This window comes from Trichosurus vulpecula, chromosome 8 (genome assembly GCF_011100635.1).
Source record: "Trichosurus vulpecula isolate mTriVul1 chromosome 8, mTriVul1.pri, whole genome shotgun sequence".
NCBI lineage: Eukaryota > Metazoa > Chordata > Mammalia > Diprotodontia > Phalangeridae > Trichosurus > Trichosurus vulpecula.
Genome location: NC_050580.1, coordinates 37,409,050 through 37,481,138, shown reverse-complemented (window position 1 = coordinate 37,481,138; position 72,089 = coordinate 37,409,050). Strand labels below are relative to the sequence as shown.

Genomic DNA, 72,089 nt, shown 5'->3' with positions numbered 1-72,089 from the left:
CTCTGTGCGGGACAGACCTCACCCAGAGACCCTCCAGGCTGTCCTTGGCTGGAGCCCTGCTTCCCTCCACTATTTTGTGGGTTGTGCAGTTCTAGAATTGGTTCAGAGCCATTTTTTATAGGTTTTTGGAGGGACTTGGTGGGGAGCTCAGGCTAGTCCCTGCTTTCCAGCTTCCATCTTGGCTCCGCCCCCCTGAACACTGGGGCCACAGATGTAGTCCCAGTACAGATCTTCCCTCAATGGGCTATACTCTAAAGAGGGAGGAGCCATACATCAATTACTAAAAGACAAGGAGGAGATCCAGCAAAGGACTATGAGAAATGAGTGGAGGGAGACATCACAATCACCTTGGCAGGTCAGGCAGTACCTGAACTGGGCCTTGAAGAAAAGGAGGGACTCCAAAAGCCTGAGGTTAGGTCTTAGGGAATGGAATGAGCAAGGTTTGAATATCAGAGAGAGCAAAACAAGAACAGGGGATTCACAAGTCTGATTTCTCTGCAATGTTTAATATAGGAAGCAAAGTAATCATAAGATGATGCTGGAAAGGTTAATTGGAGGGAAATGATGGATAGCTTTGAATGCCAAGGTCAGGAAATTATAGTTAGCTCCTATTGCACCTTCCCTGTCCCCACCTCTCCCCTTCCCATCCCCCCCTGCCCCCTACACACACACACACACACACACACACACACACACACACACACACAAAAACACACTCTGGGGATTCCAGTTAGCTACTCCAGCTGCTGGATACTTTGTGAGTCAGAATGCTCTCCAAACCAGAGTTCATACACCAATGTGTTTGACTTCACCAGTTATGAACTTAGCTCAAAAATAAGGCATTTGGGTGCAGCTAGGTGGCACAGTGGATAAAGCACTGGCCCTGGAGTCAGGAGGACCTGAATTCAAATCTGACCTCAGATATTTAACACCCGACTAGCTGTGTGACCCTGGACAAGTCACTTCACCCCAACTGCCTCTCAATAAAAAAGGAAAAGAACTAAAAAAAAAAGGTATTTTAATTAAGTAGCATACACCTCTCATGACATAGAACATACTTCATGAGAAAAGCAGACCTGCATAGCAATAATTGGTTGGATGTGCAAATATATGGTAATACATATGACAAGCACAACTATATGAAGAAATACATTCAATCTTGCAACAGCTAGGTGACATTATAATGCATGGAATACTTAGGCATGGGCTCAGGAAGTACTGAGTTCAAATCTGGCCTCAGATGCTTTACAGTTGTGTGACTCTGGGAAAGTCGCTTACTTTCTATTTGCCTCAATTTTCTCAACTTTATTTTATTTTTTAATTTTTATTTTTTTTAATATATTTAGTTTTCAGCATTGATTTTCACAAGAGTTTGAACTACAAATTTTCTCCCCATTTCTACCCTCCCCCCCCACTCCAAGATGGCATATATTCTGGTTGCCCTGTTCCCCAGTCAGCCCTCTCTTCTGCCACCCCACTCCCTTCCAGTCCCCTTTTCCCTTTAGTTTTCTCAACTTTAAAATGAGGATAATAATAGAATCTACTTTGTCCATAGGGTTGTTGTGAGGACCAAATAAGATAATATAAAAATATTTATTCCTTTCCCTAAAATACTTTGCAAAACCTAAAGTATTGTATAAATTCCAGCTATCCCTATCATTATCTTCATCAACCTATTATTAGCCTAGCACCCTATCCAAGATTCACTAGAAATGATGTAGTTAGTAACCCTCTCCCCTACAATGAATATGATACAGCTCTTGCACCAGTTCTTTTACCTACATCCACAGTCCAACAGAGAATGCTATGATTAATAAGCCTCTTCCCTGCCAATGAAAGCTGTTAACTCTTTCAGCCTTATTCTGCCTCAGATGTAGTCCTCAGCTGCGGTACTATCTTCTGAGCCATTCTTCTGTCCTCTCTCCTGCATTGAGGGCTACTGTGATCCTTGGTTAACATTCTTAGCCAATAGAGTTGATATTTTCATCAGTTCTTAAACAAGTCTTTTTACCCAATGACTAAGAAAATGCCTTTTTCCCAGTCAGCCCTGTCAACCGATGACAAAGAAGCTCTTCCTGTCAAGCAGGTTATACAAAAAGAGAGAGACCTGCACTGAGTTTAGTCCTGCCCTTTGAACATTTGTTTTTACTCTTCTGTTAACTGCTGTCCTTCTTCTAAACTCTTATGTTTTTCTGTCACCTAACTGATAATCAGAAACCCATTGTAATTCTGAGAGCTTATCATACACTCTGCAGGTAAATATCCCCAGGATTCAACTTCTGAAATGATTTTCTTTAAGCTCAAATCTAACCATATCACCTCCCTATTCAGTAAACTCCAGTGGAAACTGGGTAAGTAAGCTCTTATCCTATCATCTTTAGGATAAGATACCAACTCTTCTGCTTGGCTTTTAAACTCCTTTACAACTCAGCCCCAACCTATCTTTCCAGCTAATTATACATTGCTCCCCTTCCCACAGTCTGTGACAGAGATAATTAGTCCTTCTCTCTGTCCCTCACACATGACATTCCATCTCCATCTTCATGCCTTTTGCTTGGCCTATTCCCTATGTCATAAATTCCTTCCCTCTTTACTTTTGCCTTAATAAAATCCCTCACTTCCTTCATGATGCAGCTTGGGCACCACCTTCTACATACAGGTTTTTTCCAGATTCCCCAACTTCTAGTGCCCTCCATCCCAAACTACCTAACATGTATTTTGTATTTATTCTACATATGCATGTATGTGTGTATGTGTGTATGTGTATGCGTATTTTCTCCCTCAAAAGAATGTAAGCTCCTTGAGAAAAGGGATTTTTTATCTTTGTGACCCCAACGACTGTGCATGGTACACAGTAGGTATTTAATAAGTGTCTGTTAATTGATTGAGTCCTCAGACAGACAAGGGGTTGAGTGACTGTGGTAAAGATACTATTTTAACCTCACCTAATCAGCAAGAGAAAAATATATGTACTGGCTGGAAAAAGGCTAAAGTCTATTAATCTTTGTGAGACTTCCTCCAGCAACCCATCACTGCCTGGTCTCTCCTAGGTAGGTAATACAGAGCTGATATTGTTATTTTAGTAGAGGATTTTAGTAGAGGAGTAATAACTAACATCACATTAGGAAGATTCCTCCAGACACATGCCATGAGAGATTGGGTAGAGTAGAAATCGGAGTCAGAGAGATCAGTTATAAGGCTATTGTAAGAGCCCAAGTGAGAGATTATGAGATCCTGTTCTAGGGTGAAGAGAAGAGAGAATCCATTGAGAGATGGTGTAAGGTAGAATCAAAGTCCACAAGTCTTGGTGACATGTTGTATTTGGGCAGTGAGAGGCAGGGAAGAGTCACAGATGATTCTAGGGCTTCAGTTCTGGGTGACTGGAAGGATGCCAATAACAGAAATACAAGGCACAACTACATAAATTAAAAGATTTACATGATTTAGTACAGAGCTTCTTAAACTTTTTCCACTCGCAACTGCTTTTCACCCAAGAAATTTTTACACAACCCTGGGTATATAGGTATATAAAACAGGTATACAAATCAAACATCTACTGATAATAAATCATAAAGAAATTTATTTTAAAACAATTATTTGGTATACATACAATTTTACCATTTATTAAAGATGAAAGCAAATTTGCATCTAATGCAATGAATATGCTTGTGTATTTTTACATAAAGAATTAATCTTGGCAAAATATTTGATACTGCAGGATGTAGAGCACCTTAAGCTTTTTCAGAGTCCATCGATATTTTGATTTTATAATGGTCAATGCTGAGAATGCCGCTTCACATAAATATGTAGTACAAAATGACAGAAGTATGTTTAGGGCCATTTCAGAAATTTTTGGAAATTTTGCCCTAATTCCAAGCCAAAATTCATTTAATGATTTTTTAGGAAACTGAAGTTTTAAACCTGTGTCGCTTGATAACTCAGCAGTCTTCTTGAACTTCTAATGGCAAGTGACTGACATTTTTTATTTCAATTGAATATGGTTTATGAACCCAACTTAGTTTTTTAGAATCAAAATTTGAAGGGAAGTATTTATGAAACTGTCTCCAGGCACTTCAGATGATCAATTATAACTTATAATTAAATCTTTGAGAAAGTTGTTTTCAATTATAAATCATTTGTAGCTATAAACATTTCTAAAGAACAATTTTCCACCTAATTCTTCCATATGTTAACCTTTTACTTTCAATTTTATCTTTTAACATGAATATGGTATAATTTTTTCCTCAAGTAGATATGTTTCAATCATTGATTTTTAAAATATCCAACAAATAATAGTTTTGAAAGCTATAAGTCATTATGAAAACATTTAACCAAATTGTATTTCTGCTCAGTCAAAAATATAACAACTTCATATTAGAATGCCATATAACAATGCCATATTAAAATATCAGTTGTTTCATCTAATTGAATTGCAAACTTTGGGCTGCTCTTAAGCCTAGTAATAAGCTGCTGGAATTGATCATTACTAATTTCTGAAATTCTTTTGGAAACAGAATCATTTGATAAAGGAATTTTACAAATTTCATCCCCATACTTTTTCCCACGAAATATTTTTGACATTTTAATAGAGCAGGTAACGAGAGATCTTCTCCTACCAAGTAGGGCTTTGTAGTTTTTGTAATTAAATAAGAAGCTGCATAAGATGCAAGTAAATACTTTTTGTTGACAATAACGAATTTCTCAAAACATTGGTTTTTCATTTTCAGGCATGAGCCATATGAGGATTTGTTTTATTTTCCTATACATATGCATTACAAGGGTCTCTTCCAATTAACAACTGAACTTGGCTACACTTTCTTCTTTTCCCTACCTCACGCTGGGAATGAGGGAAGGGTGTTTTCCAGTAAGAGCAGAGGAATTTAATACCCAAATAGGAAAAGTCTGAGATTTGATTCCCAACCTAATAGTTGTTGGGATTTTTTTAAAAGAGCACCTGGGTACTCTTGCTGAGTTCAAGTCACCTGTCTCAGATGACACACAATTTTTAAGTTTTTTGGATGCCTTTTTTCTTTCTTTTTTTTTTTTTTTTTTTTTTTTGCACTACAATGATTTCCTTGTGGCTCTCTCCTAACCAACAAAAACAGTTAAAACAAACCAAGGCAGCAGGCTCATCTCTTGACCAGTGTGAGATTTGGCATCCATAGCATCCCAACTCCATGAGAGGTGTAGGAATAAGCCACAAGCAGTTGATAAGCTTCCCTATCTTGTTCTTGTGAAAAAAGGGAAGTAGACAATGGTACAATTAGGTAGATTCACGAGAGGTTGAATGGCTAAACCCAGCTTGGAAGGTCTCTAGTGAATTTACCCAAGGATTTGTCCTAGACCTTGTAATGTTTAACATTTTTGCAGTGACCTGGATAAAGTCACGAATTCCACATTTATCAAAGTTGTAGATGACTCCAAGCAACTTAGGGTGAGAATTTGTTTGCCCTTATCCCTCAAAATGTGGAAGCTGACTAGCCCAAGGCTATCTCTACTACAGATTATGGCGTTGGTGAGAAGCACAGGGGCTCTCTGCACGAGCTAGTTGAAGTGTCACCCTCCATGATCCCAAATGCTCTCTGTTCTTGTCACTTTGTAGACTCTGAGAATTAAAGGAAGCAATAGCTTGATTTTGCCAAGAGCTCATAGGCAGAACAACTGGGAAGATAGTGGGCCACCTCCAAGTCAAGGCAGGCTAAAGGCTGCCAGAGGAGGCCATGTCTCTGCCTCCATCAGGGTGCAGCATAGGAACTTAGGAGGGTTGGTCATCCAGCTCCTTCCCTCCGATTCACATTCCTTGAGAGAGACAGGGATTTCTTCATCAAGTGCACAAGTGACTCACTCAATAGCCTTGGGTCAGACATTTCCTTTCTCTATTTCTCACCATCCTCACTTGTAAAGTGAAGGAACACTTCCTCCCATAGAGATGTTGCAGGCCATTTCAAGGGCAGTATGATTTAATTCTTTTTTTAAATGCCCCACTGACTTGTTGAAAAATCTATTTGTATTCCTCCTTTGGGCTAAGGCATTGTGTGTAATTTGTTCATTCATTCAACAAGCATTGATTGAGCACCTACTATATGCCTCCCTCAACCCAGTCCTCACAATTCATCAAAGCCCGTATTTTCAAACCATAGGGGACCCAACATATCCACAATAGAAAATCTCCTTTTTAACATATGATGCAAATGTATAGATGATCCCTGTACTGGTCTGAATTAGGTTGCAGGAAATCCAGCTATTCTACCACCCCTGATCTAGTGAATTAGCTAAAAAGAGGCAATTGTCAAATATTATATTACCAAAGATGGCTGGGACTGGAGAAAATTCACTATAGAAGCGAGGATGATGGGGGTTTGTATGCGTATAGTACAGTTCCTAACTGAGGACATAAGGCAAAGGCGGGCAGAGGTCCAGACTGCAGAACTGCTCCCTGTATCAGGGACTCTAGGCCAAGAATCATGAGCAGAGAGGACTAAGACTGAGTTCAGCCTAAGCCAGATGGTATATATCCTGCATAGGATTTTCTCCACCCTGGGGTCAAGAACTGGACAAATTCTCAGGCTACAGTGATAATATACAGGCCCAGTAAAAATGCACTGGATCCTGGACTGGACTTAACTACCACCACATCTTCTTTCTAATGGACCAACTAGTCTTGTCCTCACCCCACCACTGACCAGACCCAGGCTACACCCTCAGAATTTCATGAGACATTAGATCTGTGGCTTAGAAATAAAGGAAAATTAGATGAGGGCAATGGCAAGGTCACTGCCTAGAAACGTGATCATGGGTATGGTGATGGGGGCGGAGAAAGTGGGAGTAGGAGGTCTTCTCCCAGACAGAACAGCTCAGAGGATCTTCTTCTCAGAAGCACACCTACCCCCCATCAATTGCCCTGTTCTGACTTCTCCTATAATTAAATGTCACAGGAACATAGACAGAACATATGGACCCCTCACAAAACTAGCCCTGAAAAGATCAGAGTTGTGTTTTATTTGGAGAACATGTTGGGGAAAAAAAGCATCTACTGCCAAGGGCCTGGAACCCATGTTCCTCTGACTTCAAGATCCCAGTCTCTGCCAGGATCCCACAACCTTTGGCCGTCAGGGTCTCACAATCTCTAAATACAAGAATCCCACGACCTTTGACTCCAAGGGTACAACCACCCCTGATAAGAGTACAGCAATCTCTGACTGCAAGAGTCCTGTGACTGACCACCAAGGTCTCATGACCTGATTTTAGCCAAAGATTTCAAGAAGTTCAAGGCCAACCACACATGTAGATTGTTCAAATCTCCTCTTATGATGCTATCATATTTTTCTTCCTCTTGGTCATTTTCTGATTCTCTCCACATAATCTCCCCACTAGCTGAAACAATCTAATCAGTTCCAAACACCTTGGTTTTGATTGCATCATTCTCATATTATCTTCAAAAGAACTTCTGCCTGAATCATAGACCTTTCTCTGGAAGCATGATTTCAAAGCTCAGAAAAAGTGGTGTCAGATGGCAAAAGGAAGACACAGTCTGTCCCCTTTCTAGCCAGGCCTATGATTAAAAAATCGTGGCATGCCCTTCCAAAAGCAGATCAGACCTTTAAGAATCCCACGTGCCGTCTGCAAGAGATAACACAGAAACCCCATTAAGATGCAGTCAGCATGATACGGATAAGAGTTTCCCACCAGCCCTGAGACTGTTCAGCTACTGGCACAGAAGACAGGCTTTCTCCCCATCGACACGGCAGGCAGGAGCATGGAATTCAACTCAATAGGAACTTATTGAGCACTTACTGTACACAAGTCCCCATGAATGGGAGAGGCCAAGGAGCACCATGGTGTGCAGAAAGTTATCATAGCACAATCAGAAGACCCCTATTCTGAGTCAGAAAACTGAATTTGAGTCCAGGCTCTGACACCAACTCTGTGACCCTGAGCAAGTTTCTTAACCCCTCTGAGAACTGAGAGAAATGATTATTAATAACCAATGACTTGGAGAGATCCAGGGTTTCCCCTTTTATTAAAATCCTCTTTTCAAAGGTGAGTCTCCGGAAGAACATGACTGATAATGAGATTGAATAAACTCTACTCGATCTTGGTCAGACCCTACCCAACCTGAGGAGAAGATTGGGTGGAGGTAAATTCTTTGAATAAGACTGCCCAAGGCTGGACGATTTAGAAGTAAATGACATAATTGTTGGTTGACCGGTGGTTGTCCTTCCTTCTGGAGGAAGACCAAAATGACATCACTATGCTAGTCAAGTTTCAATGTGTCCAACTGTGGCTGCTCAGACCAAGATGAGCTCAGAATGTTCTACCACAGGTTGGGCACAAATAGTCCATGTGAATATTTGGGGTGGATTCTCTAAATTTGTGCATCTTGTTTTTCTTTTGAGCTTTTTCAACTCTGCTTTGCTCATAGAGCACAGCATCTTCTCTGATGTGGGCACACCATGAGCAGTCATTAGAATATGTCCAGCCCCTCACTGTAATATTCATTCTCATTAACTGTTAATCAATCAGCATTGATTGCCACCCTCAGGAAAACCTTTCTTCCAAGGGCAGATAAACCATGAGCCCACCACCATGACTGTCTTTGGCATCTGAGAGTGCCACTGACATATTTTATTAAAATGCTACCATTACTAATAAAATGACTACCCAGAAATTACATCTCTCAAACTTTTTAGACATCACAGAACCTTAGGGAAGAGGAAGAGAGAAGAGAAACAGAGAGAAAGAAAGGTCGGGACAAAGCTCCAAGGCACACCCATGAACACGAGGTAGGGCATGAATAATGGTCCTACAGAACACAAGAGATGGGTCTAAGTAGGCTAGCAGTTGGCAGGACACATTTTAAAATGTCCTGGGTTGTATTTGCTTGGTTTTTCCGCTTCCCTGTAGAGTCTTAAGGGATCTCTCCAGACCAAACACCAAAGGCTGCCAGAAGAAGAAAATATTTTCACTCTGGAAGGAAGGAAGAGAAGTGGATTCTTATGGCTAGAGCATGCATTTTTCATATCCAACTTAGATACGGTTAATAGTGGAGCAAATTAATTTCTTTTACATAAACAGATGCTTTTGTGTTGGCTTTTTAAAAAATGGGTAACTTAAGGATCTCCACAGAAGGTGTGCTCTCTGCTCGGGTATTCACACCCCAGATGGGATGTGAACAGAGGAAGGGTCATTCTGATGGCATGCTTAATACACAGAAGACAATTTCTATTGCCTATGACAAAGAAATTGTTTCCTGTCTTCTTTGTCAATGACATCCACCTGGGGAGAGAACAGCAGCAGCCAATGAATGTGAGCCTGTGGCCTGACAGGCTTGTCGCAGTGGAGAACACCTTTAGTGACAGTGGGCCTTGAGGAACAATCAAGTAGTGGGGTTTGGTAACTCCCAGAGGTGAGGCACTGTGGAAGCTATTCAGTGACATGACATTAACAATACAGAGGTCTGCTGCCTTTCTGCAACACGTTTCCAGAATAAAAACAGAGAGCCTTTCAAGACTTGTCTAACCAGCTGACTACTATTCACTTTTGGTGATTAACATGGGCAAAATGATGCTGCCAAAAGGAATCAATAAGGAATTGCTAATCATTCCTAAGGATTATGAAGCTTGAAGAACATAGGGGCATGGGTAGTGTTTTCATTACTGCCACTGATGGAAGGCAATTTCTACAGAATCAAGATGCAAATTTGGGAAGTGAACTGCCTGTGAAAAAGGTAGGAATTGTGAAGTTTTGAATTTTTGGACCAGAGCCTGAACCTAAGACTGATTTTTTTTAATCTATTTGCCTAGACTCCTATGAATCTAACTAAAAGGGTTCTGAGGGATATTTACAAGCTAGTAGGTGACAAGCATAATGGAATGACTAAGAAACACACCACATAAGGATCAGCTGAAGGAACTGGGGTCTTCCAGGCTTTGAAGGGCTGTCACGCGGAAGAGATAAGACATTTATTAGCAGGTTCTCCCCCCGGAAATCTTCAATGGATCATCACTTGTCAGAAATATCACAGAAGGGAGTCCTGTTCTGGCACAGGTTGGATGAAAAAGCCTCTGAGGTCCATTCCAACTCCTTCCTGAAAATCCCAGAATACAGAGATTCGGATTCTGGGATTGTGGTCATTGCTTGTTCCCAATGGCTTCTTACACTTGGCAGGACAAAACCCAAGCTCCAACCCCACTTTACCCCTGCCCTCCACCCCAGACCACAGAACGAACTAGAAAGGACTTTGAAGATAATCCAGTCAAACTGACTCATCTTACAGGTGAGGAAACTGAGACTGTGATCCACACTAATAGGAAAATGAGGGGAAGAAGCAAATTCCAGGAGGGTATGATGGGTTTGGTTAAGCATAAGTGAAAGGCAAACATCACATTTTATTTCCCAGTCCTCTGCTACATAACCGAGGGAGATTGCTGTTTTCTCTTGACCACCAAAGAGGAGTCCCTGATGGGCAGATACAGTATCTTTCCTTTAAGAGCTCTCTTCATTGTATACAGGTACAATGGGCACAGTCATCTCTGCATCCACTGGTGATTTCATCTGTGGAAGGTTCCCACACCTACAGAAGCAAATCACAGCCTTTCTATAACTCAGGAGGTAAGTCTTAGAAGGTGGCCAAAGGCACAGGATCATCAAACCCATGACCAAAGGTAGCATAGCTTGGGGTCAGAGGCACTGTATAAAGCCAGGTTTGGTCTGACTCCAAGTGTAGTAATTTATCTATGAGGGCCAAAAATGACTATCAAATAAATGAATCCGAAAGGAGAAAGAGGTGGGCATAGAGCTGGTTGGAAAACTGTGCTTCAGGGTAAGAGTGACAGAATAATGGAATGAAGGAATGAGCTTGAAGTGTGTACTACATGAAAAATAATGTGCTAAGCACTCGGGATAGGAACAGAAAACCACTGCTCTCAAGGAGTTCACATTCTAATACAAAGGCGATGTCAGCTGCAGGTCAGCTCAAAGGTCACCCTAGGATGCTGTGGAGATGCATGGTAATGAACCATCTTTAAAGCCATCCCCAACTGATAACACCTAATTAGTTTCTGCTGCTGACCATTTGACAGGATCAAGAACTTAGGTGGAGAAGTTTGGTCCTTGGGGGCCAAGCAGAACCAGACCAGTTGTTTTTCCATGGAGGTTAACTTCTCCCCATGCCTAGAATGCTCCCCCTCCAAGCCTCAGCTCTCCATTTATTTAAGGCGCTTTTCCTAGTCTGCCCTCCCTGTGGCTAGAGCCTTCCCTCCGAGAATACCTCCCCCACTTACACTGTAGATCTTGTACATATACCTATATGAACACTGCCTCCCCTATTAGACTGTGAGCTCCTTCAAGGCAGGGATGTATTTTTGCCTTTCTCTGTGTGCCCAGTTCTTAACTCAGTGCCTGGCACGTAGGAAATGTTTAGTCAATGCTTGTTAACTGTTCTCCACCTTAAATATGCTCAGTTCCTTCCCTGGATCTTCGTGAGGTCCCTTCCAGTTCTGCTTCAATTATCTTAGGTCCACACCACTGCTCCCCCCGTTATATATGCACAAAGAACATGGATCAAGAGATCAAAAGAATCTAAGATCATCTGAGCCAACTTTATCTCACAAATGAGGAAACTGAGGCCCAGAAAGCACTTGCCCAAAGTCACACATGCCGTTTGACCTCCTCTGGAGGACACTCTCTCAACTTCTCAATATCCTTCCTCAAACATAGCACCAAGAATGAAATCCAATATTCCAGATATGACTTTATCAGCTAAGGGCACAGCGGGCTCACGAACTCCCTAGTCCTGGATACCGCCTTCTTAATCAGAGATCCTCACCAGCTTTTTGGCTATTGGCTTTATTTCACTGGGGGATGCACAATGAGCTTATAGCTAAAAATCTCCAGATCTTTCCCAAAAAATTGCTCATGCTTCCCCAATCCTGTACTTTGGGGAAGATTTTTTTGAACCCAAGAATATTTTACATTTATAAATAGCTAGAATGCATATAACACTTAAGGGCTGCAGAGTTCTTTACAAAGATTATACCATTTTGATCCTCACAATGACCCTGGGAGGTAGGTGCTATTATGACCATTTTACAGATGAAGAAACTGAGACAAACATGCTTAGTGACTTGTCCGGGGTTGCACAGATTCCAAGTTCATCCTCCATCCACTTCACCACTTGGCTGCCATCCACCACCATTAGACAGTAGTGTATTAGAGAGGTACACCAAGGAAGGAACAGCTGACAGACTCTTTCCAGAAGAGAAGAGAGATGGATATTCTGAAGGACAACCAACCTCAATGCCCTCCAAAAAAAGATGATATGGTGCCACAGGAGCAGTCCAATGAGACTGTCCAATAACCCCAGAGGAAGAGATGACTCTAGTTAAAATATAGAACAAAGTGCTCCATGGGATCCAAGGAGGGTTTATTTCCAACTTTATCAGGTAAGGCTCCAAAAAATATATAGCACCTATACAAGGCCTTGAAGGATAGGGAGGTTTTCTAATGGGCAAAAATAAGGGCCAGCCTCTCCACTCACTTTTGAGAATATAAAGGGTAATTTTTATGCATCATTCTCTTCAGGGGCAGGGAACCTGCAGCCTCAAGGCCACATGCGGCTTTCTAGGTCCTTGGGTGCAGCCTTGTGGCTGAGTCCAAGCTTCACAGAACAAATCCTTTTATTAAGGGAACCTGTTCTGTTAAGTTTGGGTTCAAGCAAAGGGCCACACTTGAGGACTTAGAGGGCCACAGGTTCCCCACCTCTGAATTCTAACTGATGTTACCTAACATTTTATGGTTTGCAAAATTTACAGATATTACTTCATTTCATCTTATGACCAACCCTGTGAATTATACACTGCAGGAATTTGCAAGTCCTAGAGGATACTTAACAAATGCTTTCTCGTTCATGTCCACAACAGAACCCAAGCCCTCCTGTCTTTTAAACCAATTGCTAACTTACCTGATGCCTATGTACCAAAGCCTGCATTTCATCAAGCACTCAGTAAATAGCTACCAACCGATTTTTCTTCAAATTCAAATCACATTTTTTAGCTTCAAGTTTAACTTTGTAAAAATTTTTCTTTATTATTCACTTAAGGAGAGGGCACCTTGATAGAGGAGCCACCCAACACCACTCCTCCGTAGGTCATTTTCAACCTAATTCCTGAAGATTAAAATAATGCGAGGTCAGCTGGACTTTAACAAATAGAACTGCTAGGGAAGCAATTCTGAGACTAGTGCAAAGCGAAATGATCTCTCAGGTCTCCAGTAGTTGTAAGTCCGATGATCCTATGAAAGGGACATCTGCAAAGTAGCTAACCTCATTAGGACTGGTCCAGACAGCTGCTGTCATCTCACCAATAAACTTGGTATCCTTCTAAGCCAGACTCTCAAATCAAAGCTGCTTTCTAGAGCACTGCAGTATCCATAGCAACCTGAAGAGACCCAATTTAACTGTCCTTGCCCCTGCAACAAATATTTTAGTTATCCACAGTGTTTGCTTCAAAATGAAGAATATGTGATTGTCAGAAAATATGCCACTGCACAAGCTAAAGTAAAATGTTTAGAATTAACAGAAATAAAAGAGCCTTTGGCAGCAGGGACACTGTCATTAAGTGGATCCTACAGAGTGACAGGACAACTTTTACAAAGTCAACCAGGAAGGCGAATGTGGATTTTTGCTGGCACTTGAAGCAAAGCTTTTACATGGACACTAAACCAGCAGCCACCTATACCAGAGAGTACACAAAGTAAACTTTGTAAATCTGAAACACTACACAAGCACAAACTATTTTTAAATAAAAAAGATTTATTTCCAAGACTTGTAAAACAGCTCCTGAAAGATCAACTTTCCCAGAAAACCATAGATACACAATAATGCTTTTTTTCTACTGTTAGAATATGTATTAGAATCAAAATACGAAAACAGTAACACAAATCACCATTCTTCAACAATGTGGGCAAGATAAAAAGGCTTGAGGAACAAGCACTAAGAAGAAAGATGAGCACAAATGAATGAGTCATGAGCTATATATGCATTAAACCTTTGGCACTAGGAATCAGGGTGTTTTGTCACTTAGCATTCACGGGAATCATCAAAGTGCTTAGTGTCAAAGGAATGAAACCACCAGAATTCAAGCAGCTTTGTCAAATATACACTGAAACATCCTATATACAGCATATCACTCTCTGGATCCGCTCTTGCACACGCTGGCAGCACCTCTGAAAGGGAAGGAAGGGCTGAAGCACCCCACTTTCTATTTCAAACAAAACAAACTATTTAAACATCAGTCCTGTTTTACATAAACACAACTTTAAAGTACAATATCTGTGCAAGAGAGAGACTAATAGAACACATAGATAGGTTAACAGAGACCGAAAGAGAACAAAAAGCAACTGACTCCTTAGACGGCTTTCCGATGATATTCAGGAGGGGCAACCTCATAGTCACTGGCACTAAATAGCGCTGAAGAATTCTTCGCCAAGTATCTAAACAAAGAAAAGAACTTGTGGTTAAAAAGAGACACTTGGGTTCTTGATCTGCTCTGAGAAACAAGTAGAGCCTGCTACTCCCAGCCCTATTCCCCCTACTGCCTGTAATATTCATATGTATTATACATTATTTATTCCCTTTAAAGATTCCCTTAAACAAAGCCTTGTTCAAAAAATCCTTAACATACAGATCTCAATTTAACCATCAAAGATTATAACCCTGAAAAGATACTCTTTGTTCATTTTCTCCTATGTGTCTCTTCCTGTTCCATTCAGTATTTTTCTAACTATTCTCACCCTCATTTACTTTTGTGGAAGCACAATTCAGATAGCTTAGCTATTTAAAGACTCCCAAAAAATGGGTCTACAAACTGAATAAAAAACAGCCATCAGAAGGTATACAAGTGGAACTGGTTTCTGGCGTAAGACACGAAGTATCAAAAGTATCAAAAAAGACTATAGAGAGACTTCTAGAACGATAATATCTAAGGTGAATTCTTTCAATGCTTTAAAAGCAGTTTATCAAGTTATGTGCAAACACTTTAAAAATTAAGATCTGAAATAAGGATAGGAACTGGAGCTCTAATACACTAACTCACTAATACAGGGGACTCCCTCTAGCAACGCAGGTCAATACCTCTGCAATACCTAGTCACAGAGATAAGAACAGACTTCAAAGTTCCTAAAATCAAAGCTTAGAGGTGGAAGTGACCTTGTAGGAAAATCTGGTTCAACCCCAACATTTTGCAAATGAGGACAATTAGGTCAAGAAAGAAGGACTCCACCCAAGAACAGGCCAGTCAGTGGTACAGCCACATGAGCAGCCAGGTGTGCCTCCGTGCCACAGCAATCTTGGCATTACAGACCCATCCTTACTTCCTTCAATTACACTACTATACTTACTTTAAGAAATCATGCAAATAGTTCAACAATAAAGCCAAACTCTTCTCATCAAGGGGTGTATAGGCCAGCATTGCTCCAATTCTCACTATTTAAAACAAAAGAACAGAATTTTAACATCGATGTCCTCTCTGCTAAGTCTCCATTAGAGCCACAGTCTAAAACTACACAGTAACATCCTATTATATTTGAAAACAAAGCTCAAGCTGTTCAGGCTTAACTACATCAAATCCATAAGGTCTGGATTTAGAAAATCCAACACCTCTGACTTTTACAGGCTATGACTGTTAACACTTTAGAGATCTAAAACAGAATGCTATCATGCATTTTAGACAATCGTTTCACATTTATCATTAAGTCTCAGTCAAATAAACAAGCATCACAGTGCCTATTATGGGCCAGGCAGTGGGAACACAAATACAAGTGGCCAGAAGTGTCTGAGAGGCCTGGGAACAATGATCACATACCAAATAACCGCAGCAGGTGCGGTGCTCCATAGACCTGCGACATTGGTGCATCAGGGTGATCGGCGAGGATCTCAGCATACTGTGGCCTCTCGAATTTGTAGAGCAGCTGGGTGCCCAACATGACATTGAAGTATTCTTTGATCCCTGCTACCACTTCATTCACGGCATACTCCCTGCAAACAAAAGCCACCCTGAGCATGAGACCAGCATCATGACAGGAACCAAATGTGAGAAATAGAGCTTCCGGTGCAGGTTAGGCCCAGTCAAACAGTGCCTCACTCAAATGATTACCCAAGTTTATCTTTCATTTCTCTATATCATGTCTTCCTAACTAGACCGCAAAAGCATTACTAGTGGATTACCAGTGCATGCCCTGGCCCGCCCCAAGGAGGGGCTGCCCTCCGTTGTTTCATCAGATTAACAGAACCGAAGGGGAACATCTCAAAATAACTTGGAACCTCCTTTCCAGGATCTAGGTTGGTGAGAATTGTCTTTACCTATTTGAGATTTACTTAGCATTTCCATTTTGCAACATTAAAACCAACAATGATGAATTCATTTTATAGTTCTTTCATCAAGATAAGGTGGCATCAGATATTACAGCACAAAAGGTGCACCTTAAGATTGTTAGGTTTCCACGAATGACTTCACTTTCTTCTGAACTTAAAGACATATTCAAAGCTAATGAAATAAAAACAAAGTTCAGTGAAGCCTAAGATCAACTAGCACAGATAGTTTTTCCAACAGTGCTATCCGATTGTCTGCCATATACTAAGGCTGGTGATCAAAGGAAATAACATGAAAAGCACTTCTCAAAACTAGATCCCTGGTAACTATTCAAGTTGTTCTTATCATTGGTACTGCTATTACTAAGGCTGAGGCCATAGGCTGAATTAGCCACAGCCTTTGTTCCATGGCCAGTTAAACCACTAACCTCATCCCACAACAAGCTGAAGCCAGGGGTGAAGTCTGTGCTCATGGAACAAGATTATAGCTAAGCCATGTGAAACCCACTACTGCCAATTAAGTAAACTGAGTGATACCAATAAAATTCAGTAGCAAGCAAATTAATCTGGGCAAATACTGAACAAAAGATAGGATAGCTACTTGGAGATGTTTTTCTAGAGAGTTCATGAAAGTCTGGCTAGCTAGCTTGTACCAGCTGTACAGCCTAAAGTTTCAATTCCCAATTCCATTTATTTCCAATTTCTATACGTCTCTGAATCTGACTCTAGTTTGGATAGCGACTACAGAACATACCAGAAAGTAATTTTATATGGTTGGGTGGGCTAGATAGTTATATGAAATGTTTTTACAGTATTGCCCTTTTGCGGTTAAGTTCATTACTGGAACAGGTATTAGGAAAGAATGGGAGCAGAGGAGCTCATTAAAAAAGAAGGGTCCAGCTCAGTTTCAAATGTAGAACATACTAAGTGGCTAGTCTCTGATGATGTATATTTTTAAGCTAAGTACAAACTCCAGGTGATCCATATAAATTAGAAATAGAAGCCATAAAGCTGTATTTATTGAATAAAAAGTATATCTAGCACTTCTAAAAGGAGCTTTTTGGTTAAAGTCATTTTAATCCCTTAAGAAAACAGAACATGCTTACTTGTTATCTGTGTTTCCACGTGATTTCTTGTAACTCGCATAATCTTCTAGAATTGAGTCCACATTCTTCTTGGCAGGAAGATAAAAAAGCTACAAAAACCAAAATGTAGTTCAATACCAGCAGTCTTACTCATTTAAAAAAAAAAATAACAGTGGCTTTAAGGCATTAAAACTCAAATGAAGGTCATTACAAGACAGGAATAGTAAAGCTTTTAAAAATGTTCATAATCTGTTGACCAAGTCTGTGTAGACTACAGTGGCAAAGATGATGATACCCTGGGGCCTATTCTGGCCCTCAGTTTTAACACAAAGAATAGGGTAACTACATCCTAGCCCTAATATATGGAAGATTTCTATTTTGGACCAACAAACAACTAAACTACATAAATCTACTAAGATTTTTTTCTCATAACCTCTATATCAAACTCTGCTGGACAATTATAAGACAATAACACTATTCTCTTATACTCCTGAAAGCAATGGACTGAGTGAGGTAAAAAAGGTTCCTTCAAAACAAAGACGTGCTTTATTTTTACAGGAAAAACAGTAACTCTTAAAAGATTTAAGTTTCCTAAAATACAATTATAAAAAAGGGGAATCAAAAGAATTACTGCCCTGAACATTGTTACATTGCTGGTGGAGTTATGAACTGATCCAGCCATTTTGGAGAGCAATTTGGAACTATGCCCAAAGGGCTATAGAAATGTTCATACCCTTTGACCCAGCAATACCACTTCTAGGGTTGTATCCCAAAGAGATCACACAAGTGGGAAAAGGACCCATATATACAAAAGTACATCTTTTTGTGGTAGTTAAGAATTGGAAATCAAAGGGATGCCCATCAATTGGGGAACAGCTGAACAAGCTATGGTATATGAAGGTGATGGAATACTATTGTGCCATAAAAAATGGGGATGATGCAGACTTCATAACAACCTGGAGAAACCTTCACGACATAATGCTGAGTGAGCGGAGCAGAGCCAGGAGAACATTATACACAACCACAGATATAAGGATTCTGTGATGACTAACACTGACAGACTTTGCTCTTCTCAGCAACACAACATGCAGAGACAGCTCCAAAGGACTCACGATGCAGAATGCTATCTACATCCAGAGAAAGAACTATGAAGTATGAATGCCGATCGAGGCACACTTCATGCTCGCCTTTTTCTCCCCCCCCCTTTTTTTTCCTCTCTTCTGTATTTGTTGTTGGGTTGTGGTTTTGGGGTCTTTTTTTGGTTCTGTTTCTTCTTTCTCATGATTTATTCCATTGGTCATAATTCTTCTCCACAACTTGACTTGTGTGTAAATTAATTCAATGCGAAGTTACATGGGATTCCATACCGTCTTGGGGAGGGAAGGGGGGAAGGAGGGAAGAAAATCTGGAACTCAAAATTATGTAGAACCATGTGTTGCAAACTAAAAATAAAAATTAAAATTAAAAATTAAAAAAATAAAGAATCACTGCCTTGCCACTAAACAAAACAAAACTGTGTACCAAGTTACAATAATCAAAAATAAATCATTTACTAGTTTTTTGGTATTCAAAACTTTGCTTAATCTGAATTCTCTACAAGCATCCCTTTCTCTACAAGCATTCCTGCCATTTTAAAGTGCTCTTCAACAATGTGTTTTTATCACAAATAGAATAGAATTCCATCACAGATGACTTTTAACATTCCTTTTATTAACACGCTGCAACAGCTGGACCCGAAGTGTGGCAACATGAATAGGGGGCCAGGCCTGAAGTCAGGGGTCCAGTCCTGCCTCTGACACAAACCTACCATGAAAACCTGGGGAAGTCAATTAGCCTCAGGGCCCCCGCAAGGACTCTTTAAGATACAGACAAGTTGCTGAACTGCACTGGTTCACTCAGTTGGGTTGGGAGGAGCTCCACACAACAGTGAAATCACAGGGAGGGGCCACCTTCCACATCTATCCTGTGGGCTACATGAGTCATTTCTCCCTCAATCATTAACTGAAGACAGCATGAGTTTGACAGGTTGTAAGCCTACTAAGTAGATGTTACTCCTCACCCAACATCAGTATTAAAGGACTGATTCAGCACATGAAACTATGACACGTCAACTCAACATCTCCAACATACTCTGAAAGATACTGTCTCATCCATGTGCCCTGGGCTGTTTACCTGTTGTCCTCCCCTCGTCTGGTGCCCTGCCCATATTCTTTTTTAATTTGGCTGGTACCCTTTACTCCAATTCTTCCAGGTGCTTTACTTGTTTCTGCTACAGCCCATTCACATCAACTATGTGCCTCCACTTCTCTTTGTGGAGACACTCACTTTTAGTTCATTGGAGATTGCTGCATTCTGTGACTATCAAACAATACCCAGAGAATTTCACTGTTAAAAAGATGAATCTTTGTTTCTAGGGGAAGTCTGAGGTCATTAAAAAAAGTTCTGGAATTTCCTGCAAACAATCTGGCCTGCTGGCTTCCTCCTGATTAATACACTGATCCATTTCTACCGCCTGTCCGTGATATTTATACTGATGGATAAGCTTGCCAAGTTCTCACATGAACTGCATGTCCTAACTTGCACCACAGACAAGCTCCATCTACTCAACTTTCCTTGTGTGACTGGTTAAGCCAGGGATTTTATTTTTAGGGGTTCCAGGTCTCTTCCAGGAGGCTCTGCAATGTTCAGGGGCTTGACAGAACCATCACACCATTCACAAAGAGAAGCCCTCTTCAATTTGGGATTCTACTGGATTTCCTCTCTGAGAGTGACAAGCACCTCTGGTGAGTGTAGAAGACTTCCTGTATTATTTCTCACCTGATCTTTATGATCAGAGGGTCATAAAACAAAGTTCACTGTGCTGCTTTAAGGAATTTAAGAATTTTTATGTATAGATGTTACAAGTAATCTTTTAAGGCAGAATTTTACTCTACCAAATCAGAAGTCTATTTTCTTATGACCAACAATAAGCAGAAAAGGACTGTGTATTCTGTACCTCTTTCATTCAGTTACATGATTGTAAAGATGCAGACTATTGTGGAATAGTATTTGTGAAGGCCTGCCTGTTCCCCATTACTGCCCTCACTGAGGAAACCCTCAGTAGATGTGAATAGATAATTCTCAGAAATTCTGGGGTGACTGCCAAGTAAGCACACAGGTCAGCAGATGGGGGGTTTCTTAGGATTTTACCAGGCCTCTGGTATCTTTCTCTTCATCCATACACCATGCGACTCTATGCTTTGAAGTTGTCACCACTGTGCTATTTCCAGGACAAGTCTCCTTTCTGTACATTTGGTCTCATCCAGACCTTCTGCCCATTTCTGTTCTCAGGACCATTTCTACCTCCCCTCAAAACCCATCCAAGACTGAGGTTCTACTGTCACAGGACCATAGATTTACAGCTGGAAGGGCCACTAAAGACCCCTCACTTTATAGGTGAAGACCCGGAGGCCCAAAGAGGCTAAGGACCTTGCTAGGTCTCCCTGACACCAAGTCCAATGCCTATCTATCCACCCCACCAAACTGTCCTGGATGGTTTAAAAAAAAAGTGATAAAAATGTTTGCAGATCTTTCCCGTTTTCATCTACATGTTTCCTCCCTTGCATTTTCACCCTTAAGTGTCTTTGTGATGATTTTGCTTAGTTGGGTCACTTAATAAGCATTCTTTAAACTGGTTTTGTACTCTAGTGCTCCTGCTTTAGGAAGTGATACTGCTCATCACCCATCTTCCTCTAAATTTTACAAATGAACTTACTTTCTAAATGAATGCTACTGCTTAATAAGAGCAGGCCTATCACTAAATGAACATAGTGTCTTCTGATTTACCAAATTTTATATGAAATTCAGTAACTGTATGTGTCTGTCACACACACACACACACACACACACACACACACACACACACACGCCTATCCTTCAATCCAAGGTAACTAAAGTCACATAGTTCTACAGCCTGAGGGAGGGAGGGGAGGAGGAAGAGTGACCAAAGTGGATAAGAAAGGGCTAATTTACATAAACCAAACTTCCATATGCAATTATTATAATCTGCATCTGTCCTTTAATATAAAGGAACAAATCAAAAAGTTATGTATCTTAGGGAAAGGGAGAAAGGAAAGGAAAGGAAAAGAGAAAGGCAAATCAATCCACTGGATTTCTCTACACAGTGTTAAATGATCACTAGTTTGACCTTAGTCTTCCATGGAACTGACTGATTTTTTCAAAACTAATCAACTAGTTTATGGTTTGTTTTTTTTTTTCCATAGAAGATTGGTAAAGGAAACAACCATTAATGCCTGGCTTCCTGTCGATGAAATATAAATGTAAATAAAGCACTCTGCAAACTTTGAAGGTCTATAAAGTGAGCTGTTATTATGTTATTACTACTCTACCACAGGATGGGGTCACACTACAGTAACTATGATGGAGAAAGTGACAAATCCAACGAAAGTAAGAAAGTCAAATTTGTTCACACGTACCCAATACTTTTAGGAGTTGCACCTACTTGGAGAGTTCACAGATAATTTGCTCTTGGAAGGCCAGCTGAGCCAGCTAGGAACCAGATTAAATTTGACACTTTGTCCCTTTTTAGATGGCTAAGACAGGGAGTTTGGCATACTTGTCCTCACAAAGATGAGGGTAAACAGCCAAGGAAGGACGAGTTGGTTAAACGGAATAGACTTATGGCCCTACAATTCCCTGATCCCTACTGCCACCTCTTTCAGGTAGGGTAGGATCTTGCCTTTTGGACAGAACCTCACTTGAATAGAAATGAGCTTTAGCTCTGGGTCTTCTCTTCCAGACCACCATACAGGCTTGGGCAAAACAAATGGTGAAGTGTCAGAACAAGCCTGGGGTAGTCCCAGCAGCTATCCTAATAAATACAGCTATCCACAAAAAAGGGGGCAATGGGGATAAGAAGAGGTGGTTTGTCTTTCAGTCACATTCAACTCTTCATGACCCCATCTGGGGTTTTCTCAGCAGAGATACTGGGGTGGTTTGCCATTTCCTTCTCCAGTTCATTTTAGAGATGAGGAAATTGAGACAAACAGGGTGAAGTGACTTGCCCAGGGTCACACAGCTAGTAAGTGTCTGAAGCCAAATTTGAACTCAGGTCTTCCTGACTCTAGGTCCTGTGCTCTACCCATTGTGACACCTGGCTGCCCCAAGGGAAGAGGAACAGCCACTACTTTAGTGGCAAGAGAGAGATAACGCTTTTTCTGTCAGGAAAAAACATGGAGCAGACAGACAAAACGACTAATAATCAGCCTATTGGGGGTATCCATAAGAATATCCAGGACCAGAGCAGTGAAAATCTTTTGCCACACTTAAATTTATAACACTTCCTAAAAATCCTAGTTAACTTGGAGGATTTTTTTTGACAAGTTCCTGCAGAGTCAAGATTCCCCAAAAATCAGGCCTCACAGGAACTACAAGTCATATGACTGAGCCACTGGGATATGGAGAAAGGGGCACAGCGACACATCACATTACTTCACATAAGGGGCTGCCAGATATGTATGCAGGCACATATTGCATCAGGGACCTTAATGGACCATCAGCGGTTGTCTTGTTTTGTTCGGGGGGAAAGGGGCAGGGCACAAGACCACCAAGGAAAAGAGCTCTCTTGCTCAGGTGAAGGTGGGTAGAAGAACCTGTCTGGGTCTCAATTGTTGGCTAACCAGGAGGAGGATGGATATTACAAAGGGGTCTAACTGCAAGAGAGCTTGTGGTAGCATGTATGTTAGCTGTTGAAAGCAGAGCTTTCAAAATGGTAGCCACTGGAGTTGCATGAAACAGCAATATTCAACAACATGGTCCCAGAGCTGGGATGTGTCAAAGTTATCTCCTCTCTGGTAATGGAGTTAAGGGAGGCTAAAGTGCCTCATTATATAGCACCTGCTGATTCCAAATAGGTGATAAAGAGCTGAATAAAGTTGTTCAGCCGGTTGTTGCAGCCATGTCTTGAAGTTACTGACCTCACCAATACCATTTCCTCTATCCTCACAGCCGAGACCGGTCAAGGGTAGTTTGTTTTTACCTTGAAAGGAGTTCAATACACTATTACCAACCTTGCTCAGTTATTTGAGCCCCCTTAATACTGCCAAGGTTTGGTGGGCAGAGAATTGAAAGAGGTTCCACTTCCTAAAGGGGCAGTCTCCCCTAATTCAATAACCTAAAGCTGACTGGCCCAGATGAGATCTTGGTAAGACATTATGGCATCATAAAAATGATGAAATGAGGAGGCCCATGGCAAATACAATAAGCCTTCACCCACAGCTAGCTAAGTTTTGTGGACCTTTCTTTCATTTATTTTTTGTTATAAGGGATGACTCTGGTTTGGGAAAAGGAAAGGATGTATTTAGAAACTAAGGTTATGTAAAAACAAAAAGATACTTAAAAAAAACAAATTATGACATGAGTGTCATTAATGTAGTCATCATTAAAGTTAGTGAAGGATTAGGAATTCTTCTGGAACACAGTAGCTATGTAATCCCAAAATCCTAAATGCTCTAGGCCAGTGGCACGCAACACCAATAGTATCAGTGTATGTATGTAAGGATCCCTGTCCACCACATACCAACTGAGAAAACCACACATTAACATTCTCAGTTCTACTGCTTTTTATTTATTTGGTTAAATATTTCCCAATTAAATTTTAATCTGGTTTAGCCTACACACAAGAGTGGTCCCATATGTCTTACACCTCTACTTAAGGCAATTCTCTAATCTTATAAATTGTGAAGAAGATGCCATAAGGTGGTAGAGTAAGTCTGCTCACCCTGCAATTGCCCAAACCGGGAGAAAATCACAGGTCCAGTTCCTATTCCCTGTCCCTAATTACTTTTTTACTACATCTGATATACAGATGGCTTAAGTACCAATGAAGTCTAAAAGAAAGTCAAGTTTTCTTAAGTCAACCGTGTACTAAATAAAGAACCAAGTGTATAAAAGGAAAAATCAAAAGAAGAGTCCATCTGCTGGCACAAAATAAACCATTCATTTATTTATGCTCTTCATAAATGCTGTATGTTAATTTTATCATTACTTACAAACAAATAGCACCGGATCACCTATAAGAGGTTAACTCTAAAGGGCCAAGTGCCAACAAAATGGCTAAATGTAAATTCTATAGTTAGGTGGTCTTCATAGGCTATTCTCACTACCACCCTCTTACATAATTTTTAGAAGTCAATACTGGACAGGAAAGCCAAAAAAAAAACTACATAAATGTTTTTTCACAGAATGACAGACTTGCTAATACCTAAATACACCTTTCTTATTTATATTCATGACAGCGACAATTGCCACTAACCTATTTTGAGACAAGCACAAATAATTAATATTCCTAGTAAAGGATGAATTCTCTTAACAGAAAAAGTACCTGTTTTTGTCTGGTAATCAAATCCCAATCATCAACAAGCCAAGGTTTCAGCTCTTCAGGAATCTTTACTTTAACTTCAACTCTGTTCATAAATGTTTCTTCCTGATTAACAAACAAACAATAAAGAATATTTTCTTCATATAAAAAAAAAAAGACCTAAAACACGATTTTTCTAGCACCTAAAAACGATCGAGTTATACAATATATTTAAATACTTGAATGGTAGTATCACTTCAAAAATTTCAAATGAAACTAAGGAGCCCAGCTACTTTGAGAAAAAACTTTATTCCTAATCAGAGTGGGGAAAAAACCTTTTCAGGTAAAACTTGTAACTTAGATCCTTAAATCTTAGAATTATTTTAAATATAGATCTGAAGTTTCATGTTTATTGGTGACATTTCAATCACTAAGAAATATATATACACCCTTAAATACTAACTACAATATGAATCCTAGTTAAGACTGGAGTAATTGCCTACAGACAGCAATTTCTAGCCTATATCACTACTTACAATTTACAATTTTAATTCAAACATGGAAACTGTATTAGTATCATTATCAAGTTCACAATACGTGGTTTACCAAAAACAATAAAATATATGTATATATCTATATTTAGCAGACAGTATTAGACACTTCAAAATAATTTCAAAATATTAATTACAAAAGAACTATGTAAACTAACATTTATAAATACACACAATAAGATGAAGTATTTCACAATGTTTTTCATGATACAGAATTACTGGCCAGGTTAAATATGATCCATTTACTCAGCTAGAACAAAAGGTCTGTCAGGTTATCTATTTGTGCATAGCTGAGCTATCAAATGTCTTGAAAGCAAAGCAAAAAGATGTAGGTACAGCCACTTCACAAAAAAAGTAAAAAAGTAGTCAGCCAAATACACATAGGTATCATATCTCAGCTACAGAGTTTCTGGCAAGGAGTTAGCTTGGTGAATGAATTTCCATTTTAAAATAGAAGCAAAAGTGGTTTTAAGCTTTAAGAAATTCAACTTGACATCAGACAACTAGCTACAATGGCCATTTATGAATTAAAAGCACAATGAGGTACTCGATTTTCAAATACTAACTACATAATGAATCTATGATAATACTTTGATGCTGTCAAAAAAAAAACTTTTTGGACTTTTAGAATTCTGCATCCTAGATGCACACCATAGAGAAACATGGATGTATATTTGTATGTAATTTAAAATCAATGGGGGAAAAAAAAAAACCATACACTTTCAACTGTTGGATCCACTCGGGCCCTTTTTTTCCGTGGTGGTTGAGGTGTCTCGCTGGTACTACTACCCTCTCCAATTCCAGGAGCTAAAAGGAAAAAATAAAGAATATAAAATGATTTTAACAAACATTCTGCTAATAAAACACTTACCACTTTAAACAAAATGTCATTCAATTAACAGATTTTTTCAATTTTCCAACCCATTTTATGTTATGTCCATAGCAGTTACTCAAAGTCAAGCTAAAAAACGGTAATGTATCTCTTCTACTACTCAACTAACACAAGCAAAATGTAATGATCTTAGCATCTTGTATTTATATGTTTACCTTCCTGGGACTCATTAAATCTCTTAGACAAAGATCATTAACTCCATTTAACAGATATGAAATCCAAAAAATCCAGATTATTGATTTATAATTAAGGCCCATTTTCTCTAATAACCATTTTCAGCAGCTTCAACAAGCACTTCTTAATAACTGTGCTAGGTGAAAAGGAAGAGCTGTTTTAAATATTTCCCTATCCTCAAATTTGAGGAGAAAAGAGAATAAATTAGAAAGATGAATTAAAGAGACTGCTACAATAATGGTGGCTGGATGTAATACAGTAGTATCTTAAATTTGCAGCAGTAGGACTAGAAAGCAAGGCATGAGTGGGACATGTTGGGGGATAACACTTGGATAACCGATTATAGACAGAGCAGAAGAGAAGAAAAAGACAAAGACAGTACTAAGGTTTCAAACATGTTGACTGGTTAAGTGGTTGAAAGAAGATAAAACAGACTTTTGGCAGAAAGAAGTTATTCCATTTGGGACACGTGAAATTTGTCATCTGGTTGGTGTAAATGGTAGGTGGAAATAACCTATAGTGAGCTTGGGATGCAAATCTGAAGCCCCAGAGAGAAGTTATGGCTAGACATACTGATCTGGGAGTCATCTGCATGGAAATCAAAGCTATGGCAGTTATGTTATCAAAGCAGAGTAAGCATACACACAAGAAAAGCAGGTGAAGGACAAGCATTGGAGAATGTCAGCATTAAGGACTAGCCTCTTTCCCAATTACAGTCAACCAGTGAAAGTGACAGAAAAGTTGTAGCTATGTTTTGGTTTCCAAACTTTCTTCCAAAGAAATACTTTTTCTAATACGTTGATTTGTATTCTTCATAGTTGAAATGAGTTGGAGGAAGGACAAGAGCAATATACTTTGCAATAAGGTCAAGGAAAAGAAACTAAGATAAGCTCTCTCGCTTAAACAACGAACCAGGCAAATTAAATTAAGAAGTAGCACATAAAATTATGAGTTTCCAAGTCTTAAGCTAGTGGAGTTCTATGAACACCCTGTTCAAAACTTGGCGCATTATAATGAAATGACCTTTATCAAAATGTTTAAAAGATACCTTTCAAACAAAATTATTTCCTGTCATATGTAAAATGTGCCGTATTCACAATGAACACTGTTACTCCGTTACAATAACTTAATGACAAATTCAACTGAAACAACGAATTTAAATTTTAGGTTTCTAATAAAATGAAAATAAAGTCTTAAGGAAGAAAATTAATGTCCTTACTTTTCTGTTTGTTCTTTTTGGTTTTCCTGGAGGGTGGGGAGGAGAAGAGAGCAGAAGAGAAGAAACAAGAAATTAATTTAAGTAAAATGTTATTTCCTAATTTAAAGAAAAACGTCATTCCCTTCACTTTACTCAATCTTGATGGTCAGTTAGTGCAGCAATGACAATACCAGCAAAGGAAACAGGAATATAAGGATGTTCTCCTGTTCAGACCCAAAGAGCTACATGAACAGCTGGATGAATTCACATCATCTCCCAAAGGGTGAGCAAGAAGAAATCCAAGGAGGCTGCCATAAAAACACTTAGCTTTTCTTCCATGGGAGTCACTGTTTAACATGAATATTTCAAGATTCAATCATTAAAACCAGTTGTATTATTTGTCCCATCTAAAACAGAGGAAAGCAACTATCACAATAACCTTTTCCATGGAAAACAGGCTGGTTTCACAATGACATAAGTGATGCTTTAATGCTTTTACATATAACTTTATTTCTAATTCTAAATTAAAAGCTCTTAACATTAGGTGGCAAAAACGAGATTTTGGGTCATGTTAATGCGAGCAGCTGCATCAAGGGTTTTGTCTTGTCCATTTCTCACTGCACTCCTCTGAGCCAAATTTCTTTTGGGTTCAATGGCTCTGTAGGAGACAAGTCCCTGGACACCAACCTCACAGTGCACAATTTCATGGAGCCCCAGTTTAGACACAACATACCACCAATCTACTTTTTTCCCTTTGTTTAACCTACAGTCTTCCATTTATACTGCACCAAAAGCAGAATGGGCACTTGATGAGTACCGGACTTAAGAGTCTGACACCTAGCAGCTGGGTAACATTTAACCTGAGTCTCAGTTTCTTCATCTGTAAAATGAAGATAAATGTGTAGTACACTGCCCTCACAGGGCTGTTGTAAGGATTGGATGAAATTACATACATAAAGCACTTTTTGTGATCCTTACAACATTACATAAATGTTATTTATCATCAAATGGGAAAGACTATCTGTCTATAGAACCCCCATGTAAATTACCTCTGGTATTAACCAAAACCTCCTCCAACGCTTCATCACAGCCAAGAAAGGACCCTGGCTTCTCAAAGGCTCCATGAGGGGTGAGGTTCTATCCACCCCAGAAAGGCTGAGAGAATATGGCTCTGTCACCATAAAACGAGCTTAACAGCTACATGCAAAAAAGAATCCATGCCAGAAAAGTCCATGTCTTCTGAAGGCCAATACCTACTAAGGGACAGCAAAAGCATGGGATCTGCCTATCCTGTTTTGTAGGTGATGGGGGTACCAAAGGAGGGACTGGCAAGAAGAATAAATCCTGGGTCCCTGAATATTCTGAAGTATTGAAATATTAAGAAAAAGACCCATATATCAGGATATCCAAAGAAGTTAAAATGGACTTATCTTCTATTAGTTTTCATCAAAATAGAACAAGGCAGAAGAGTTCTTACCCTTTTTTGTGTCATGGACCTTTCTTAATAGTCCACTTAAAGCCTAAGAATCTCTTCTCTGCATGTTTTTAAAAGCATTAAATAAAATACACAGGATGGCAACAGAAATCAATTACAACAAAACAGTTATCAAAATATTTTTTAAAAACAAGTTCCTAGACTGCAAGTTAAGAAACTCTGACACAGAAAATGTTCAATTAACAAATGTTAACTGTGGTTAGAGAAAATATAACAGTAATTTGATTAGCATTACAATTCAAATTTACTTGTCCCAAGTGCCTCTTTGTACAGTTTCAAAGATAACTGTTATTAAATAGGGTCTTTAAAGAATGAAAAAAATTTTTTCTTTTAGGAACTTAGCTCCTACAGTGGGAAGAGACTTCAAAAGTCATTCATATCAAGCCCACAGTAATTGCACCCAAGTGATTTGTGGAATGACCTATTTATAATGAATGTTCAAGTCTTGTGACGGGCCAGAAAATGGACTTTTTTTTTATTACTGCATAAAAGAAGTCTTTGAAACCCAAATTTCAAATATAAAATTCTTTCATTCATAAGCATATATATATATAAAATATATACTATATATATATATACACATATACATACACACATACATATTTTTTTTCCACTTACATAATCAGCAGGCACACAGTGGAAAGAACACTAAATTTGGAATTCTAAGACTTGGGCTTGATTCCCAGTTCTGTCATGTGTTAGCAGGGCAAGTCACTTAACCTAAGTCTCCATTCCCTCTTCTGTAAAAGGAGGGGAATGCTGCTCATTCTCTCTGCCCTCATGTGGGTGGGGGCTATGAGAAGCAAACAACTTAATGTACCCTGTGATTATCAAGTGTTCTAGGTTGGCAGGCTATTACTGTAATTTAAACTTAAAATTTAGTAAATTTATTCTATCAAAGCTCAAGTTTTTTCATGTGTTAAAATAAGGGTGTTGGAGTACACTGTAAGGTCTCTTCCCACTCTAATATTCTGAGTCGGTTACCTGGCACAGATCAAAAATTAACTTCTTCAGTCTTTTTTCCCCAAGGTATATGAAAAGAAGGGGCAGTCTCACAGAGAAGCTCTATCCAGTGGAGACCAATTACCTTATTCCCACTCATAAAAATCACAAAGGTACAGCTGAGAGATCACCTGCTAGTTCTAGAGATCAAGGACCTCCAAATTATCCATAATCTTGCTTCATCCAGTCATTTACAAGCTTAGTCATACCAACCATACACAGTGAGCAAGTGTCATATACCTTTATTCCAACAGCAATGAGTGCATGGTAATTTCTGGGCATAGGCAAGAGATTCCACAAATCAGTTACTTTCGTAATTACTCAATGCCTCCCGGTCACTGTTTCTATTTTAAATTCTCTATTCCACTAAAGAAATTATAGAGTGGGGATACAACAAATGTTAATCCAGATGGTGCCACACATGTTGGCTCAGACTCACTAAGAAGGAAATGATTACTAGATAGTAAGCATTTAGGACACGATGTAGATATTTTAGACGGGGTACTAGATTCAGGAGTCTAGAGAAGCGTGGGCACCAATCCCACCTCTGATACTGACTAGCGGTATGACCTTTAAGCCTCAATTTCCTCATCTGTAAATAAAACCTGTGGTCACTATCTTATAAGGCTTTTGCTGTTGTGAAGAACTAATAAGACAGTGAATATAAAGCATTTTGTAAATCTTAAAACACTCTGTCAGCTATTAGTCTTACTAATGGGCAGAGTATTTTATGAGACAATGTAAAAAACTGGAAAGCAGTGTGGCCCAGAGGAACACTGGGTTCTGAGCCTGAGGACTGTTCATATCACAAACTTAACATGACCTGGGTGGCTCTGGGAGAGTCTCTTAGTCTCTCTAGCCCTTGGCTTTTTCATATGTAAAACAAAGGGACTGGGCCAGATGTCTGGTGCCCATGATACCCTTGGTTCTAAATCTATTGTGCTCTGATTATATGCATCTGTATTCAGGATCAGCTGATAAGATACCATGTTTTGCAGCCTGCAAAGAGAGAATCTAAACTCTTAACCACCAGTTGCAAATGTGAGCCTAACAATCCTGTCAAATCACCCCTGCTACAAGGACATCCTAGCCTAGTCAAACTTCATGAATTCAGAAGGACCTGAAAAGAAAACAAATGTACTCTGAATCACTGATTATGGATCACTATCTTCACGAATAGTCCAGTTAATCCATGGGTAAAAGGAGGGGAAGATAGTTTTAAATTATTCAAATTTAAATAAAAATGTGAGATTCTTCTACATAACGTACATAATAAACATGTAATCCTGTTTCCTAATGGAAAAGTTTATTACTTAACTCCCCTTTGTCTGTTTCCTCCTTTCTATACAAACCTCTAAAAACATCAAGCATTAAAAGGCTACCAGTATGAGAAATAACATGCGTTTCATTATGCTAACCAGAGAATCCATTCCACATCCTAGGCTTTTAAGAGATTTTTTTGTTGGTTTGTTAAGCTACAAAAAGGAAGTCTTCAATTCTTCCCATAAAAAAATCTATAGAAATGCTCTGATTTCAGCAAAACTGAAATGTATTGTTATAAAGTATGAAAGATTTCCAAATATAGAAAGTTTGTATTCCTCCCAATCATCAAACAAATCCCGAAGCCCTCCAAAGTTCTTGCAATTTACCATACGGTTTTCACATAGCATTTTCAACTTGAAAAAGTATCCACGGCTACTTTTTTCAAATTACCAAATGCTTAAGTAGGGATCCCAAAATTTAATTCAAGGTATCCTAAACACAAACACACCCAAGCCTTCAGCCAGAACACCTGATTCCTGGTATTTCCTCAGCACTCTTTCAGGGTCAAGCTACAATGGCCCCTGGGGGATACTCTTTTCCCCATTCCTTTAACTGAGGCATCTACCAGAGTAGAAAGGCAGGATAGGTACCATCTGTGTCTCAAAAGATCACAAGAAAGTACCAGGGATCATATATTCAAGCTACCATGAGTTCTTAAGTCAGACAACTCAAGAGATATAACCACCAAAACTATACCCTTTTGTCTCTATACCTACCTGTTTCATCCCTATATTACATCCCCTGTCTTTAAAAAACCTTTACATCATATATCTCAAGACTCCCACCTACAGCACCATGGAAAAATCTTGTGATCTTGGGTAAGTAACAACCTCTCTGGGCCTCAGTTTCCTCACATGTAAGATGAGAAGCTTGGACTAGAAGATCTCTAGTGTCCCTGCAAACTCTAAAATATTATGATTGTTTAAAAAAGGAAAACAGAAAAAAGTTAATGATGACAGGTGAATGAACACAATGAAGAGAGAGTTAGTTGGAAAATGTGCTTTCACAAATATAAAGAACAGGAATAACTAGTAAAGTATGAAAGCTGTTGAGATAATTCAGTAGGATACTTGAGGCCAGATTAGGTGGCAAGGATAAGAAAAGAGAATTCAATAAACAAAGTTGGACAGGCCATTATTGAAAAGTGAACCAGATAGAAAGGAAGTAAGGCACCAAGAAAACACACAGGCAAAAATTATGTAGTTCTTACAGCAGGCCAGGTATTGAAGACACAAATTATAACGAAAAACTATAGATATCAGGCTCATAAGTACACCACCTAAAGACATTTTAAAATGTTTTACAAAGTATTCATAAAATTAATGTAATAAGACAATTATTAAGTGTCCCATGTCCCTTACAGTTTATATAACTATTCATTTGGGAAGTAAAAAACTCTTATAAACACCTTACTATACTGAGCAGACTGAAAATGTTTAAGTTTCTTATTTTTAAGAACAAACAGTCTATAACGTAAAACAATGCTATATTAGAGGGCAAAACTAGCCATGAAAAGCAATTTGTATAACGTAAAACAATGCTATATTAGAGGGCAAAACTAGCCATGAAAAGCAATTTGTAAACCATTAAAGTGCTATATACACTTAAGTTACTGTGTAATAAACAAAAAAAAAAAAACCCAAGCCCAGGGTTCTCAACCTCATTTTAATGAATGTGATGGCATCAAAAAATGTAAAGTTCACAAGGAAGGAAAGGCCTTCATTGCAAATGCAGCATTTGGACTCACTTTTTTGCTTCTTTAGTTCTAGACCCAGATCATTAATTTACTAACAGTAACTTCACAAGACGTTTGGGACGTAAGTAATAGAATCCAGTCAATAATTTATAATGATGGTATATGCCGATACTTTATGGATGATGAACTTATTTCATCAAAGAAAGAACATTTGTAATGATTCAAAATTGAACCTGACACAGGTAGAGTTAAACTATGAATCAGATTACTGACCTCAGTTTGCTACTTAAAATAAAGACCAACTGTGAGCAAAAAAGAGAAATGCTCCATGTATACCTTTTGACTACAGATAACACTGGTCATTATGATTCAGTTTCTAAGTGAAACTAACTTATATGTGAAATTTTAATGAGGCCTTTAGGTCACTGTTACTATAACTTATTCTTAACTTTAATCTTTGATCTTTTGGAGAGCTACATAAGGAAAATATGTATGAACAGTTGACAATTTAGTTTACTAATAATTACATTTATATTTTTAAAAAAGAGAGATGCAAAAGTTTCCAAAAGTAATAAAATGAGCAAAGACTACTCAGTAAAACTCAAGCAATTATTTCCTAAACTTTAAAAAAAAAATCCGAGTACTAGTACATCCAACCGAACAAAGTTATCAATGATAAAATCCAAAACAAAGCCTAAAAGACTTCTATTATGCATGATTAAGAATACTCTTATTATACCTACAAAAACAAGGGAACATGGGTATCAGGATGAAAATCTGGTATGACAATCCATCCTTAACTCACCGCATTGATATTGCAGAGGTCTCCAAACAGCGAGTGATCCATCTGTTCTGAAAAAGTCTAGGCACAATGGGTTATGGTAAGGACAGAGTGTCAGACCTGATGTATAGTCTTCAAAGAAATGAACCTTACTTTCCAAAATAAACCAAAACTTTTCTTAAATGGAAGCTATTTCCATATGACCTCCATGAAAGAACTTAGCTGTATATGGGTGTGTCTTCAAATTAACCTTAATGCAGTGAAACTTCATTATAATGTACTCCAATCTTATATTTCACAGCACTTAACTTGTTTCTAATAGTCTCAGCAAAGGGGGCCTAAAACAACATAAGCCTTAAAGTATTTACCCCATGTGTAAGCTTCAACAAACTCAAATTCTTCCCCCAAAGTATTATAAGGAAGCTTCACTTTGTAGATTTTCTTAATAATGATCTTTATATTTTAGTGGCTGAGACTCCACTAAATATTTTATATTCTAATTTAAAAATACATATCATATAGTAGGCACTTACTATTCAATTGAATATTACATAGTAATCCCAGGGATAAAATGCAAAATCTCTGAATTCCTAAGTCTTTATTTAGTAAAGAGATTATTTCTTTAAAATTTCCTTTACATTTCTATCCCAGGTTTAACTGACAGTCCTTAAAGAACTTGATGTAAATCAAAGCATTACTTTATGTTACATTTCAAGAGTCAGAAGCTTACTGCATTTTTAAATCTCATTTACTACCACTCTTATTGCATGCTACTACATAGACTAATTTCCCAAAGAACCAAATCACTAAAATGTTAATACATGCAACAAAGGAAACCTATTAAATACCAACTAAATAGTAGTTAAGAGTACCTAGTGACTAAAGACCACCAGTTAATACTCCTATTTTAAGAAAAACAAAAAAATACCACCACTTATCTTCTTACAAATAAAAGATAAATCTTTTTAAAAGTCAAAATACAAAACTAGTTGTACATTATTTATAACTTCAAAATGAACCAACTTAAATGAAATGCTCTAACATGCATCAACTGCATTTTCAATTTTAATTCTGCAATTCTAAGAACAGGATGTGATGAACCATACCACCAATTCTTTCAATTTTAAAAATATGGCACTAATTTCTCTGGGAAAAGACATAGCTTAGAACATGAAGTTTGGTCCTTTGATAAGTAGGAAGTTCTGAAGGAAGGTAGCTACATAATTATAGAATAGCAGCCTTATTAAATAAAACCACCTTTTTAAAACTCAACCAAAAAATGGTAAACACAAGAACTGTGCATGCCTGAAAAACTGAGAATTGGAAGTTACATGAAAAACTTACAATGAATTTTGAAATGGCTTACAAGTATGAGTTGTGGATACTGATGGTTACTCTAGGTTTCTTCCACACAGAAGTCAAAAGAACTGGTTTGCAAACACTATACTCTAACATAGAAAAGGATGAAATTAATTCTATCATCTATTCCAAGAGGTAATGAAAGGTCCTCTCTGTTCTGGGCTTAGTAACCCTCATTCCTAACTAATTACATTTACTAAAGCAAAGTTTCATTGTTCCACCCTCTTACACGCACCTATATAAAGCCACATGTGCATGTAGTTAGGAAATATGTTAGTATCTGTCTTTATCCTACTTAACTCAACTCTCTTTAATGAAACTGGAGTCACAGTTCTGATCCTTAGACTAGTCTTTTGCTTTCCCAAGGAAATCTCTTGCCTTTTTTTTCTGAACCCTAATCTCCAGCCAGCCACCTCACAAATTCATGCCACCAGTTACAAAGGGACTTAGTTAAGAGTGTGGATGGCTCAGACACTGTCATTACTAAATAAGCACCCGAAAGCTCATCCCTCCAAGTGTTAGGGCAGTAGTGTCATTTTTATATGTGAAAGGCAACTTATCACATGCACGTATGCATACACACTCTACTAAAAAGGGGAAGAGGAGAGAAAAAAATAGCCAAGAAAAACTGATGGAAAAATAGCTTAGCATAAGCCATATTCAACAATCTTAATCTATTAATGATGTGCACTAGAATTTATTCTCACTGTTCCAAAACACGGAGTTTTATTTGTATAAAAGCCTAACTTAAATAATAAAAAGCTTCCACCACAAAGAGACTGAATGTGTATGTATCTATAAAAGATGATATATAAAATGCCAATCCCTCGCACTAAATAAAAGATAAAGCTTCTTACGCTTCAACATTTTTCTGTTGTAGACCAGATGTCTTCTTTCCCGGAGCTGCCCCTCTCATCTTCCCTTCTGCATATTGCTCCCTTTAAAAAATAAATTCGATAAAAAACATTAAAATTAAAGCATTCCAGGAAATGGAAACTGGGTTGGTTTAACTACTTCCAAGACATCTATACTATAACATTCAAATAGAAGAAAAATTCAGCTGTCCTCTATGATCCAAAAGGAAGCTTCTCCAAAACTAATAACGCTCAGATATAGCGTCAACATAAGGCAATGGGGTTCAGCATTAGGAGACAGGGCATCTAACCTATAATTTTATGTCCATAAAAAGCCCCTAAGAAGAGAAAAGGAAGAAGCCTAAAAGCCATACTGAAAATAAATTTAAATGGAGACTAGAGAAGTTTCTCTTATTTACTTGGGAAATAATTCAATTTTATTCTCAAAAGGCACAAAGCCTTAAGACTACTCAAAGTAGTTTCCCTTTAAATGCTGTTTTATCATCTAAAATGTCTTAAAATGTATTTCAACTCTAAGAGAAAAAAAAACCTCAGGGGAAAAAATGAAACATTAAAACCACAAACTTAAATCAGACTCCCTTTAGAAAAAATTAAAGAGCATAAAATGCAAAGGGGGAGGAAGAAGCCAAGGGCTTGGGAGAATTATTCCACAGCCCTTTAGAATCTTCCAAGGACCTCCTGCTCCTGGAGGATAAAGATCACAGTGATATATCACTAGGAAGCAAACTTTAGAACAGCACTGAATCATATATGACTCACCCCACCTCACCACCACCCGCACCCCACACCTTTATGTGAAACTTTCAGAACCTAAAATTTATAATGTATAATCTCTCCAAGCCACCCAAGAAAATGAGCTATAAAAATTCCACCTACACTGAAGTTAATGCTTCTGTCTCCTGTGCTTCTAGACTGGCTCTGATGACAGAGATTCAAGCAGTAACAAGCACTGAATGCCTGCAGGGATATCTCCATTTTCTTAGCAGGGAGTAAAAGTCTTCCCTGTACAGCCTCAGCTACAATCCAGTAGGTAACATGGACTCTAAAGCCACTCTATAGCAGAGTTCAAATGTCCTTCCAGCCAAGCGTCCAAAGATTAATTTACAGGGATTACTAGCCATATATTTATTTTGCAAAATAAACTTACTGATTGGCTTTCTGAAGTTCTCTCTGTTTCTGAAGATTCGTGTCCACGTATTTGAGTACTCTGCTTTCTGGAACCCATTCATCCCAGCTGGGGGTAGAAAAAAGTTAAAAGATCAGTCAACAATTAGTATCATTACTTACAGTCTGTTCTCAATCATTATTTGAGAGACCCAGGCAGTTTAAGATTTGATTGTTTTCAATTAAAAATTTGATGAACTGGCACTATACGTTGGGGAGAGCTAAAAATATGGTCCCCAACTGGAGTTCTTTTCCCAGTAGAGTCCAAAAGGCTCATCATTCCCTCCCAAGCAACCTCATAATTCTAACACTTTCAAGTACAATTCTAAAAGCAGATTTTAAAACAATTATTTTGGAATTGGCATAAAGTGGTATTTAATATGAACAAATACATTTTTTTTAAATTATACCTTTACAAGATTCACAGAGGCAATATTAAATACTACACAAAACATTACATTAATCCAAAGGTTTAAAATGCCATAATGAAGCAAAAGAGTCTACAAACTGATTCTGTTATAGATAAAAGTTGATTAGCTTTCTCTGGTTATTAATAAACACTTCAATATATGGGCCTACAGATGTATTTCTAAAGCCATCTAGACATTATTCAGTCTGTTATTTTCACATGAATGACAGTCATAAAATGTTTTCTGACTACTCTTCCCCCTCAAGAATGCTCAGGGGGTCAACTTAAATTATCTTTAGCATATACTCGTAGCTAAAACTTACAAAGCTATACCATTCCAATCATTAGTCCACCACACAAAACTATTCCTCATCATGTTACTGCAGGCAGAATAATTCCTTCACCTGCCTTGTTACTGCTAAGGTATTTTGTAATGCCATTGGTCAAGTACACCAACCACCCCCAATTCTAAAAGCTCCTTCCAATCAAGAGTTTCTGGCGTGATATTGCAAAGAAAAAAGGAAAAAAAAAAGCCATCCCCGAATAAAAAAAATTAAGAAAACTCTAGTGAAGGGATGCGGCCTTTTGGGGTATCAAAGTTAATAAGCCTTTTCTCCTGCTGATGGAGCTCCTTTAGTAACACAATTTGCTGTGTCCTCAAAGCAAAGAGGAAAAGTTTTGGTTGACTTAAATTCCCCACTTCTTTGACCTCCTATATAAAAATAACAAAAAAAGAAAAAGAAAGGAAAAAAAACCACACTTTCTATCTTTAAAAAAGAAAAAAAGAGGGAGGGCGTCCCCATAATCCTCAATATGATTTCCTAGAGAAAACTTTAAAACATGCATTTACCTAGAGGTCAGGAAGGGGTGGTGTACTGAGGGAGCTCCTTCAGGAACAGGAAAAAGGGCTACAATATCCTCACGTGTCTTCAAAGTTTTTTCAGAGCGCCTGGGCCTCACAGCACTTCTGATGTAGACAGCATAGTACAAAGTAATCTCAGTAACTATGTGCAGAATTTAGCTTAAGCTTTATTTAGATTTATTTACAAATGGAGTATTTAAATGGCTGTATCAATCATTTCTAATAGGTTCCGAAGACTTTAGATTAGAACAAGTATCTTAGCATAAAGGGCTGGCAGAACTACTGAACTTCTTTAAAAAAATTACACATTAATTTGCTTGAAAGGAAATTCCAATTTTTGGTTTGGGGTTCTGTTTCTTCTTAAAGAAAACATTCTATCCCCATTTTGATAAATTAGTTCAAAACAAGTTATGAATCAAGACATGACTTTCCCATTAATTTTTATTTTCCATGAGCCTTCCAACTACTAATAACTTCCCCATTAGCCCTCCTCGAAATTGCGTTAAAATACATGAGACAATACTACCAGGATTAAAAATCTTACTCTCTTTAAATAATTTAACAGTGGCTTGTCTCTTTATAGTCTGCCAATATGTGATCACGCAGTTTTGATTATCAAGCAGCTTAGAAAAAAAAAAAAATTAAGCCATTCTGTTGCTCCTCCCCCAAAGGATTTTTAAAGTCTTTTACAAAGACTTCATCTTAGCTGACGTTACCATATAATTATCAATTTATAATGAGTATTTAATACTTTATAGAGGAAGTAAAACTGGCTAACATTTTCTAAACTAAAATTTTATCTAATTAATTTATTTAGTAGCTTTAGTACATAAATGTCACAATGTCCTTTGATAATTTTATTTTTTTAATAAACACCTTTTCTACTTTCAAATTTCAGCTAAAAATAAGGTCACTGCTATGCTTCCTTTATTTTATTTTGGGTTAAATAATTTTACTGAAATACTCATTAAAAAGTCAAATATCTTTGTTCTGATATCACCACTAAGGGTAGCTTAGCTGATCACTAATGACTAAAATATGAAAAATAAAGTTGCCAATCTATTGATTAAAGTAACATTTTTTTAAGTGACAAATAGCTGAGAAATGATTAATAAATAAATAAAACCCAAAAGCTATCCAGTCTTCCTACAAACTGAAATACAACATTCAGGACATTACTGCTGGGATAGAACTTTTCAAATCAGTTTTAATTTGGAAATCTCTAGTATGGCTACTGGAAGCAAATGTAGGACCAATTTTCTGAAGTTATATATACACTCCTATTTCTCTCTTAAGTCACTGACAGAAAACGGAAAATGATTTTTTTTCAGATGCATTTTATTTTCTGTTGATTTACATTAAAAGATTTTAGGGATAGGAAAAAATTACTTTTAATATCTAATTTTTTTTTGAAGGAAAATTTATACAAGACTGAATTTGTTAAAAGAAAAAAAGCAATTAAAATTGACTTTGGCTTGCAATTAGCTCAGAATGCTAGAAAATTAACTCCAAACCTGAATATTCCCTATGTGGACTTATTGGATTTGAGAGCAACCAAAATGTAGACTGAAAGCAGCCACTCTTTGCTTTCCTAACTTTAGATAAAACTACAAGCCCGATAAAAATAAATTAAACGTGTTTACATGAAATTACATATCAAAAAGATCTGTTAGCCAGGTCTGCTGCCCTAATTTTTCTAAGTAGTTTGGACTCCTCTACCTCACTATGCAATCTTCCATAAGAATTCTACAAAATCCAGACATGACCTCACTGCCCAGTCTCTGATCCCCTCAATGTGGCTTTGCGTTGTACATTTATAGGCTGCATTTTATGTATGTATCATGTGCAATATTCTCACAAACAAAAAAGGGTACAGAGCTTCCTGGATGATTACTCCTAGGAGATGAATCAGCACCACAAGGGAGTTTAGTACTGACAACCTCCACAAATACATGATTGCCACAGTCTCCAAGCCAGGGAGCTAAAAGTCTGTAAACATTTTCATATGCTTAGATCCCTAAGGAGGCAGAAGGTCTAACTACTTAGACAATTAACCTTACATACAAGGAATAGAAAGTAAATCAAAATCATGAATTTATTACTCATTCTCCCTTGGTTTCTTTTACACATTTTAAGCACAAACTAATGCTGTTTTTCTGGAGGGATTTTCAACCTCACTGCAAGTTCCTGTTGATCTGAAGCATTCTTCACTATCTGAATGCTGATGGGCTGTCACTAGAAAACTAGAAGTTTGGAAAAAGAGCAACATCTACATGTCAACAGTTAACTTTCAAATAAGGAGAAGACGACAATCTACCAGAAAACCACATACTATATGAGACAATATACTAATAAAATTTACAGGATAAACAATTAACAAATGAATTCTGCCAGATGATGGAATAAATGGAGTATATGTTTTACTGACACAGAAACCTTATTTCTAACAGGCCAAAAAACTGGAGCTCCTAGTTATTTCCCAAAATATTAAATAGGAAGGCTCAGTGTTGCTGGCTGGACTTTTTTGTTTTCAATGGATTAAATTAGTACAAATTACTATTTGGCAACAATTACATACAAATCAGCTTCAAGATCATACTAACGGAGGGAGGTTCCACACCAGAATTCACCATACTGATGAAATTAAAGGTGTACAGCAAAAAAAAAAAAAAAAAACCATGACAAAACCACATATTTTAACACCAATTAAAGAAACACTAATCAAAGAAATAAGTAGGCATTTAACTAGATCCTTAGACATCACAAGTAGTACCCACAAGCTAATATAAAAACATATAAACAGTATTATTATCTATTAGAGGGATGAAAATATTACTTTGGGACTAGCTTCAGAATGAAAAGTTAACATAATCAATGTTATCTGAATATAAACTAACATGCTTTCAAAGCCTAATACTTAACAAATTCAAAGAAAAAAACAGCAATATGATACTGAAATGTGCTAGACCTTAACCCCTAAAGAAGGAAGTGAGGTAACTACTGATAGAAAAATCATTTTGGGAAGCAGATATATGGGTGGAAACCAACAAAGAGGTTACAAAGCACAATCCTAGAATTTAAGTAGCAATGTAATCAGCTCCCACGTCACAACTAAGAAACCTTTTTTAGACTACAAGTAATAATCACACATTCTTAAAACTGAAATCCCCTTTTCTCTTTCTATGATATTAACAGAAGTTACTACTTTGGAGCTCCAAAAAATTTGCTAACAGGATAGAGGATTTAAAAGTAAGACTGTTTGCCAAATTATCACTATGCTAACGAAATAATTCCACCACCTCTCCTGAAACAAATCTGTTTGGTCCAGACAACATCGGAGGATAAAGAAACACAAAACCACAAGGCGGAAAAGCGAAATACTCCGTGCCTAGGAAACAATGCCAGTCTGTGCCACTCTTTCCTAGCTAACACATGCATCCTACAAGGCCAAGTTTCTACATCAAGAATCCCACAGGCCAGGTGGATTTATAGAAACAAACAACTGTTTGCATGAGTGCATACCAGAACCCAGACAGACAGACCAACATTCAGACTACAAATGCATGATGGTGGTCCCAAGAAACACCAGGAAATGGAATACTGAAAAGCCTAACAAGAGATATCAATACTACAAAAAACTCAAAACAAATGCCTTACTGAAGGGGACCTCTTTATAGCTGAAGGACAAAACCCTGCTAGTTAAATTAATCAATCTTATAGCACATGAGGAAAGAAATTACAGGTGAATTCATCATCTTAGGAAACTAAAAATAACATCTGGATTATCCTGGACTCTGGTGAGAAAAGTCCAAAACTGCTGAGGTCTTTGACTCAGAGATCCATGGACACGTGCATTCAGCATGACCCAAATCCCAGCATAGCAGACCAGTTCTCAAGATGAAAAATAGTCCTGGGTGACAAAGATTCTATACATGATCTATAAATGCCTTGTACAAAAAGGTGCCAAATTTGAAATCTTGTTCTGAAAATGTCTGATAATAGCAATACGAATTTGGGCTTATCTAAATCTTTTTTATGTTTTGGTTATACCCGCCCCATGAGACACAATCATCCCTTTCATAACATTACACATCTGCTGACTTTAAAAAAAAAAAAAAGGACTTTCATCAAATTTTCAAAGTACAGGAAATGAATGACATATAGACAAATTGTCTCTGGGGACAGCACATGTCTACACTCATCAGCAAAAACTATGTCTACGCAGAGATAGATGCAGGGCTGAATTAAAAGCTGGTTTTTCCATTTTAGCTACCTCATCAATACAGGGTTACTATCCCAATGTGGCACAGGACTTTCAGTTGTCTGAAAAAGGCAACTTATAGCATATTCCTATGCATAAAATAGAAATGCTCTTCTGGAACCACTACTGATCCACTGTGGAGAAGCTGTGTACTAACATGGCAGCCAAAAAGTTGAAACTGGAGCTTATGTTTCCAAGACAACTGAGGAGCCCTCTGCACAAAGATAAGAAAGTTATCTTATTAAAAGCCCAACTTTCATATTAATCCTATTCACATACAATATACCTCTGTAAGGTTAAAATCTGACACAGAACAGGCTGAGATCACTGTTAGTAAATCATATCACCAGATTACCCTATATATAGACAAACACACTTATTCTCAAATCAAGTAATTCTTTCTTAATAAGTAAACTGTTGCCAATCCAGAATCTAGACTCTTAGTTTAGTGAACATTTAATCCATCCTCCAAAGAATTAAGTATGTTCTAAATAAATGAAATGGTTACAAGGACCTTATTTGCTTTCTATTAATTTCTTTCATCACTTTACAATTGACCTTTGCAGCATAAAATACTGTAGCTTAAAATGACTTGTAAAAACATCAAGTTTCTAGAAACCCAAGCTTGTGCCAGTTCATGACCCAAACTCTTTTGTGACTTTATTTTGGTTGAAAGAAAAAAAAAAAAAAAAGGCTTGTGTGCAGATCTCCAATACTCACTTTTTATTCCAACCACTGTAATGTATAAAGTATTTCACTTGCTTGTCCTTTATGGCAACCTTTACACACTGAAACAAAGAAGAAAACAAATGACTCAGATATATCATTTTTTAAGTCTTTAAATTATTTAAAAGCCTTCAGAGTCTTTAAAAGAAAGACTGCTAATTAAGAGTTAAGTCTGTAGACTAATTTAGTCTGCCTAAAGATTTTAAAACATGGCCAACAACAAAATCTAGTCAAATTTAAGGAGTGGTGAAAAATCAGTCTTATTTAAAATAACGTAAGAAAGAGTCAAAATTATTTTAGAACTGAAATAAAAGTCATATGCTGACTTCCTAAAACACCACATACTTCTAAATGACGTAAACATATAATTTAAAAGAAAACATTCCGTCAAGAGAGAAGCAGCCAACAAAATGTGAATTACTAGGAAACCGACCTATCCAAAAATAACTAGTTCTACAGCCAAAGGAAGTTATCACTGCAGGGAATATCAAGAGTTAATAGCAAGATTCAAGCTAGAAAAAGCATAGGGCAGTAAAACAGGCAAATGTGAGGGCAAGTTAGAGAAAAAAATGGTAAGGAAGTCAAGAATATCAACAATATTTCAAGAATTAAAATTACCCTAATACTGTATTCTCAGGGAACAAATTCAGACATTGGGAAACCAGGAATGGTTCATTTACACAAAGAACCAATAAAAACTAAGTGATCAGGAGGAAACACGGAAGGGAAAGAGGAGCAGACATTATCAACACACAAAATTTATACTGACGTTTCTTTCCCATTAGAACCAAGAAAAAAGAGGCATAAGTAAACATTTTCAAAACATTTAACACTGAATGAGTAAATGTCTCTCTTTTTAATAAAGATTACAAATCTTCAAATCTACAAATTTGCAAAATCACTAGCCAGATACATTTTAAGTTGGTTGTTTTTTTTTTTTCTGACTTTATTGGTCTATTTGGAGGAAGAAAGGGACTTTGCTATCCATGGCCCTACTGAGGACAAATTTCACCTGCAATTTACAACTGCTTAGGATATCTTTGCCAGCCATATAGGCTACTAACTCAAACTGATATATACACAGTGTCCTCAAAGTCTTAAGTTTTAAGCTATTGAAGCTTTGAAAGCTTAAAACTTCACTAAGACTTTGGAGACACCTTGGACTATTTCCCTAGTTTAAAGTTCTTTTTAAAAAGGCTACTGGTTATTTCCATCTGACTTATTTAGAATAGTCAGCTGTCAAATTATGAGTTTTGCAAAAACTGGTGGCAACTTTTATTTACAATTTCACTACATCTTTAATCTTGGTAGTCTTATTGGAGACACAATTTCTCATCTTGGGATGCTTCTATATGACAGTGTTTCAGTCACATTCAGATGAAGTTCTTCAAATAAAGATAGGTCCAGCTGTTCAAATAATCATTTAAAAGATATTCTAGTTAAAAGTACTGTGGTTAAAAATTTTAGCTTTCTGCTGCCATAGTTAAAAATTTGACAATTTAGCATTAAACAAAATAGCAGTAGGATACAGATTTATGTCTACAACATATCCAAAATTACACCTTAGAATACCTGAAGTTTCTGATGTTCTCAATGCAACAATTTCTAAATTCTTCAGGATCCATACAAGTATACATTTATAAAAGGTACAGCTACAAAGCAGTGAGCTTGGATGTTTTCATGTGAAACTTCTGCAAATCAGTCTCACTATTTACACCATGCTATTTATGCGACAACATATGAACATACAAGGAAAGTTATTTTTATACACAGAGTAACAAACAAATTAACATGGTACATATTATTTGTAGCCAAACTCTTATCAACCCACACATCTTTAAAAGGCAAAATCATAATACCTTATTAAAAATCAAGGCCAAAAAACCTACACGACATAATGCTGAGTGAGCGGAGCAGAGCCAGGAGAACATTGTACACAACCACAGATATATGGATTCCGTGAGGACCAACCCTGACAGACTTCGCTCTTCTCAGCAACACAAGGTGCAAGGGACTCATGATGGAGAATGCTATCTACATCCAGAGAAGGAACTGTGAAGTTTGAATGCAGATTGAGGCACACTACATGCTTGCCTTTTTTTCTTCTCTTTTGTTTTTGGGGGTTTTTTTTTGTTCTGGTTCTTCTTTCTCATGATTCATTCCATTGGTCATAATTCTTCTCCACAACTTGACTAGTGTATAAATTAACTCAATGCGAAGTTATACATGGTAGTTGCATGAGATTCCATGCCGTCTTGGGGAGGGAGTGGGGAGGGAGGGGAGAAAATCTGGAACTCAAAATTATGTAGAACCGTGTGTTTTAAACTAAAAATTAAAAAAAAAGAAAAAAAAAAGAAAGAAAAAAAATCAAGGCCACCTTGAACATCTGTACTAATCAAAGGAAGAAGTAGCATAAAACTCAACTTCCCTTTCTACTTTGCTTTTTTTAGCGGGGGTGGAGCAGAGAAAGAAGAGAAATAGAGGTTATCACTTTCCTTCCTAATGTTTTCCTTTCTCTGCAAAAATACTTCAAGAGATTTTTTAAACTTTATTTACTCTACGAGGCATTCTGACTGCCTATTCTCATACTTCCTTGAACTGGGCTCCCACCTCCTCTCCATTTCCCCCCTATTTCAGTCAGTAAGGAGGACAGCTATACCTCAAGATCTCACCACTGCTGGCACCTGGGTCCACCCTCAAAGTCCTAAACTCTGAAATGCTCCTCTTGAGCAGAAGTTCACCTTCCTCTCTCCTCCCTCTGGCCCCCTCATTTAGTCCTATGTTCTTCAGCATCATTGTGCTATTCTTTCCTATCATCTCAGACTTATGTTTCTCAATTATACTTCACAGATGCAAGTTTCCAACCAAGTCAGACACACTCACTTTGACCCTGTCCTAATCCAAGCCTCTCTTTTCTCCTGCCTTCACTCTGTACCATTCCCCATACCTAGAATGTACTCCCCCTGCCTCCCTCATCTATCTGTTGAAATCCCCTATAACTCAGGTGTACCTACCTCCATTCAGTCTTTCCTGGACTCCTGACACAAAAGATAGCCAACAAGCTCTGTTCTTGTTCTCTCTCTCTCTCTTCCCTCCCTCTATCCCTCTCTCCTTTTCTCTGCTTCCTCAATTTATCACTCTCCTTTTCATCAGTTATTTATGAACATAATCTTCCCCCTTCCTAGTATAAACCCATTGAGAAAAGGGTATGTGTCTCTTCAGGACCTAGCATGGTGCCTTATACATAGCAGGCATGAACCCATGGTTTACACTGGTAAACAATAAAGCTTAAACACAGTAACGAAGAACACCATCACCTTAAAAAATAATCTCAGTTGCAAAACACCAGGAAAGATCACCAAGAATTTTTAGCAGGTTCACCCTGCTAAAATGCAAAAAGCAATGGAAAGGAAAGTGAGGGTGCAGAAAGCTCAGCATGATGCCCAACTGAACCCAACAATCCCAGACACACCGAGATTGGCCTCTCAAGTGTTTTTACATGACTTCTCATTATAAACAATGGCAGAAGCAGCAGCACATTTAGATTCCAGGACCTAAAGATGCTATAGGAAAAAGCTGGAACCTAAAAAGATGAAATTTTAAAGACCAAACCAAATACAGAATAAATACTTGATGGAGACAAAATAATTTTGCATTTGAGGAACATTATTTTCAAGGTAGCTAGAGAAGAATGAAAAAAGGAAGGAGGGGAGGATAATAAAGAATGGCTCACATTATTACACCCAAAATAAGCAGGAAGACATAAGCAAGCCCAACCTTTGCTCATCTATATAATCTTTATAAGAACTACCTTTAATGAACCAAGGATATCCATGATGAAAACATAAGAAACTTTTGCAGGTGAATATGGCAGATCACATAGCCATGGGTTGGGAAGACCACAAGGCCCTCTCCCTATCTGCATGTGACCAACTTGACAATGCAAAAAGGTCTTAAAATCCTCCTACCAATAAGGTCTCTACCACAAATGCAGTGATCACACATAGATTTTCTTGAAAGGATGTATTTACAAAGACTTTTGTTTAAAAAAAATCCAGAGCATAATCATAAAACAGAAAGCAACATGTTCATTAGCAGTATCAACAGCTAATGAGGAATGCAGCCTTATGGGTGGTGAGGACCTCATGGAATCCAAAGCCAATCAAAAGAGACTGGCCCAAGCAACCTACACAGAAAAAAATCAAATGGATGCAAAATACCTATTGCTCATATAATGACATAGTGTTGGCAGTCCAAATCAGCTGAACAGTCAATAGATACATCTTGAATGGCACTGCAGATGGGCAACAATGCAGGACCCATAGGTGAATAGGAGAAAAGGAGACAGATCGATTTACTCAGGTGTAAATCACAAAACAATACAATCCCAGAAAAATCATAACTGCAGGTAACTCAAAAAGCAATGAAGAAAGAACCTGGTGGGTATAACTGGTCTGTAATACTACCGATGATGATCTGCAAATGAGAAGCGATCCAAAAGATCTATCAAAGACATTTGTGACTTGAAAGGAAAATAGTTCAGTCATGTTTCAAGAGTAAGATTCAATACATGGACAGTCCAAGGGCAGCACTGTTTTCCATGAGATATTAAAATATCAAGGGAAAACTTCAAATCAGGTCCACTTTCCTCTTTTGGTAGGTCCTCTAGAGAAGCTATATGGAAGCACGTGTACAAAATTCACACAGGATGAAAAGTCATAAATGGCTTGCAATCTGTACTCCTGAAGGGAATAAACATACAGATGAGATTCACTCAAGTTTACTAGTAAAATTAGTTTGTTTCTACTGAGCATAAAAGTGTCAGTTGCAAGACACAGGGATAAAAAATCTGAAATTGGAATTTAGGTAAGGAGAGTTCACAAAATGGGTAATTCTACACATATGAAATCAAAAGTCAAATGTACTGCTTTAACTAATTTTTTAATGTCAGCCTTAACATTTAACCTAGTGTAATGAAATGCTTACCTAATATGTTTGTATAATAACATGACCTTAAGCAGGTAAAATCTAAACCCAGACTTATAACCTGAAAAATAAAGCACAAAAGATGGAGGTTTTCTCAATAGACAGTTCACGTGCTTTTTCTACATACTAAAAACCTACTCCTTGCTGCCTCTTCCTTGCAACTCCCACAGTTCTTTCTAATGCTATTCCTTCAGCAGCCTGGCAGGGACAACAGTTAATGAGCACCGGAAGAAGTTAAGCAGATGTATGGAAACAGAAAAAAAAGATAAAAAAAAAGCAAGTATCCTACCAAAGCAAGAGGTAAAGAGAGATTGCAAAAGAAAAACTTTAAGAAAAACTAATCAGAAGTAGCTTTCAGGTACCTAGTAAAAGAAAAAGAGGCTTCCTACCTTTGCTTCATAAAGGAGTGGTCCATGAAAACACAACACACGTTCACCTGTAAAATATTTCAAAGTATTCAATTAATGCATAATTGTACAGGTTCAAGATAAGGGACAATGAAATAAAATAACTACCCATGCCTTATACTATCATAACACTAAGTGAAGCTAAGGGGAAGATCAACATTTCAGGTCAAATTTCAAACATATATACAAATGAGTAGGTTTCTGCTATATGAACCTGAGACAAACACAAAAGTCAATGAAATAAACAAAAAAAAAGATATAGTTTATATACCTGAAATTGTTAGTTTGCTACATGAGCAGAAACCATGTCTTTTCCATGACCATCACCTAAATGTGAAGTAATATAATTTATATATTGAAACTTCAACTTCTTTTTTCTAAAGGCCCTTCAACTTAGAATTTAATTTTTGCCCCTTTTTTTGCATGTCATGTATTTCAAGGGTAACCCACCATTCCCTATGAATCCACATGACAGGATTTTAAAAGCTAAACAGTTATAGAAATGACTAGATGAAACCTGAAAGCCTAAAATCAACTGGAAATTAGAGGTAAATCCTATATTTCCACCCCTGCTTTGTACACTCTTGATTCAGTCCTTGTTCCTAAATTTCCTTCTAGATCAAGAAGAGAGAAGAATCCCTGGAGGGCTAAGAATAGCTCTGTTTCTCCTAAGTTATTTAGTCCAGTTAGACTCATCAACCAGGTCAACACAGTCTTCAACGAGATCAAAAAGAATCTCAATAAGCCCAGCCCACCAGGCTCCAAAGTTATTACAGACTAAAAAGAGTCCTAATGATTCAAATAGGTGAGCTATTCCTGAATCAAAAAGTGGTTTAAAATACACCAATTTTTCTGGTAGCTTCTGCTTTTAAAAGGGGATTTCAAAAGCCAATCACCCTTTTACACAAAGGAGCGATAGTCAAATGGACATACACAGTGTCCCTTGTGTAAAAATAGAGGTACTTTAAAAATGAAGTACTGAGACACCACTAAAAAAGTTTACTTAGTCTTAACACGTACATATGTCACTAACCTGACTTTTTAGAACAGAGATTCTTAACTGGGATCCAAGGATCCCAACCCCCAAAGTGTATGAACAGATTTCAGGTGGTCTATGAACTTGGATGGGAGAAAAAAATTACATCTTTTTTCCCCTCACTAAACCTTGGTTTCCTTTATAATCTTATGTATTTCGTTTTACGAATTCAAAAAAATTATTCTGAGACAAGGCCCACAATCTTCACCAGACGGCCAAAAGGACCCATGACTCAAAAAAGGTGAAGAATCCATGTCTTAAAGCAAAATGTCCATTTAAATACACAGTATACTAGGAATGGTTTCATTACAGCACTGTTGTTGTTCAGTCACATCTAACTCTTTGTGACCTCCTTTGGGGTTTTCTTGGCAAAGATCCCAGAGTGATTTGCCATTTCCTTCTCTAGCTCATTTTACAGATGAGGAAACTGAGGCAAACAGGGTGAAGTGATTTGTCCAAGGTCACACAGCTATTAAGTGTCTAAGGTTGAATTTGAACTCAGGTCTTCCTAACTCCAAGGCCTGGCACTCTTATCTACTGTACCACCTAGCTGCCCTTACAGCACTAAACTTACATATAGGATATTGGGCTCAACTTTGCAATGTTCACTTCAGTGAAGCACAAAGTATTGGTGACCATTTAACAAAAACTATTTGTTAAGTACAAGAATGCTGAATTTCCACACAGTAGAAGCCAGATTCATAAATTCAGAGTGAGAAGAGAACATTAAGAGTTAACTCATCCAGTCCTGTAATTTTACAAAAGAGGAAACTAAGACCGCACAGGTTATGTAAGTGGCCAATTAAGGATTGAAACCTCACCCTCACATTCATTAGGGCTAGCAAATCCTATCTCTGGCACAGGTTCTGCTGAACCTTCCCTAACATCCTTTACCCTCACTTACATTTTACCTGTTGCACTGAGAATCACTGGAATAAAGCATGGAACTCTCTTTCAACCATGCAATTTGATGGCTTTATATTGTATTTAGAAAATATGCTTTCATTTTGAATACCATGTGTTTGCCTTTTGTTTCATGTACTTCCCAAGACAGTAAGATGTGAGTGGTACCAAAGGCAACATTTTTTAAAATGGAATGTACTTGAGATAAAGTAAGACAATCTTTTATTTTATTACTAGTTCTAGGGAAGATACAAACTCTTCTTATTTCACTTTAAAGAGTTTGAAAATTTAGAAGTCCCAAGCTTTAGCAAATTGATTTTTGTTAGTCACATATTATCCATGCACTATTGTGGTTTAAGATGATATATTTCCATTTTAATATTAAAACATCCTACTTTCTCCTCAAGATATTCTTGTAAATTATCTCACTGTAAACTAATTAATCATAGTTTCTTTAAAAAAAACTTGTCCTGAGATTAATTTATTACAGGAGCTTGTGATTACAAATAACAAATCTAAACCACTCTGCCTGGCTTTCAAAACCTTCTGCAGTCTGGTCCTGCTGTCTGTTCAAATACTGATGTAATGATAGTATATAAATCCTACAATTTAATTCAAAATATTTAATTCAAATTAATATGCATTCAATTCAGATATCTATATCCTACAATTCAATGCAAAAATGTTGAGTTCATTGGAATGACTTTCATGAACTGATGCCAAATGAAGTAAAGCAGAACAAGGAGAACATCGTACACAGTAACAGCAAGATTGTTCGATGACCAACTTTGACAGACTTAGCTCTTCTAAGCTATGCAATGATCTAAGACAATTCCAAAAGACCCATGATGGAAAAGGCTATCCACATCCAGAGAAAGAACTAGGGAGGCTGAAAGCAGACCAAAGCATACTACTTTCTCTTTTGTTTTTTCTTTCCCATGGTTTTTCCCTTTGGTTCTAATTCTTCTTTCACAACATGACTAATGTGGAAATATGTTTAATATGATTGTACATACATGTATAGCCTATATAGAATGCATGCCATCATGAGGAAGGGGGAAATTTTAGAATGCAAAATCTCATAAAAGTGAATGTTGAAAACTAAAAATATATAAATTTTAAAAAGAAAAAGAAAAATGTTGAGTTGAATCCAAAATCTTAATATGTAAATCCAGTATTACGCTAAGACTTACTCAACTCACAGCTCACACCTCCCACCACCTATATTCTAGTACAGTCAAACAAAGCAGAAGCAGTCCAAAGCAATGAAGAATTTGAATACTAAATCCTTTGTTTATTAGCTGTGTGGCTAGTCACTTCCCCTCTCCAAGTGTGTGATTTCCCTGATGTGTAATGGAATGCCAATGATGAGTGAGTCTTTTATAACTTAACAAGTAGCCAGTGGGTACCTGAGAGGTTAAGTGACTTTAGCTATGAATGTACAGGTAGCACCCCTGGACAAGAAGCCAGGCCTTCCTGCTAGCAAGGCTGCCTTCTAGGGCCGTAGTCTAAATGCACAAGCATGAGATACAAACACAAAGAATGAAACAATGACTCTTTCAAGAAGCTTCAGTTCTAATGAATGTAATACAATAGTGAAAGGATCTATCTCACAAAGACAGCACAGGGTAGCAGGTAGAGCTGGCCTAGGAGGCAGGAAGACATAGACTTTGTTAAAGTCCTGCTTCTAACATATGGCTGGTGGACTCTAAGAAAGTCACTTAACCTCTCAGTGTTCCACATAACACCCTAAAAAAGAAGTTGCAGAGACCAACTAAATTCTAAGTCCACTCCCCATCCCTCATCTAATTCATAGGGTGGCTGTAAGGAAGAAAATGGTAATTTTAAAAATTACATATTTAAAGAATATGTAAAAGTCAGCTGTTACTTGACCTACTTAATACCTATTGCATTCCCTCATCCTCCACAGAACCTCGCTCCCCCGACCACTCCTAGCCTCACCTCCAACATCAAACTACACTTCTGGTACATATGCATTACATACAATGCAAGCTAACTGTTCGTCTCCTTTTCCCAACTAGCTTAAGGGCTTCTTCACAGCGAAGACCTCCCTTACCCGTTTTTTACAGCCGGTTCACAGATCAAAGGCATTGGAACTGAATGCTAGTACATTCTCAAATGTTTGCTGAAAAAAAATGAATTCTGCTACGGAAGCAAGGTTGTCTCGGATCAAATACTAGCTACGTTGAAGTAATATCTGTTATGGACGGTAATATAAAAGATAACGTACATGTAATAGTCTGATTTTCAAGAACAGGTAAACAACAAAAGGGTAAAATTGTGAGCCGAACTTGACGGTTTACAGTGTAGAGAACAAACACATTTTCCAGGGTTTTATAGTAAAAAGTACTGGATTGAAAATTCAAAATTGCAAACAAAGCAAAACAAAAATTTTAAGAGAAGGTAAAATCAAAGTCTTTCTCCTTCACCCCAGGACACTGAAGCCAACGCAAAAGCCTGGTTCTAGAAATGCTGCATTATCCCCAACCACTGCTCCTCCGCCATCAAGCTCAAGGTGTGTCTCAGGCGGCCATGTTACGAGCAGCCCCAGCAGTCGGCGGGCCCGGGCCCTGGGCCCGTTCAGAAGGGCTCCGTCCTTCCAGAGTGGATGGAACCTGCTGCCTAAGCCGAGGCCGACCTGGGAGGACGGAGAGCCAGCACCGCCCCCATCGCCCCCCCCCCCCCACTGTTCTGTGCCCTCAGTTTCTGCCGGGCTCCTTCCTCCACCCTGCCCCTCCTCTTCCTCACTCATCCCCCCCCGCCCCCCGTTGGAAGACCCCCCAGAACCCAGAGAAGGGGCGGGGGGGTGAGGGGCGTGCTGGCTCGGGGCTGCTACCGAGTCAGAGACCTTGACCTCACCTACCTGGGAGGCCTTGAGAAAAACACGTTACATTTCTGGATCAGTTTCCTCATCTGTCAAATGTGGGGAGCCGGCCTGGGTAACCTCTGCGGGCCCCTCCAAACGCTACATCTCACCCTCCTGCGTCCCCCGGAATAAGCTCGGGGGCACACAAATCACGGGGGACGTGGGGCTCGTCGCTCCCGCTCTCTGAGCCTCAGTTTCCCTCTCTGTAAAAATGAAGGGCCCGGCCAGGATCTGGGGTCCTCCAGCCTTCCGACGCCGGCCAGAAGCACTCATAAAGAACTGAAGGAAAAGCTGATTTCCGTCGGGGGTCCGGCCAACAAGCACGAATGACAAACACCGAGGCCGCTCCTGGAGCGCCGGGGACGCGGAGGCAGACAATAGTAGGTCCTGCCCTCCGAGGGCCCCCCGAGGCCAGAGATCTGGGAACCCTCCCCCCGGCCAGGCCTCGGCTTTCTCTTCGGCCGAAATGGCTCGATGCCCCCTCCCCCCAGCCTCCGGGCCTCAGATCCTCCGCAGCGATTTGGGGGAGCCTCCTCGAGCCCTCTCCCTGCCCACCCATCTCCCTCTCGCGGCCTCCCCCGCCCCCACTGGGGCCGGCGGCCCGCACTCACCCTCCTGGAATTTGGGCTTCGGGTCCTGCTTCGGCGCCATTTATGAACGACTCTCCGCCTCCGCCTCCTGCTTCTCCGCCTCCTCCCTCCGTCGTCGTCGTCGTTGCTACCGCCGCGGCCGCTCCGCACCACGCCCAGCCGCGCGTCACGCCCGGCGCCGGCCCTAGCCCGATTCGCCTGACGCCCGCAGGCCGCGCGGCACCGTGCGCGCGCCCCGGGCCGAGGACTGCAGTGAGTGAGCGCGCACGCGCACTTTCGGCGCACGCGCAGGCCCACCTCCGGACCGTCCCGAGGCATGCTGGGAGGGGAGTTGGCTGGCTTTTTTTTTTCCCCATTACGTCACTCTATATAAGAAAAGCGAATCGCTTTTGTAGGCGCTTAATGTGTTCTCTGAACGTCCCTGCCCTCGAGGAGCTCACTTACTGATGGAAGAGGTTACTTGCTGTCCATTTTTTTTTAATTTTAATTCCAAATTTCTCTCCCTCCTCTATCCCCTCCCCTACTCATTGAGAAGGCAAATTTATCCATTATCCATGTGAAGTCTAGCAAAACCTATGTCATAGCCAAAGGAGATAATTTGCAAATAGACAAGCTACAGAAAGAGTACATTGGAGATCATCTCTGAGGCAAAGCACAGTTATTCATCACCTACTGTGTACTAGGCACTGTGCGAAGCGCTGAGGACATTACCTTGCCCTCAAGGAGCTCTCAGCCAAATGGGGGAGAAAACACAAATATCTATCTGTGTAAGAGCTGGATATATTCAGGGTAAATTAAAGATAATCTGAAAGTCAATGAGCATTAATTCATCGCTTACTATAGCAGGCGCTGTGCTGTGCTGGGAGACAAAAAAAAAAAAGCAAAAAAACAAGTCCCTGCCCTCAAGGAGCGCACAGTCCAATGACTGTGAATACCTATGACTAGAAAGTAGCAAGAATAGGCTATGAACCCATTTCACCCATTATACCAAGCTGTGCACAGGATTCTGTACTGGAAGCTGGGGGTGTAGGGCTGTGAGTTTAAGATTAAGTGAAGGGAAAATACACCAGTAGGTGTGATGAAATTCAACGCATGAACAAACATTTATTTTATGATGCAAGGTATAATGAAATGAGGCCAGAGGAGAGACCAGGGAAAATTCTCGTAAGAAATTAAAAGGAGGTAAAAATCTCATGAAAGACCAGGAAATTTGGCCAAGTTGATTATCGAAGGCTTTGTGAGCTCTGGTCTAAAGCCCTAGTTTGGAGTCCCAGGTTTGCTTCTTACCAGGTGTGCCATCCTGAGCAGGTACCTTACCTAACCTCGGTCTACTCATCCCAAAAAAATGAGGGGCAGTTGGACTAGATGAAGGACCGAGGAAAGAAGGAAAGCCCTTCCCACAGAGGAAAATCTCCCGTTGCTCAAGCACTTTGCTTACAATAATTTTGGAAGACGCTGCCGTTTTATAACTAAAGAACCCCCAGCTACATCTCCTCTGTGATACTGATTTCAAGAGGAGAGAAGGACCACAGCAAAGAAAAGGGCAGGAGAAGAAGGGGAGATGGAAATCAGTCCAGTTTGTCTGGGTCTTGGGGCAACTGAAAGACAGTCAAGTGAGTTAAGACTGGAAAGTAAAGCCAGTGTAAAGACACCCGTTACACCAAAATCAGAAGCATATATTGCATAGGAAACAAGGAGCCAAACAAATTTTTTAAATAGCAGAGTGCCACAAGGAAAAAAGTCTTTATTAAGCACTTTTTACAAATTACAAATATCTCATTTGATCCGCACAACAACCCTGGGAGGTCAGTGCAACCATTATCCCCTTTTTAGAGTAGGGAAGACTAAGGCAATCCGACACCTGAGAAGGATCTGAAGCTGGATTTGAACTCAGCTGTTCTTGATTCCATGCCCAGTGTTCTATCTACTGTGCTACCAGCCACCTGAAATAATCACATTGATTCTTTTTTCTTTTTTTTAATTGATCCTATTTACAGCTAATTGATTTTGTCCTGTAACTTGGTAAGTCATGATTCTTTGTCTGTGAACTTAGTTCAGAAATTCAGCTGTTCTTGAATGAGTTAAATTTAGAAATCCAATTCTCTTGTTAATCACTGTTCTATTTTTTGTGTCAAGGAATGTTACCCTTGAATTCCGTCTGGTTTGTTATCCAAAGAAGTCTGGTCCACCATCTCTAACCCTGCTGGTAGACTCAAACAATGAACATTTCTTAGGCACTGGATGGAAGGAGGGGTTTATTTCCCGATCTCTAAACAATCATAACTTCCTGTTCTTTGTTCTGCACTTCCCTAAAACCTATAAAAGGATGACCATTCCCCCATCTCAGGGTCCTAGCTTTGCTGAGGAAGCTGAGATTCTAATTATTGGTAAATTCACACTTTACTAATAAATTGATCTTGCTTGGAACTTTGTACCTCAGTTTACCTTATTTTAACCTTAACAACTGGCAACAATGAAGGAATTGGGGGTAGGAGACTAGTCCTTGGAGTAACCTTTTAGCACCCTTTCCCAACCCTCCCAAGAGCCCTCAGGTAACATTTTCACCAGGGGTATTTCCTTGTAGAAGATTGCTCCAAAGACCTGATTCTGCACCCAATCCCAGCCTTTCCAAACCAAGGTAAACCCTCACACTGTTGGGGAAACTGTAGCTTTGTTTGTCTTGATGTCCTATCTGTGTTTTAAGTATTATTGTTTGGTAATAATTGACAGTAGGAGACTCAGGAAATCCCCCTAAAGTACAGGCCCCTTGGAGAAATTTTCTTTTCTTCAGTGGAAACTCCTGGCACAGGCCAGAGTGATCAAAAGACACACATACAATGGTGCCCATTTAGGGAAATCATAAAGTAAGTTCCAGGCCACTCACTGCCCTAGGCAGGAAGGGGAACTTAAGTCCTGGGCCTCCTGCTATAATTGGCAAGTGGTAAAAGTGAAACCATTCAAAAAGAGTTGGGGCAGCACAATGTCACAACTAACATTATTGGCAAGTAGAACAGCCAGTAGTCACAAATAACCAAAATTGGCAAATGCTTGATAAACCGGTAGTAGATTCTTCCCAGTCAAAAGGGACTAACTAAAAATAAAAGTCGGAAAAATTAAATGAGAAGGAAAGTCTCTCTATTCAACACCTGGGGACACCCTTACCCAAATTAGTCTTTGATATATGAGAATCTGGAAAGGTCCCATATTTGGCATGAGAAGAGACTTTTCACCTGTGCACACTATTTTTTTTTTTTTAAGGAAAGTTTGTCGCTGGTGTTTATTGTCATTATGTGCACAGAGTTAAGAAGAAAAAATCCTGCTAGCAAGTGCTTCTCTGTTTCTCTCTACGTCTTATAAACTAACTTTTTCTTGGGAAAACAAAGGTGAACTTTTCTGAATAATTCTCTAAGTCTTCAAAAAGGCATTCTCCCTTTCTCTCTACATTTCTAAACTCTCGCCAAGTTTTGGGAGCGCAGAGAGAAAAACAGATAAGAACAAAAGGGAATCATTTCCCTCAGACCATATAATGTTATGACATTGTAAACTAATTAGAAACTGAATTTGTGACTAAAATGTAAGTTTTCTACTGTGAATTTTGAAATTGCAGTTTGAATGTTTTTATAAATGCTAAAATATTCTAGTGAGTTTGGGTTTAACATTCTTTTGTTTTAAGTAAATTAAGAACATAATTGTTAATATTACATAGACCTTTTATTTCTCTTCCCCTGGAGAATGACAGACTTGTTTTGCTGATTAGAAAGAAGCTAGTTTGAAAATAGTATCAGTGAATTTTCAAAGAGAAGGAGAAAAAAACAAGTTTGCAGTTTCAAAATGGTATATTCAGTTTTCTGCCCTACGTGGCATGAGAAAGGTGTAGGCGAACTTAGGAGCATCACCATAACTATATATGAGAGAAAGAACAAAGGAAGGAAAAATCTGAACCAACATCTCCACCCTGATCCCCAGAGGGATTATACCACTGCAGCTTAAAGAAGGGGGAGTAAGTTTGGGCTAATTTCAAAGGAAGTTTACAATTCGTGGAATGCTGAAATAGTGAAGCCCCCTCAGTGTGGGACAAGACCTTATCTCTCCTACCATCCATCCTCACCCTGCATCCCTTCTATATTTTTAGAAACTGCTCTGCTGAGAAAGTAGAGATAAGAAATTACATCAGTAGACACACACCTGCAAGGTCCTGTTTATCTAGCTTTTACTCTCTTTTTGCTGAATACTAATCCCTGGTCTCAGGCCTGTCTTTTTGTTCTTTGTTCTCTGTTGCTGGGAAAAGATTCTGAGTTTAGAATGTGACATTAGGGTCTATATAACTTGCTTTGAGCTGTATCACACACACACACACACACACACACACAGGTGCTGGCATCATCTTGGGTCATGCTGAGGTATGTCCTTTCTCATGAGAAAGTAATAAATTCCTTTTTGCCTTTTTCCAAGAACAGTCTCTGTCTGTTTTTAATGTGAGTAGTGGTCTCTGACCCACACAATGTCATGTTTTAAATTCATGGTATTGTGACTGTTTTTATTGTAGTGTTTCTATATTTTCTAGTATTGAAAATTCTGGAAACCATTATATAAGAAATACTGTTAGAAGGACGATGAAATTATGTCATTGGCGAATTTTAACTTCTTTTGATTTGGATACTATGAAATTATTAATTAGGTGATTAGTGGCTCTTGTCATAATATTAATATCTATCAAGTATTTAATGAGGTATATTTTTAAAGAGAAGAATTAGAATTGCTTACTATGCAGGAAAAAGAAAAAGGAGAAAAGAATGTCGATTTATTTTTTGGAAGACATGCTAACTTTTTTATTGTTAACTAACTTATTGCAGCAACATGAAAGCAATAATAATTATATCCAGCCCTCAGCTATGATTAGTGAAACTTCGCGATTTCAGATGAAATGTCATGGGACTGTAACCCAATATTGTTCTGAGTTTTGAATTCAGGTATAATTGTCAAAATGATAGTAATACACCATTTGAAGGAAATGCCACTAGCTGATCAAAGGAAGTCCAGTCTGAGAACTACTGCAGGTGGATGTCTGTACCTGGGAAAGATTGAGGGGATGTCCTTGCAGTGGACTAAGGGAGGAACTTCTTGACTGAGTTTCCCCATTGTGTTATTTCCTTTCCCAGGAGGAATGTTTCCTACCTGATTAATGTTGAGTCTGGCTATGATACTATATGGATAAGGTGGAACTTCTGTGTATGATTAGCGGTTCCAAATAGTAAATACAACTCAGCTGAAATCAAACAGAACTAAGATCCTATTCTACCAATGTTGCATCATTCTGTACCCTTAGGCTTAGGCTTTGAGGACCAGTTTTGATGCTGTTGTAACCTTCCTTTCATAGCAAATCTCTCTAACCAGGGCAGGTAAAACTGCGATTTCTTTTTAATACAGAATCTTTTTGTGGCAATACTCCAGAACCTCTGCACTGCCCTAATAGGATGCAAGTTGCTTGAAATGTCTCAGAATAATATGAGAATAAATGAAGAAGTTTGTGGGACCAAGATATTAATCTATTAATTGATAAAGTTAAAATCAGAAGCATCTTCTGTTTGGTTATAAGAAAAAGAATTTACATGCAATAAGTTGCCATAGAAGAGAGTACTTATAAACTATCTTGTGTTTCCTCAAAGGGACATCCAATTTTATTTAGGTTTAATTTGGGATTAACACCTGTGTGTAGAGCATGTCCTGAAGTGCTGGCCATTTCCATGTAGACAGCTCATTTGAGATATACACTGCTCTCTGTATACAATCTGAGATTAAGTCCTTAGGATATTTACACATCCCATCCCAAGTCTTTCATCCTCTGTTACAATTACAATAAGCATCTTTTATGCAAGTCCATTTGTGTGGCTAATGAACCTAGGGATGAAAGGTAGCTATTTACAAGAGTGCTGTTAGCTCTGTTTTCATGTTTAGGGTTAGATCCCTAAAGTATCTCACCCTGCTAAGCACAGAATTAGCTAGAGTGGAAAATGTTAAGAAAGCAAGACCAAACAATTATGTATGTCAGACGTAAATTATTCTAATGGGATAAATGGGCCTTAAGCATATTCTAATAGTAAGTTTTAAAATTTGGGTTCAAGACTATATATAAAATTGTATTGTTCAACCTCTGCTCAAACCAGGCGGTTTTTTTTTAATGCATAATTTTAAAAGTGTCATAGTTCAGCCTTCTGTGGTGCTTTAAAAATGTTTAGTTTATGATTGCAGGGGAATCTATTGGCAAATCTATACTCTACTAATAAATTGTTCTTGGAATGTTGTGCCTTAGTTTACCTTATTTTGACCATAATATGCCTCAACATTAAGAATTTAGGAAGATGGCAGCTGAAAAGCAGGGACTAGCATGAGCTCCCCGCCAAGTCCCTCCAAAAACCTATAAAAATGGCTCTGAACGAATTCTAGAACTGCAGAACCCACAAAAGAGCAGAGGGAAGCAGGGCTCCAGCCCAGGACAGCCTGGATGGTCTCTGAGTGAGGTCTATCCCACACGGAGCTGGGAGCGGAGAGGGGCAGAGCCCAACATGGGCGGCACGGACCAACCAGACCAGGAGCCGGGCAGAGTGTGCCCTGGCGCCCTAAATCAGTGAGCTGCAGCAGTTACCAGATGTCTCAACCCACAAACACCAAAGACAACAGAGAAGGTTAGTGGGAAAAGCTGCAGGAGTGGAAGGAGTTCCCGGTTCGGCTACTGCCCCAGGGGCACCGGAGGTGGGGCAGCTACGGAACTACAGCTGCAGTTGCTTCCAGCCCCAGGCCCACCTGGTGGGAGGAATTAAGTGGTGGATCAGAGCAGGAGTGCACAGCCTGCTGAAGATCTAAGTCCAGTCCGGGTTGGGGGTTCTTGGGGAAGGAGGAGTGCTGTTGTGGCAGCGCATCCACCCAAGCTTGGAACATAGAACTCTTTAGTCTACAAGCAGTCATACCCCGCTGAAAAACTCAAGGGTCAAGTTAGTTGGTTGGGAATATGGCCAGGCAGCGAAAACACACCCAGACTCAGTCTCAGACTTTGGAGTGTTTCTTTGGTGACAAAGAAGACCAAAACATACAGTCAACAAAGTCATAGAGCCTACAACGAAAGCCTCCAAGAAAAACAGGAACTGGTCTCAGGCCATGGAAGAGCTCAAAAAGGATTTGGAAAGGCAAGTTAGAGAAGTAGAGGAAAAATTGGGAAGAGAAAAGAGAAGGATGAGAGAAAACCATGAAAAACAAGTCAATGACTTGCTAAAGGAGACCCCAAAAATGCTGAAAAATACACTGAAGAAAACAATACCTTAAAAAATAGACTAACTCAAATGGCAATAAGAGCTCCAAAAAGCCAATGAGGAGAAGAATGCCTTGAAAGGCAGAATTCGCCAAATGGTAAAGGAGGTCCAAAAGACCACTGAAGAAAATACTACCTTAAAAATTAGATTGGAGCAAGTGGAAGCTAGTGACTTTATGAGAAATCAAGATATTATAAAACAGAACCAAAGGAATAAAAAAATGGAAGACAATGTGAAATATCTCATTGGAAAAACCACTGACCTGGAAAATAGATCCAGAAGAAATAATTTAAAAATTATTGGACTACCTGAAAGCCATGATCAAAAAAACAGCCTAGATATCATCTTTCAAGAAATTATCAGGGAGAACTGCCCTGATATTCTAGAGCCACAGGGCAAAATAGAAATTGAAAGAATCCACAGATCGCCTCCTCAAATAGATCCCAAAAAGAAATCTCCTAGGAATATTGTCCCCAAATTCCAGAGCTCCCAAATCAAGGAGAAAATACTTCAAGCAGCCAGAAAGAAACAATTTGAGTATTGTGGAAACACAATCAGAATAACCCAAGATCTAGCAGCTTCTACATTAAGAGACTGAAGGGCTTGGAATACGATATTCTGGAGGTCAATGGAGCTAGGATTAAAACCAAGAATCACCTACCCAGCAAAAATGAGTATCATGCTCCAAGGCAAAATATGGACTTTCAATAAAATAGAGGACTTTCAAGCTTTCTCAGTGAAAAGACCAGAGCTGAATAGAAAATTTGACTTTCAAACACAAGAATCAAGAGAAGCATGAAAAGGTAATCAAGAAAAAGAAATTGCAAGGGACTTACTAAAGTTGAACTGTTTTGTTTACATTCCTACATGGAAAGATGATGTGTATGATTCATGAGACCTCAGTATTAGGGTAGCTGAAGGGAATATTCATACACACACACACACACACACACACACACACACACACACACACATATATATATATATATATATATATATGTTTATGTGTATATATATGAGTGTGTATGTATGTATATATGTATGTGTATATATATAGAGAGAGAGAGAGAGAAAGAGAGAGAGAGAGCAGGCACAGGGTGAGTTGAAGATGAAGGGAAGATATCTAAAAGAAATAAAATCAAATTAAGGGATGAGAGAAGAATATATTGAGAGAGGGAGATAGGGAGAGATAGAATGGGGTAAATTATCTGGCATAAAAGTGGCAAGAAAAAGCAGTTCTGTAGGAAGGGAAGAGAAGGCAGGTGAGGGGGAATGAGTGAATCTTGCTCTCATCAGATTTGACCTGAGGAGGGAATACCATACATACTCAATTGGGTAACTTACCCCACAGGAAAAAAGGAGGAAGAAGAAGATAAAAAAAGGGGGAATGATAGAAGGGAGGGCAGATGGGGGTGGAGGTAATCAAAAACAAACAGAAAGGAGACAGGGTCAAGGGAGAAAATTCAATAAAGGGGGATAGGTTAGGAAGGAGCAAAATATAGTGAATCTTTCACAACATGAGTATTGTGGAAGGGTTATACATAATGATACGCATGTGGCCTATGTTGAATTGCTTGACTTCTTAGGGAGGGTGGGTGGGAAGGGAAGAGGGGAGAGAATTTAGAACTCAAAGTTTTAAAAACAGATGTTCAAAAACAAAAAAAAAAAGTTTTTGCATGCAACTAGAAAATAAGATACACAGGCAATGGAGCATAGAAATTTATCTTGCCCTACAAGAAAGAAAGGGAAAAGGGGATGGGAGAGGAGTGGGGTGACAGAAGGGAGGGCTGACTGGGGAACAAGGCAACCAGAATATACATCATCTTGGAGTGGGGGGGAGGGTAGAAATGGGGAGAAAATTTGTAATTCAAACTCTTATGAAGATCAATGCTGAAAACTAAATATATTAAATAAAAAATATGAAAAAAAAGAAAAAAAAGAATTTAGAAATATTAGGAATACTAATTTTGTATAAAGGATGGATTGAAGAGAAAGGATACCTCACTCCATTGGCCTCTAAGACCTTTGTATCTGAGACTTGTCCTCTCAACAAAGGAGGAATCAGACATAGGAAAGACCCAGTAGAGGGGAACGTGAGGTATTATTCCAGGTAAGACCGAAGTAGACAATGGAGGGGTCTATGGGGTGTTCAGGAGGAGTAGAACCTCTGGTGCGAGGGCTTGCTGGGACCTTTTCAGGGCTGTTCATCCATCTTTGGTGTCCACCTGATTTACCCAGCTCTCATATGGGGCTCCAAGAACTCTATGCTCAGTGGCTACACCCTGGTAAAACCATCTTGGCAGACAGGCTAAACCAAGTTGAAGGAACTGACCAGTCTCAAACCTGTCTGTGAGTTAGAGGAATGTCTACCCCAGGCATGTGAAGACTTCCCCTGGAGGCATGGGTAGATGAGAACAATTTGTTCCAGTGGTCATGATGAGGACTAAAGCAGGTGCTATGGAGCGCTTAGAGCTTCATCAGATACCAGAGAGGGCAAGGCCACCCACTTCATCCCAGGCCATTACCAGTCATCCTGACTTGTTTTGTCATTGGACTTTGATGACTTAGGAAGAGAAAGTCAAGCTGGTGACTTCGTGTACCTCTGCCTCACTTAGATCCAATTCACCCAAGTCAGGCTATCACCCATGATATCACTGGTCCTCTTAAAAAATAAAGGACAAACAACACCAATAAGCAGGCAGTCATTAAGAGAGGAGTTCATTCATTTGACACATTTATTAAGAGCGTACCAAATATAAGAACTGAATAAAAATACCTCGCATTCTGGGAACCAAGTGCATTGGCTCCCCATTTTTTCCTCTACAAATGACATCTACCTAATTTTCTTGCCCATTCAGGGATACCTTGAAGAGCCTCTCAAAAAAGGTATTCTGCTTGAACACTGCTAGGAATTTCTCAAGACCCCTCAGTTCTGTTCAGAAACCAATCTCATTGTTAGAAAAGCCTTTCATATTCTATCATTTTTTAACTTTATCCAATGAGTCAGTCAGTGAACAAGCATTTATTAAACACTTATTGTAGCCTAGATGATCTGCTATACACTGAGGATACAAAAAGCAAGGCAAAAACTCATTCTCTATCTTTAAGGAGCTTATATTCTAATGGAAAAAACATGTAAATTTCTAAATACATACAAGAGATAGATAGTCTAGGTCAAGGGTTGGGAACCAGTGGCCTTGAAGCCACATGTGGCCCTCTAGGTCCTCAGTTGTGGCCCTTTGGCTGAATCCAAACTTCACAGAACAGGTTCCTTTATTAAGGGGATTTGTTTTGCGAAGTTTGGATTCAGTCAAAGCACCACACTTGCAGATGTGGCCTCAAGGACAAAGATTCCAACCCATGGTAGGGGGTAGAACACATTATTTTTTCCTGAGCTGAATTAATTTTAACCAAATGGAGTCAGGCAGGTTTAAGGGCTGTAATTTAGGGGGGAACATCTCTAAAGACAAAAATATATAGTATCATGGGATATAGAACTTAGAGACTATATAGTCCATTTCATAGGTACAGAAACTGAGACTCAAACATGATGTGCCCAATGTCACAAAGTTTTAAAATGATTGTAATATAAAAACCTTAAATCCTTAGGACTAAAGTTCTATTCTACCATCTATCCAGAATATGGCAATGATCCTGGACCCTGGAAGACCGTCAGTGAAATGTGAGCTCGTGCAGGTTTTTCAAAGATAATAAAGAGTGCTTAAATTCCAAGAAGATCTTAGTCTGAGGTTTGGAGAACAGGTGGTAGATTTTATTAGCCATGGCCCCTCAGAGAAAACGCTTATTAGCAACAGTAGCAATCTGTGTGGGTGGAGACAAGAATTCTGATGAAAGTCATGGATCCTTGAAGTGCAGAAGGAAATTACCATATGCCTCTGGTATTTAACTAAGAAGTTCTATTTCTACGAGCTTGTTTAATTGGCCGGTCCCTCCATCTGCTCTTCCGACATCTGTCTTTGTCTGTCCTGTGTCGCTACACAATTGTAAAATGTTGCTCTCACAGGCCAGAAGCTCAGAGCTGGAAGGGACTTCAGAGGCCATCCACAAGGAAATATAGGTAAAAAAATAATCCTCATTATCCTACTTCTCCAATCTTTTCCCCCCATCACTGAGCTCAACTATTCTCATGATTTCCCTTCTCTGCTTCTAATTTAAATCTCTATCCCTTATTTTGTCTTCTCACTCAGGTTTTAGCCCTACAAGCCCAACTGCCTATTTGGCATTTCCTCTTGGAGACCTCCATCCCAAACCCAACACTCCAAAGAGAGCTGGACTTAGAAGAAATGGAACTGGCTTCAAATCCTGCCTCTGTCACTTAAGCCCCTCATATGACCTTGGCCAAGTCATTCAAGCTGCTTGGTACATAGTGGGTGCTTAGTAAATGTTTATTGACTAAGTTCTCCTGGACTTGGTTTTCTATTTATAAAATGAATGAATTAGATTAGACAGCCTCTCGGGGACCTTCTGGCTTCAAATCAATGATCCCATGAACTAATCATTTACAGGTCCATATTCATCCACATTTCCTTCCCAGCCTCCCTATCTCGCAGGATATCATCATTTTCCCAGGCACCTAAAACTTAAAGCCTCAGTGATCTTTCCTTTCCTCCTTGCTCCCACCTAATCAGCCACTAACAGTACAAGACTGCATAAATAATAATTATTGTTGGAGCTCCTCAGTGGAGTTGTACAATCCATTGCCAATCCATTTCAGGGTAATTATAGTTCTCTTTATGTAGCATTTTATGGTTTACAAAGCACCCTGAATAACCTTGTGAGGAAGGTAGTCAACATACTATTACCCTATTTTATAGGTGAGGAAATTGTAATGAGAAAGATGACAAAAGGTATACATTGGTCCAGGTACAGTACTGGGTGGAGCTGGGACTCAAACCCAGGCCTTTTTATTCAAGGTCCATTTCCTTTGAGTTTATGATCTGGCCGTTTCCTCCCTCTTACATTTATAACCTAGTGGAAAAACTAGAGCAGACATAGGAAGATGCATTATAAATTGTGGCTATTTAGGGAATAATGCAAGTTTGGATTCTGCCACAGGCTCCATCTGCTGAGGGTCAGATGTTACTGGCTTTCTTGGTGTTAGGGACAAGGAGTTCAACTATTGCGTACCACATGTTCCTCTGTCAGTTTGTAGCAGGAAAATGATTCTTCCAGAAAGGCAGGGAGGCCTAGTATAATGAACGCCAACTGTGATATCAGGAAGAACCCAACAAATGTTATCTCTGACACAACTAAGTGACCCTGAGCAACTACCAACTTGTTAGCAGCCTAAGCAATTCTCTGAGGCTATAAATTACAAATGTCACAGTTGGTGGAAGGAGTTTTCATACTAGGAGTTTCCCCACGCCAATGAAATCATCCATTTAGAGAAAAAATGAGAGGGGCAAGGGAAATATTATTATTACTTTATATTATATGTTTTTGCAATTGCATACTGGTTTGTTTTAATTCCATTTTTAATGGAGCCTGGAACATATGGGTAAATCAGGCCTTTTAGATGACTCATTCATTCTTTATTGCTACATGCTGTGTGCTTAGGGGATTGTGTTGGCAATTAAGTTGGGACTTTCTTACTGTTTTAGAATGATTAATTAAGTGTCTTTGATTGAACCTTACTAGGTGCAAAGCCCCAGGCCCAAACCCCTATCTACTAGGTTCTAAACCTTGTGGGTGTGAAGTTCTCAGGGTCCTGAGGGGAGTTGCTAAGACCAGAGTCAATAGTAGAAGCCTGAGTTCTGGTCGCTCAGATGGGCCAGCTAAAGAGACTATGAAAAGAGAGAACAGGGCTATTTGCTGGGGGCTCTCACTCTTGGAGGTGTGTTGATGTGGAGACTCTGGGCAGCTGTAGTTAAGAGCCCTCCAGCTTGTAAACCCGGATGTTGGGACTTTGTTAAACTCTGGTAACTATGCATTGAGATTTGAATCAGACAAGATCCATCTGTCGATGTTTGTAATTTGTTTGTATTTGCTCTGAAGTTCAAGGTGCTGGCTTTTTCCCCTGAACTAAGTGAATAATATATGTATATGTTGGATTTAAGTAAGATTGTTAACCCCTTAAAGTTACTTTCCTTAGTAAGGCAGATCAAAAGAACCTGTGCTGACCGCTTTCTGTGTGCTGGTTGTTGTTGGGTCTTACACCCCTACCGTAGCTGCTAGCAGATTGTTACAATAGGGGTGGAGTGCGTGCAGAACTGTAAGGAGAAATCAGCTAAAGCCTCTGCTGTCAAGGAGCTTACAACCCAGTAGTTATTTCAAAAACGGTACATAATAAGTAAAGCTAAGATTTGTGTTTATAGGCAGAAACTCCAGAATTAGGTCCTTTCTTTCTGCTTTTTGATTTGGGGGTTGTGAGAGGAAGGAGACTATGGACTAAAACCCTTAGACCTCGGGAAATGGTAACTGGCATTTGTATAGCGACTTAGGGTTTGCAAAATACTTTGCATAGTGAATCCTAGCAACAGCTCTTTGAGGTAGCTGCTATTTGGGATGTTGGGGAAGGATGGGAAGGAAGGTTGGACCTGTGATTTCATTCATATAGGGACTTCCTCCTGGGGAAGCTCCTTCTGCCAAAGCAGATCAGCAACTGTTCTTCCGTTTAAAGTCTTTGAAAGTTGACTAGGGCACCAGGAGTTTTAGGAACTCTCCCAGGGTCACACATATGGGTCTATGGCTGGATTCCAATGAAACCAGTTTGTTCTCATTCCACGTCCAGCACAATATCCCTTCCTAAACCCACACTCCCCACAAACCCAGGAGCAAGACAGAGAATCAAAAACAAATTGACAAGTTGGCCAGAGCTGTTTCTTTCCATTAAAGGTGGGTGTTTGTTATTTGTTACTCTCCTGACACATTTCTTGTCAATTTCTACCTTCCTTTTTGTGAAACCTAATTTAGCTTTTCTTGGAAAAATGTTTCCTTCAGGAGAATCACTCCACTTCTATGATAGCGGCATGTTTGGGGTTTTTCATTATTTCTAAGGGCTCAGGTCAAGCTGTTGAAATTTGGGTTTTTGTTAAGAAATTGCAGCACAATCTGTGGAGGCCCAGGAACCTGAAATGGTTTCCATTGTAAATTAAGTATTGGCTTCGAGAGAAACTCATCAGGAGAAATATCTGAGGACTGCCAGAAAGCACTTACACGTACAGGTCAGGGCACTAGCATTTGAGGCTGGCAAGATGAGAGTCAAGTCCTGCCTTGGGAAATGGTTTGAAGTTGATTGTTGGGGCAAGACAGATGCCAAGGAAAAAGGGTTTGGTTCTCAGTAGGCATTTGGCACCCTTCGGGGAGGGAGAAGATAAATGTCTGTCTGGCTCTTTAAGGACAGAGTAACCAGAGGCGGAAAAGGGAAAAAGAGAGGGGGCGGGAGTGGGGGGCTAGGGGGTTGGAAGACGAAGTTAACTCCAGAAACTTCAAACTGGTCTTAGCTTCGGCCGAATCCATTTTAGCTAAGTCTACTGTGCAGCACTGGGGATGCTTGCCAAGCCTTCCCTTAAGGAGGAGCAGAAAAGCAAAGGTGGGGTGGAGGGTAGGGGGTAGGGGTGGGGCCGGGGGTTTGAATTAAAAGAGCTTCTCAGTCGGGGAAGTGGCAGATCAGTGAGTTTTCCAAAGAGTTATCTGCAAGACTATATTAATCAATCAATGTTTATTAAGCACCTACTGTGTGCCAGACACTGCTAAGCCCTGGGGATAAAGAGGGAAAAGAACAGTCCCTGTGGTCAAAGAGCTTACAATCTAATGAGTGAGACAACGTGCCAACAAATATATAAAAAACAAGCTATATACAGGATAAATAGGAAATAATGAAGTGAGAAGGTGCTGGAATTAAGAGGGGTTGGGAAAGGCTTCCTGTAGAAGGACTTAAAGGAAGCCAGGAAGGTCAGTAGTTAGAAGCGGAGGAGGGAGAGCCTTCCAGACATGGGGGACAGCCGCCTGGAGCCAAGAGATGGAGGGTCTTGTTCATGGGACAGCCAAGAAGCCAATGTCTCTACGTGGAAGAGTGCGTGGCGGTGACTTGGACGTGAGAAGCCGCAGGAATGCCCTATGATTAATTAGAAACCCTGGTCTGGGCGGAGAGGTGGGTGACCCTCTGCTCACGTTCCACGTACTTTAACGTTCCAGAAATCTAAAAGTTTTCTGCTCTCCATCCGTTCACTCTGCCCTTCAAAGCTTCTTTTGGGGAACAGACTGGGGAAGCCGCCAGCGAGAGGTCCAGCCAGACCCCTGGGGAAAGTAGTGACGCAGCGTGCCGGAGTATTTCCCGCGCCTTTCCCTAGTTCTGCCCTGGATACCTTGTAACCTTCTGGTTGCGCGGTTTCTCAGCAGATACGTAGGTTAGCCTCGAAACTGATCTGGAGTTGGTTTTTTTTTTCCTTTTGAAAATCCGGGGCTAAAATGTGGGTTGAGAAAAATTACGCCGCCCAACGTGGGGCTCGAACCCACGACCCTGGGATTAAGAGTCCCATGCTCTACCGACTGAGCTAGCCGGGCAGGACGGAAATTTGGGTTTTTCCCTGTCCCTTCATAGATTAGGAGCGGTACTTCCTTTTAAGGAGTGTGATGAATTGCTGTTTGAGCGGGATGTTTCACTGGCACTTTTTTTTTTCACTATTTCGGCTGAACTTTTGATTCTACGACTCTCAGGTAGCTGTTTTCTAAGACCCGCCCCCACCCCAACCAACTCTTGAGTCACTAATCCTATGATTTCACAAGAATGTCACCGCCCCCTGGTGGTGAGTACCCCTTCCCCCATTTCAGTCCTGCCCCTGCCCTGCTAGTAGACCTATTAGTTAGTTACCTCTCTGCCATGGCTCGCAGATCTCCAGGAAAAACCCTTGCTTACAGAACCCAGACCCGAGATTGTGGCTACTGAGGCAGGTAATGAAAACAGGGGAGAATAAGACAGTCTATGCCTTTGTGTCTGTGCCTCTGGGAGCTCAGGGGTTGGGGAGGATGACTTCTTCTGGGAACCTTCGCAGACAGTTTAACATAGAAGAAACCATAGCCGACATTTAGTCCAGCTGGCTCATTTCACAGGTGAGAAAACTGAGGCACAGAGATTACGTTTCGGTGATTTTGTATTGCAGGACCATGATCTTTATGTACATTTTGCATATAATTATCAGCAGGGCTGGGTCCACTTCATTTTGTCTTAACATTCCTAGCGCCTAGAATAGTGCCTGGCACACTTCACTTAATAAATTGCTTATTGATTGATTGCTTGCATAAATAGCATCATAAATCTAGCCCAAACCCGTAATTTCCCAAATGAAGAAACTAAGTGACACGCACAAGGCCACACCACTAATGTCACAAAGAGAATTTAAATCCTAGTCCTGTGAATCGAGATCCCCTCACTCTTTACATTTCCTAGACCCCTATTTGCCCCATCCCTACCACATCCTCTGCGATCCAGTGACCATCCTCCTGTCTGTAACTCACACAGGACTCTCCCACACCCGACCCAATGCTTTTACGTTAGCTGTGACCTCATGCCTAGAGTACATCCTTCTCGTTTCTTCCTCTTGGCTTCCTTTAAGACTCGGCTCGGACTCCACCTTCTGCAAATAGCCTTTCTCGGTTCCCCTTCATACCAGTGCCTTCGCTTTGAGGTTACTTTGCGTCTCTTCAGAATATAGCTAATATACATGTCAACAGTTAAGCGCCTGCTATGTGCTTGCTTCCTTCGAGCTAAAATCTCACTTAATGCAAGTTTTTCCCGATGTCCTTAATCTTAGTGCCTTCCCCCAGAGATCATATCCGGTAGTCTCCTGTATCTAGCTCGTTTCTCCGTATCAGTTTGCTTGTTGATCCCCGAATTAGACTGAGCTTTCTGAGGGCTGGAGCTGTCTTTTGCCTTTCTTTGCTTAGTGCTTAACACAGTGCCTGGCATATAGCAGGCACTTAATAAATGCTAGTTGTCTTGATGAAGATGTGATCATTCTGTTAAGGTACAGTAAGACTTTCAGAAAGATTAAACCCAATTAGAAGTTAACCTAAGGCTCCCAATTCAGGTTTGGGATAAGAAATAGTATGCTTGTTTTATGGACTTCTGAAAGAAAGCAATGAAACCTAGACTTTGAGAGTTGGAAGGGACCCTTTCGGTCACTGACTCTAACCTCTCATTTTATAGGTGAAGAAACTGAGGGCAAACTGAGGGACTTGCCTAAGGTCACAAAAGTAGTAAGTTGGAGCTACAGCTCGACTTCAGGTCCTCATACTCCGGAGCCTAGAGATCTCTTTCAAGATGAAGAGCATGCAGCCAGTTAACAGCACCAGCAGAAACAGAAACTCAAGTCTCTTAGTGCTAGAGCCTGCTTTATTTTAGTTAAATTAACATAACAGGGCTTCCCAACTAATCAGTG

The 72,089-nt window shown here is 39.2% G+C and overlaps 1 protein-coding gene and 1 non-coding gene across 5 annotated transcripts; both read right to left on the bottom strand.

Moving 5' to 3' along the window:
- Positions 1 to 13,790: 13,790 nt before the first annotated feature.
- Positions 13,791 to 54,640, bottom strand: MORF4L1 (mortality factor 4 like 1). Of its 4 annotated transcripts, XM_036735115.1 has the most exons (14): positions 54,407 to 54,636; positions 48,952 to 48,998; positions 43,571 to 43,638; positions 38,578 to 38,694; positions 37,302 to 37,388; positions 36,137 to 36,217; positions 33,945 to 34,001; positions 27,645 to 27,670; positions 26,078 to 26,166; positions 24,833 to 24,934; positions 17,473 to 17,561; positions 15,861 to 16,033; positions 15,397 to 15,481; positions 13,791 to 14,490 (listed from the first exon to the last, which is right to left on the bottom strand). In XM_036735115.1, the coding sequence occupies exons 1-14, from the start codon at positions 54,444 to 54,446 to the stop codon at positions 14,406 to 14,408; spliced, it is 1,146 nt and encodes a 381-aa protein (XP_036591010.1). In that variant the 5' UTR covers positions 54,447 to 54,636; the 3' UTR covers positions 13,791 to 14,405. The 4 variants fall into 4 exon arrangements, with proteins under 4 accessions (XP_036591010.1, XP_036591011.1, XP_036591012.1 ...); XM_036735116.1 differs by lacking the exon at positions 33,945 to 34,001 and having other exon boundaries at positions 54,407 to 54,640; XM_036735117.1 differs by lacking the exon at positions 38,578 to 38,694.
- Positions 54,641 to 70,142: 15,502 nt separating this feature from the next.
- Positions 70,143 to 70,215, bottom strand: TRNAK-CUU. Its single transcript has one exon. It is a non-coding gene; the product is annotated as a tRNA-Lys (tRNA).
- Between the last annotated feature and the right edge of the window lie 1,874 nt (positions 70,216 to 72,089).

What these genes read in the sequence shown, in the direction of transcription:
- MORF4L1 (XM_036735115.1), bottom strand. Translation starts at nt 54,446, where the DNA reads ATGGCGCCGAAGCAGGACCCGAAGCCCAAATTCCAGGAGG. An exon ending in CAACAGAAAAATGTTGAAGC is followed by an intron (nt 34,002 to 36,136) that starts GTAAGAAGCTTT and finishes CATTGTGCCTAG; the next exon opens with ACTTTTTCAGAACAGATGGA. An exon ending in CAAAAAGAACAAACAGAAAA is followed by an intron (nt 26,167 to 27,644) that starts GTAAGGACATTA and finishes TTTTCCTTTTAG; the next exon opens with CTCCTGGAATTGGAGAGGGT.